Source organism: Arachis hypogaea, chromosome 4 (genome assembly GCF_003086295.3).
Source record: "Arachis hypogaea cultivar Tifrunner chromosome 4, arahy.Tifrunner.gnm2.J5K5, whole genome shotgun sequence".
Lineage (NCBI taxonomy): Eukaryota > Viridiplantae > Streptophyta > Magnoliopsida > Fabales > Fabaceae > Arachis > Arachis hypogaea.
The window spans coordinates 15,159,714-15,231,802 of NC_092039.1; the positions used below are offsets into that span (position 1 = coordinate 15,159,714).

The 72,089-nt window shown below is 37.7% G+C and overlaps 3 protein-coding genes and 1 non-coding gene across 4 annotated transcripts; 2 read left to right on the plus strand and 2 right to left on the minus strand.

Annotated features, from left to right (window-relative positions):
- Positions 1-19,364: 19,364 nt before the first annotated feature.
- LOC112796378 (pathogenesis-related protein 10) lies at positions 19,365-20,179 on the minus strand. The gene is made up of 2 exons (XM_025838805.2): positions 19,821-20,179; positions 19,365-19,757 (listed from the first exon to the last, which is right to left on the minus strand). The coding sequence occupies exons 1-2, from the start codon at positions 19,999-20,001 to the stop codon at positions 19,465-19,467; spliced, it is 474 nt and encodes a 157-aa protein (XP_025694590.1). The 5' UTR covers positions 20,002-20,179; the 3' UTR covers positions 19,365-19,464.
- A 1,523-nt stretch (positions 20,180-21,702) lies between these two features.
- Positions 21,703-25,426, minus strand: LOC112796380 (protein DEHYDRATION-INDUCED 19 homolog 7). The gene is made up of 5 exons (XM_025838806.3): positions 24,894-25,426; positions 24,609-24,781; positions 23,648-23,725; positions 22,564-22,823; positions 21,703-22,068 (listed from the first exon to the last, which is right to left on the minus strand). The coding sequence occupies exons 1-5, from the start codon at positions 24,958-24,960 to the stop codon at positions 21,960-21,962; spliced, it is 687 nt and encodes a 228-aa protein (XP_025694591.1). The 5' UTR covers positions 24,961-25,426; the 3' UTR covers positions 21,703-21,959.
- TRNAT-AGU (transfer RNA threonine (anticodon AGU)) lies at positions 25,326-25,399 on the plus strand. Its single transcript has one exon. It is a non-coding gene; the product is annotated as a tRNA-Thr (tRNA).
- Positions 25,427-37,438: 12,012 nt separating the features above from the next.
- LOC112794685 (phosphoglycerate mutase-like protein 1) lies at positions 37,439-39,965 on the plus strand. The gene is made up of 7 exons (XM_072234335.1): positions 37,439-37,586; positions 37,793-37,876; positions 38,632-38,781; positions 38,924-39,008; positions 39,376-39,495; positions 39,753-39,797; positions 39,866-39,965. Exons 1-7 carry the CDS (start codon positions 37,439-37,441, stop codon positions 39,963-39,965), a joined length of 732 nt encoding a protein of 243 aa, XP_072090436.1.
- The last annotated feature ends 32,124 nt before the right edge of the window (positions 39,966-72,089 follow it).

Sequence of the window (72,089 nt, forward strand, 5' to 3'; positions counted from 1 at the left end):
ATGCAAGGCCGGATGGGGTTTGTGCTACAATTATGGAAAAGCGGGGCATAAAGCCGCCAATTGTCTGGAGAGGCAGAAACAAGGTGTTGGGAAGGCACAACAGACTGGTCGGGTGTTCACCACTTCAGCTGTAGGAGCTGGGGGATCTGAGACACTCATTCGAGGTAACTGTGAAATAGCTGGTCAAACTTTAAATGCTTTATTTGATTCGGGAGCATCACATTCATTCATTGCATTTGAGAAAGCCCATGAGTTAGGATTGAAGATTGTAACCTTAGGTTATGACCTGAAGGTATATAATGCTACCCATGAAGCCATGGTAACTAGGCTAGGATGTCCGGAAGTTTCTTTTAGGTTCAAGCAGCGCGATTTTGTTCATAATTTAATCTGCTTGCCGATGATTAGTCTTGATCTTATCTTGGGGTTGGACTGGTTATCTAAGAACCATGTTCTGCTTGATTGTTCTACAAAGTCGGTGTACTTTATGCCGGAAGATACAGAAGGGCCGGTAGTGGTAAATAATTATTACTTGAATTCGATGATGGTGAACTGTTCCGGAACCGAATGTCAGGGTATCATGTTGTTAACAGCGGGTGTTTCAGGTGATGATCAAAGGTTGGAGCAGATTCCAGTTGTGTGTGAGTTTCCGGAAGTGTTTCCTGATGATATTGATGAGTTTCCACCTAACCGAGAGGTTGAGTTTGCTATTGAATTGGTGCCTGGGGCGGGACCAATCTCAAGTGCTCCTTATAGGATGTCACCGTTAGAGATGAACGAGTTAAAGTCTCAGTTAGAGGATTTGTTGGGAAAGAATTTTATACGACCAAGTGTCTCTCCGTGGGGTGCTCCAGTGTTACTGGTGAAGAAGAAGGATGGGAGTATGCGGCTCTGTGTGGATTACAGGCAGCTGAACAAGGTTACAATAAAGAATAAGTACCCATTGCCGAGGATTGATGATCTTATGGATCAGTTACAAGGAGCTGGAGTTTTCTCCAAGATCGATTTGCGATCCGGTTATCACCAGATAAGGGTGAGGGGTGAGGATATCCCTAAGACCGCTTTTAGGACTCGTTATGGTCATTACGAGTACACTGTAATGTCTTTCGGGTTGACGAACGCTCCTGCAGTGTTTATGGATTACATGAATAGAGTTTTCCGTCCGTTTCTGGATAAATTCGTTGTTGTCTTCATTGATGACATATTGATTTATTCCAAGACTGAAGAAGAGCATGCGGAACACTTGAGGACCGTGTTGCAGATTCTAAAGGAGAAGAAACTCTATGCAAAACTGTCTAAGTGTGAGTTTTGGAAGAATGAGGTGAAGTTTTTGGGCCATGTGGTGAGTAAGAAGGGAATAGCCATAGATCCAACTAAGGTGGAGGCTGTGATGGATTGGAAGCAACCAACCACCGTAACAGAGGTAAGGAGTTTTCTGGGTTTAGCTGGCTATTACCGAAGGTTTATCAAAGGCTTTTCACAGATAGCTTTGCCAATGACAAAGTTAACTCGCAAAAACACTCCGTTTGTTTGGACTACTGAGTGCGAGGAGAGCTTTCAGACACTGAAGAAAAAGTTGACCACTGCACCTGTGTTAGTGTTACCCGAGCCGAATGAGCCATTTGAGGTGTATTGTGATGCCTCACTGAAGGGTCTAGGATGCGTGCTAATGCAGCATCGTAATGTGGTGGCGTATGCCTCACGACAGTTAAGACCTCATGAAGTTAGTTACCCTACGCACGATTTGGAACTCGCTGCGGTTGTGTTTGCCTTGAAGGTGTGGAGGCATTATCTCTATGGGGTTAAGTTCCAAGTTTTCTCCGATCATAAGAGCTTGAAGTATCTCTTTGATCAGAAGGAGCTTAATATGAGGCAGAGGAGGTGGATGGAATTGTTGAAAGACTACGACTTTGAGTTACATTACCATCCGGGAAAGGCGAATGTAGTGGCAGACGCGTTAAGTCGGAAGTCGTTATATGCGGCTTGGATGATGCTTCAAGAGGAGAAGTTGCTCAAGGGATTTGAGAGTCTGAAAATTGGCGCTCGAGAAGTATCCGGAACCTTGTGTTTGAGCCGATTAGAGATCTCAAGTGATTTTAAGTCCGAACTCCTAAAGACTCATCAAAATGATGAAGCGTTATGGAAGGTGTTACCGGCTATTGAGCAAGGAAAACGGTGGAGAGTGTCGGAAGAAAAAGATGGGTTATGGAGATTCAAGGGTAGGATCATTGTGCCGGATGTTGGCACTTTGAGGCAAGATATTTTAAAGGAGGCACACAAAAGCGGATTCTCCATTCACCCGGGAAGTACTAAGATGTACCATGATTTAAAGGCGATGTTTTGGTGGCCGGGTATGAAGAATGATGTGGCGGAATATGTATCAAAGTGCTTAACTTGTCAGAAGGTAAAGATTGAACATCAAAGACCTTCCGGGATGTTGCAACCTTTAGAGATTCCACAATGGAAGTGGAAAAGTATTGCAATGGACTTTGTGTCGGGATTGCCAAGGACTAGGGCTGGTTTTGATGCTATGTGGGTGATTGTGGACCGACTGACGAAGTCAGCTCACTTTTTACCCATTCGGATGACTTACACCCTTGAGGAGTTAGCACGGTTGTACATAAAGGAGATTGTGAGACTTCATGGTGTACCTGCTACTATAATCTCTGATAGAGATCCTCGTTTCACTTCAAGGTTTTGGGGTGCATTTCAGAAAGCTTTTGGAACCCGATTAAGCTTGAGCACGGCTTACCATCCTCAAACAGATGGTCAATCTGAGAGGACGATCCAAACACTAGAAGATATGTTGAGAGCTTGTGTTTTGGACCAACCGGTGAGTTGGGATCGATATATGCCATTAGTGGAGTTTGCATACAATAATAGTTATCATGCGAGCATCGGAATGGATCCGTATGAGGCCTTGTATGGGAGGAAATGTCAATCTCCACTATGTTGGTATGAAGCTGGAGAGAAAAGCTTGTTAGGGCCGGAAATGATAGCTGAGACTACTGAACAAGTCAAGAGAATCCGTGATAGGATGCTTACGGCGCAGAGTCGTCAAAAGAGTTACGCCGATCAGAGGCGAAAGCCCCTAGAATTTGAGGAAGGAGATCATGTTTTCCTTAAGGTTACTCCGACCACGGGAGTAGGTAGGGCGATTAAAGCAAAGAAGTTGAATCCTCGATACATTGGTCCATTTCAGATCCTGGAGAGGATTGGACCAGTGGCGTATCGGATGGCTCTACCACCTCATCTTTCGAACCTGCACGACGTGTTTCACGTGTCGCAGCTTCGGAAGTACACCCCTGATGCTAGCCATGTGTTAGAACCTGAGTCGGTTCAGTTAAGGGAGGATTTGACTCTTCCAGTGGCTCCGGTCAGAATTGATGACACTAGTATCAAACGGTTGCGTGGGAAAGATGTTTCACTAGTCAAAGTGGCTTGGAGTCGAGGCGGTGTTGAGGAACACACTTGGGAACTTGAGTCAGAGATGCGAACGGATTATCCGCATTTATTCTCAGGTAATTGCATTTGAATTTTGTGGGCAAAATTCCCAATTAGGTGGGTAGAATGTAAAACCCGGTTAATTAACGGCTAATTAACCCATAAATGAGAATTTATTCTAGAAAGCCTAAAATGTGATTTTTATGGCTAAATGTGATAGAGGAGATTGAGACGAGAATTTTGGTACCAATTTTATAGAATTCGGACCAAGATTGGACCGAACGGGCCAAACCGGGCCAATAGGACCTAAAGTGGGCCCTTGGCCCAACATAACTTAACCAAAACCCTAGTTTTCAGCACTCTCTCTCCTCATTTGTTACACACACAAGCTGAAATGGTGGAGAGGAAGGGAAGAACATTCTCTCAACTTCTCTCTCTCACTTGATCTTCAAACCACCATAACTTTTGATCTAGAGCTCCGATTGCCGCCCCGTTTGCGGCCACGCGTTCACCGCGGAGAGCTCTACAAAACCCATACCATCAATCTTGAGGTAAGCCACACCTTGCTGTTCGAATCTCAGCCCTTGTTTTCGAGTTTCAATGGGTGAAATGTTGAGATTTTGGGTTCTTTGATGTTATAGGACCCAACCCTCTTGAAGGAGAAGGTTAATCTTGTCTCCTTGGACCTTGGGTGTGGTAAGATTCTCAACCCTAGTGTATTTTTGTTGTTTTATGATGTTTGGGTTTGAGATGTTGTGTATGGGTATGATGGTTGTGGCTTAGGTTGTGTATGTGTGGATATTGGAGCTTGATTGGTGATTTTGAAAAGCTTGGAAAGGGTTTGGTGGTGCAAAATCTGTTCTTGGAAGTGTTGAGGCCTTGAGAGCTTGTGGATAAGTGGTTTGGAAGTGCTCCGGTGGAGCTTGGGAAAATCGGCTAAGGTATGGTTTCGGTTTCCCGTATCTAATATGTAATGTGGTAGGAAATACTTAGGCTAGAGGCCCTAAGATAGGCATTGAATGGTTGATGTTGTTGAATGATTGAGATATATGATGTGGTCATATATGTGATGATGATTATTGATGCCTTAAAGGTATGATGTATGAGAAGTATGCATGTTGTGATATATTCTTGATGATTGGTTATGGTTGAATTGTGGGTTGAACCATGTTGATGGTGAATATGATATTGATTATGTATAATGATGGTAAATTGGAATTGGTGTTGTTGGGAATTGGCATGAGGAATAGTATATGATATGTCAATATGTTTGAATTTGAGCCACTTGGGAGAAGTGGGGTAAAATGATGAGGTAGTGATTTTGTATATTGTGGTAATGTGTCCATGTGTGAGTTGAGGAGGCTTGATGTTGAATTTGATACATTTTGATTGATTTCAAAAAAAAAAAAGGGGATGAAATTGGCATGCTTTGATTGGTTTTGAAAAGAGTTAAAAATGGTTTGTTTTGAAAATGGCATATTGTGGTTTTGTATAAAAATATGGTTTTTGGGCATACTTTGACGGGACATAACTTGGACTACGGACCTCCGTTTTGTACCAAATCTGTTTAAAAATGAAATTGGATCCGGGATGTCCATGCCGTTCGAAGAACGGGTGAAAAACGATTTGAAATGATGAAGTTATGTCCGTTGGAAGATTGGGGTGTAAATCTGTGAATTCTGCAGTTTTTAACTTAGAAAATTTTTAGCAGAATGACCCCTTGCGCGTGGGCGCACCTGGCGCGTGCGCGCCGATCTTCCGAAAATTGCCATCCACGCGTGAGCGTGAGGTGCGCGGGCGCGCCGATGGTGCTGCACCCAATGCCCAGCCATTTTCCAGAGAGTTATGCCAGAACTGTGCCGGTGTTGTGCCTGGGGCACGAGAACACCCGCGCGTACGCGTGGTTGACGCGTGCGCGTCGATGGGCAAGTTTGGAATCCACGCGCTAGCGTTCCTGACGCTTACGCGTCGATGAGTTTTTGAGGCCATCCACGCGTAAGCGTGGAGTGCGCGTACGCGTGGCCCTGTTTTCATCCCAAAGTTGATTTTTGAGTTTTAAAAGCCAAATCTCATACTTCTAAGCCTCCAATCTCACCATTTGTCTTAAATCATTATGGCATGCCTAGCTATTAAAAAGGGGCTAGTGAATGTGATAACTTGCGAGTGAAGCAAGGGGAAATACGAATGATCAATGAGGATCAAGATGATTATGTGAGATGTGGAGGATGGTGGTGGAAGTGCTTGTTATGCCATGGGCCGAAAGGCTATAATTGTTAATGATATGGCTGGTTATGGATTTAACCGTGAGCCGGAATAGCTGTGTATGCTATGAATATTGGCTGGTTCTGGATTGAACCGTGAGCCGGAATGGCTGATATGGATGTTGATCCATGGATGAGAATTCATGCATGTTGATGCTGAATTATTGATAATTGTGAAATTGCACTTCCACTATCTGAGTACGAGTTTCCTTGGGTAGTAGCAGTGGCTAGCCACCACGTGCTCCAGGTTGAGACTCGAAGCTCTGTTAACCCTATGTTGTAAGTGTGGCCGGGCACTGTGAAAGGCCCGGATGAGCTCGAACCCCCGTAAATATTCACCAGTGAGGGTGATTGATATGGATCATGTTTATGATCAAGTTTAAAACGAGTATAACTCGAGTTTGGGGATGCACGACAGAGGGACAGTCCAATGGTTAGTGACCAGGACTTGTCGGGTTGGCTATATAACCGACAAGATGATATCATCGGCCACTAGGGACAGGCATTCATCATATGCATACTATGTGAATTGTTTGAGATTGCCTATTTGACTGCATATTACTTGCTAATTGTCTAAATGTCTTAACTGCTCCTACTTGTATATTCTTTGTCTGATATAACTGTGTTTGCTATAATATACTCCTGCTGGTGGTTGGGAGGTTTGAAGGAATTGGAAAGGGAAGTATTAGTTAGACTGAAGAATCTTTAGTCAGATGCCCTTATATGGTTTAGCTTGTTTATAAGCTTTGATATTTCTTGGAGGGAGTTCTAGGATTGCCTTCGGCTTTCCTCCATTATTATGTATTATATATGTGGAAGCTGTTACCTGCTGGGAACCTCTGGTTCTCACCCATGCGGATTTTGTGGTTTTCAGATGCAGGACGTGAGGTTTCCCGCTGAGGCATGCTGGAGACTTCTTGATTGCGAAGATTCCTTGTTCTTGGGGACCATGGTTTTGGTTTATATGTTTTGTTTAGATACTTATATCTCCATTAAATAATACAAACTGTGATGACTCCTCTTATGGGAGATTTTGGAGAATAGGTTTTCTGTATTTGTGTCCCTTTGGGTTTCCTTTGGGGTTTTCCTTATTTTATCATATGTATATATATTGTTATGCACGGACCGGTTATCTTCGCATCCGGATCTTGAGTCTTGATATTCCTGTTTTTGACACTCTTTTGTATATACATAATCACGCGTTGGTTATCCTTGTTCGTTACGTTATCGATCGGAGTGTTGCGCTTTCGAGTTGCGGTTTTTGTTTACCCCTTTTTCTACAAAGGCTCCTAGTTATAATCAATCATTCATACTACTATACGTACTAAATTTTTATTTTAGAGGTCGTAATACCTTGCCATCTCTGAATTATGACTTAAGCATAAGACTCTGTATGGTAGGGTGTTACACAAACCATTCAAATAAGAGTGAGTACTAAGGGAGGATAGTATTGAAACAGTGCTTACTTGTACATTACATCAAACATTTCGCAGGTGAGACTCTTTAGATCATCATCGAAGCTTACTATGCCTTTATTTTTTGCCCTCAATTTTAAATCTGAATATTTTACAATTTTCAATGGCGTCTCCAATTCAATATTACAAGCTATAAAAAAAAAAGAAACACATACGCGTACAATCACATAAAAAATGAGGTTTGAATCCAAAGTGGACATCTTTGAAAAAATGGTGGCAAAGAGATGAGATTCGTTGGAGATGAGTAGAGAAACTTACGAGAAGCGACTTCATCTTTTGCTGCTGAGAAACCAATCTTGGACACCGTGCACGGAGGCAAGGACCAGTTCGTAGATAAGTAAACCCAGTCAAGTGAGGTGAGACGGTTGCGTGAGAAATGTGGAATGGCGGGAAGCACAGAGGTAAAACCACCATGAATATGAAGGTGACTTGAGCGAAAAAATCGTGCTGAAGTCATAGTCGGACAAGGTTTGGTTGCACGATTGCAAAGTTTTCTTTTGTGCCAATGTAAAGGTGATGAAGCCAAATATTTTCAGCAGGTGAAAAACTGACCTGTAAGAAGGTGGTTGGCGGTGTCTTTGACTTGCTGAAACCCAAGGTTCTGAAAATCGAACTAGTTATTGAACCATTTTAGTCATTGATTCACCAGTTTATTGGTATAATCGATTCAACCGTAATCTAGTTGAAAAAATTGTTTTATAATAAAATAATAAATAAATTATAAATAAACACCATACAACATAACTGTTGGTGGGTCCCCAAACTAAGTGGGGCCCACAAGTTTTAAAAGAAAAAAAATAAATAAAGAAAGATGAGTGGCTAACAAGCCACGGTAAGGAGAGAGAGAATGAGGTTTTTGAAGCCCTCCTTTTTTTGAAACAAAATGAAACAGTGAAAGGAGGTGTGGTTTTCGGCGTCGAAGAGAAGAAGGAAAAATTTGGGGAAAAGAGCATGGTTATCTTGATCACATTGACTTGGTAAACTTGCTCCATTTCTTATGAAATTTTAGTATGTTATTCCTGGTGTAGAGATGAACATTAGGATATAACTTATTTGTTGTATTGCCTTCTCTTTTGCCTGATTTGAGATACCTATTTTGTGGAGGGTTTATGTTGATTCCACCAGTTTTGGTGATGTATTTTGTTGATTGTTGAGATGCCCTAGTGTTACTAGGAAGACTGTTTGTGTACCCATTATTCTAATAGTGGAAGATTTTTCTGGACTAGGTTCCGTGGGTTTTTTGTCCCTCTTTTGGGGGTTTTCCCACGTTAAAATTCTGGTGTCTGATTATTTAATTTCTGCCATTATATTTGCTACTTGGAGTATCTTTGGTGTTACCCATTTAATTGCACAGGTTGTGGAAAAATTATTTTTGGTGCTTCCGCTGTTAGACAGGTTCTTGGTTTAAACCTGTGTTGAGTTTTCCCAACAAAGTGGTATCCAGAGCTTTGGTTGTTTATTTCTGTGCTGATTAAATGGAGGAAAATACTCATGGACCGAATATGGTCAAACTGAATTCCCAAAATTATTCAATTTGGAAGACCCTCATGGAAGATATGCTGTATAGCAAGGACTTGTATGATCCTGTGGAAGGGGATAAATCCAAAGGTACTAAATCCGATGCTGAATGGAAGAAGTTGAATCGGAAGGCAGTTGCTTTGATGAGGCAATGGCTTGATCTTAGTGTGTATCCACATGTTGACACCGAAACGAATGCTGAGAAGATGTGGAACAAATTGAAGGAGTTATATGAGAGAAAGAATGTGCAAAACAAATCATTCTTGATTAGGAAACTTGTCAATATGAAGTATGTTGAAGGTAAATCAATGCCGGAGCACTTGAGCATTTTTCAAGAGACAGTGAAGCAACTGACAAATAATGAAATCACTTTGAATGATGAGTTGCAAGCCTTGTTGTTGTTGAGCTCTTTGCCTGATAGTTGGGAAGTTCTGGTTGTGACACTGACTAACTCAGCTCCAAAAGGAAAGTTGACGTTAGCAATGGTTAAAGAGAGCATGTTGAATGAAGAAGCCAGAAGAAGAGAGAGGGGTTTGACTAATGCCTCCTCCCAGTCAGAAGCACTTGTTTCAGAGTCACGGGGGAGAAGTCAAAGTAGAAAACCTCACAGTTCTGACAGGTCAGAGAGTCGAAGCAAGTCAAGAGGAAAGTACAAGCCAAGAAAGGAGTTCATTTGTCACCATTGTGGCAAGCCGGGGCATATCAAGAGGTATTGTAGGTTCTTGAAAAGAGAACAATCAAGGGGAAGAAATGAAGACAAAGGTAAAGATAGTGATAAAGAAACTGCTGCTATTGTTTATGAAGATGTTCTTATCACATATGATGAAAATTATGTGAATCTTGTCTGTGATGATTCCACTTGGATTATGGACTCTGGTGCCTCATGTCATGTCACTCCGAGGCGTGAATTTTTCACTTCCTATACTGCTGGAAATTTTGGCAAGATCAAATTGGGAGATAAAGGAGTGTGTGATATCATTGGTATGGGTGATATGTGGCTTGAAACTAATATGGGATGCAAGTTGCAGTTGAAGAATGTTAGGCATGCGCCAGATATGCGGTTCAATCTCATTTCAGTGAAGGCATTGGATCAAGAGGGGTATTGCACTTCCTTTGGTAGTGGAAAATGCAAGATTACCAAAGGGGCTCTCATTGTTGCTAGAGAAGACAATAGTCTTACTACTCTCTACCGGTTGCAAGCAAAGTTGTGCAAAGAAGATGTGAATGTAGCTGATGATTCCTCTTCTGATTTGTGGCATATACGTCTTGGTCACTTGAGCGAGAAAGGACTAAGCGTCTTAGCCAAGAAGCACTCACTTCCTGTGAAAGGTACAACTTTAAATACTTGCACTCATTGTTTTGTTGGAAAGCATGCTAGAGTATCATTTCATAATTCTGGACCTCATAGGAGATCACATGTTCTAGATTTAGTTCACACTGATGTTTGCACTATGGATGCTAAGACACTAGGTGGTGCATTATATTTTGTTACTTTTATTGATAATTATTCTCGAAAAGTGTGGGCTTTTGTTTTGAAATCTAAAGACCAGGTGCTCGGTATCTTCAAACACTTTCATGCAAGTGTTGAAAGAGAAACAGGAAGGAAATTAAAATGTGTTCGAGCAGATAATGGTGGTGAATACAGGGGTCCATTTGAAGAATATTGTAAAGGACATGGGATCAAGCTTGAGAAGACGGTTCCTAAGACTCCTCAACATAATGGAGTTGCAGAGAGAATGAATCGCACTATCAATGATAGAGTCAGGTGTATGCTCTCTCATGCAAAGTTGCCTAAATCCTTTTGGGGTGAAGCAATGAGGACTGCAGTAGATTTGATCAATCTTTCTCCTTCAGTTCCACTTAATGGTGATGTTCCAGAGAAATTTTGGAGAGGGAAAGATGTCTCCTATAGTCACTTGAGAGTGTTTGGCTGCAGGGCTTTTGTTCACATTCCAAGAGATGAAAGGTCTAAACTTGATGGGAAGTCAAAGCAGTGTCTCTTCATGGGTTATGGTCACGAAGACTTTGGTTACAGATTATGGGATCCAGTGAGCAAGAAGATAATTAGAAGCCGAGATGTGATTTTTCTTGAAGACCAAACTATTGAAGATCTTGAGAAGACAGATAAACCAATAGTAACTGTTAGATGTTCTGTTGATGATGAACCTGGTCCTTCCACTAGACCTCCTGTTGATGGGGGAGATGTACAAGTTGATAATGATGGTGATGATTTGCATGATGAACCTACACCTCAACCTGAGATGCCAGATGTTGAAGTTCCACCTGAACCACCAGTTGAGCCTGAATTGAGAAGATCTACTAGAGAGCGTCATCCTTCTCAGAAATACTCTCCTCATGAGTATGTGATGAACACTGAGACTGGGGAGCCAGAGAGCTACCAAGAAGCTATGTCTGATGAGCATAAGGAAGATTGGTTGAAGGCCATGCAAGAAGAAATGAAATCCTTGCATGAGAATCATACTTTTGAATTGGTGAAGTTGCCGAAGGGTAAGAGAGCATTCAAGAATAAATGGGTGTTCAAATTGAAAGCGGATGAGAGTGTCTCACGGCCAAGGTACAAAGCTCGATTGGTTGTGAAAGGCTTTGAGCAAAAGAAAGGTATTGATTTTGAGGAGATTTTCTCTCCAGTTGTGAAGATGTCCTCTATTCGAGTTGTGCTTGGATTGGCGGCTAGCTTGAATTTAGAGGTTTAGCAGCTTGATGTGAAGACTGCATTCCTTCACGGTGACATAGATAAAGAAATCTATATGGAGCAACCAGAGGGTTTCGAGGTTAAAGGAAAGGAGCACCTTGTATGCAAGTTGAAGAAGAGCTTATATGGGTTAAAGCAAGCGCCAAGGCAGTGGTACACAAAGTTTGATTCCTTCATGGAAGGTCATGGGTACAGTAAGACTTCTTCTGATCATTGTGTGTATGTTAAGAAATTCTCTGATGGTGATTTTATAATTCTCTTGCTTTATGTTGATGACATGTTGATTGTTGGTCATGACACTAAGAAGATTGAAAGTCTTAAGAAAGACTTGAACAGATCCTTTGCTATGAAGGATTTGGGTCCTGCAAAGAAAATCCTTGGCATGAGTATCACTCGTGACAGGAAGAATGGAAAACTGTGGTTGTCACAGCAGAAGTACATTGAGAAGGTTTTAGAGAGGTTTAGCATGAGTAATTCCAAACCTGTTAGTACTCCACTTGCTAGTCATTTCAAGCTGAGTTCGCAGCAATGTCCTACAAGTGAGAAAGAGAAAGCGGAAATGAAGAAGATTCCATATGCATCTGCAGTTGGCAGTTTGATGTATGCTATGGTTTGCACCAGGCCAGATATTGCTCATGCAGTTGGAGTTGTTAGTCGATTTCTCTCTAATCCTGGCAAGGAACACTGGCAAGCAGTGAAGTGGATTCTCAGATACCTTAATGGTACTTCCAGAGTTTGTTTGTGCTTTGGGAGTGGCCAACCTGTGTTGGATGGTTACACAGATGCAGATATGGCTGGGGATCTTGATTCAAGGAAGTCTACTTCTGGTTATATGATGACTTTTGCAGGGGGAGCTGTGTCATGGCAATCTCGACTTCAGAAATGTGTTGCTTTGTCTACTACAGAGGCAGAATACATTGCTGTTGTTGAAGCTTCTAAGGAACTCTTGTGGATGAAGAAATTCCTACAAGAGTTAGGCATCAATCAAGAGAAGTTTGTGTTATTTTGTGACAGTCAGAGTGCTATCCATCTCAGCAAGAATCCGACGTTTCATTCTAGATCGAAGCACATAGAGGTGAGGTATCATTGGATACGTCAAGCGCTTGAGATGAAGTCATATGCACTTGAGAAGATCCATACTGATGATAATGGTTCAGATATGATGACTAAGAGTTTACCTGCAGTGAAGTTTCATTCCTGCAAAGAGAAGGCGGGCTTGGTAGAGCAGCCTATCCCCACTTAGTTGGTGAGGGGGAGATTTGTTGGTGGGTCTCCAAACTAAGTGGGGCCCACAAGTTTTAAAAGAAAAAAAAATAAATAAAGAAAGATGAGTGGCTAACAAGCCACGGTAAGGAGAGAGAGAATGAGGTTTTTGAAGCCCTCCTTTTTTTTGAAACAAAATGAAACAGTGAAAGGAGGTGTGGTTTTCGGCGTCGAAGAGAAGAAGGAAAAATTTGGGGAAAAGAGCATGGTTATCTTGATCACATTGACTTGGTAAACTTGCTCCATTTCTTATGAAATTTTAGTATGTTATTCCTGGTGTAGAGATGAACATTAGGATATAACTTATTTGTTGTATTGCCTTCTCTTTTGCCTGATTTGAGATACCTATTTTGTGGAGGGTTTATGTTGATTCCACCAGTTTTGGTGATGTATTTTGTTGATTGTTGAGATGCCCTAGTGTTACTAGGAAGACTGTTTGTGTACCCATTATTCTAATAGTGGAAGATTTTTCTGGACTAGGTCCCGTGGGTTTTTTGTCCCTCTTTTGGGGGTTTTCCCACGTTAAAATTCTGGTGTCTGCTTATTTAATTTCTGCCATTATATTTGCTACTTGGAGTATCTTTGGTGTTACCCATTTAATTGCACAGGTTGTGGAAAAATTATTTTTGGTGCTTCCGCTGTTAGACAGGTTCTTGGTTTAAACCTGTGTTGAGTTTTCCCAACAATAACATACTTGTTATACTCATTTGTTTGTTGATTATCTTACTAATGGTTTGAAGTATTTATTCACTCTTTCACCTTCTTTAAATTTCTTATTATTGTAGTTTAGCGACCTTAATCAATGAAGATTGATGCACTTGATGTAAATGGATATAGATTTTCATTTTTCTTGGATGGATTTTCTGCTCAAGTATTTCATCAGGAGTTTGATCATCTGCAGATTAGTTCAACTTTATTAGTTAAATGGTTTCACATGAATGATTTTTTCTTTATTTATTATTTTCAACTAACCTATGATATATTCTATCCCGAGTATTAGAGTATCAGGATACTCAGAATATAATCTATAATATCAGAGTATCAAATATGATCTCTCTGGATTAGTATTGATATTTATCATTTTTTTATTAGTATTAAGATTTTACTATTATTATAAATAAATGCTAGTATTCTTTCCATATAAGACACAACATCACATAAGAGAGTATTATTTTTCTTTCATGTGTTGAATTACTCTTTTCTCTCTTATTTTTCTAGTTGATTATGATTCAATTTAAAAAAAGAAAAAAAATAAATCTGGGGTATCAGAAGGTATTATATAGTGGATCTAACTCCTCTGGATAAGTTAGTTAGATGGAGTAGAAGGTTGCCCAAAACAGACTTCCAGAACTTATCTCTATACTCTAGAAAATTTGGCACTATTAATGCACTTCCTCACATGCACGAGTAGACAAGGACTTAGAATGTGTAATTTGATTGATGTGACATACATGCATGGCCAAATAACAACAATAAACTAGGCTCTAATGCATCATCTACCAACTTATATTATATATTGGTATAGACTATTGTTTTTCTTCAATTTTTTTCTATCTTTTTATATCAAGTAGGGAATAATGTATCATTTTCTAACATCATTATTGTGTATTTGTGACATTCTCCAAAAGTTCTAACTCCCAAACGAAATACAGCTTTTGAACTATCAAAGTTGTTTAAAAACAATGAAGAATAACTGTTTTTCTAGACAATGAAATTAAGAACTACTCAATGCAACCATCTCAACACAAGTCACTCATACTACTTTAAAATTATGATTCTACCTAAATCACCATTTTTGGTATCTGAAAAAGTATAATTTTCATATCATCTATGCTAGGTGCAAATCAAAATCAATCATTATGCATTTGTGTATAAAATACATGTGTTGTTTTACTCATTTTTAATGTGTATTTATATTCTAATATGTATTTTATAGTATATTTTTTGTTTCTAAAGTTTGTCAGAAAATTTAAAAATACTCCTAGATTTTATTTTATTTCAATTTTATCCTAGTTGTTGATTTGTGTCAAATAAACTCCTAATCACTAAATTCAGAATCAATCCACCAATAATTTATGAAAACTGTGTTTGGTTTACTTATATTAAAGGTTATTCTTGTAAAATTATTGTTGAGTTGGTTTTGAAATTTTTGAAAAATTAGTAACCGGGAGTATATTTGATGCAAATAAAAAATATTCGAAACAAAATTAAAACAAAATAAATTTAGGGGTATTTTAAAATTTTTTAACAAACTTTAAGGTTAAAAAATATACTTTACCTTATACTAGTAGTTAATTTTTGTGGTTGACTTTGATGTGCAAATAACATTTTTTGTTCCCTTAAAATATCTCCCAAATAAAAGAAAATTAAATTTTTGTAATAATAATGAAACAAACCATTCAAACAAAGAGTGAGTACTAAGGGAGGATACTATTGGAACAGTGCTTACTTGTACATTACATCAAACATTTCACTGGTGAGACTCTTTAGATCAACATCAAAGCTAACTATGCATTTATTTTTTGCCCTCAATTTTAAATTTGAGTATTTTACAATTTTCAGTGGCGTCTCCAATTCAATATTACCAGCTAAAAAAAAAAAAGAAACACACACGCGTACAATCACATAAAGAATGAGGTTTGAATTCAAAGTGGAAGTATTAGAAAAAATGGTGGCATAGAGATGGGATTTGGTGGAGGTGAGTAGAGAAACTTACGAGAAGCGACTTCATCTTTTGGTTCAGAGAAACCAATCTTGGACACCTTGCATAGAGGAGGCAAGGACCAGTTCGTAGAGAAGTAAACCCGGTCAAGTGAGGTGAGACGGTTCCGTGAGAAAGGTGGAATGGCAGGAAGCATAGAGGTAAAACCACCATGAATATGAAAGTGACTTGAGCTGAGAAATCGCGCTGAAATCATAGTCGGACAAGGTTTGGTTGCACGATTGCAAAGTTTCCTTTTGGGCCAACGCAAATGTGATGAAGCCAAATATTTTCAGCAGGTGAAAAACTGACTTGGAAGAAGGTGATTGGTGGTGTCTTTGACTTGCTACAACCCAAGGTTCTGAAAACTAAACTAGTCATTGAACCGTTTTAGTCATTGATTCACCAGTTTATTGGTACAATCGGTTCAACCGTAATCTAGTTGAGAAAATCGTTTTATAATAAAATAATAAATAAATTATAAATAAATACCATACAACATAACATACTTGTCATACTCATTTGTTTGTTGATTATCCTACTGATGGTCTGAAGTATTTATTCACACTTTCACCTGCTTAAAATTTCTTATTATTGTGGTTTAGCGACCTCAATCAATGAAGATTGATGCATGTGATGTAAATGGATATAGATTTTTATTTTCCTTGGATGGATTTTCTGCTCAAGTATTCCATCTGGAGTTTGATCAACTGCAGGTTAGTTCAACTTTATTAGTTAAATGGTTTCACATGAATGATTTTTTCTTTATTTATTATTTTCAACTAACCTATGATATATTCTATACCGCGTATTAGAATATCAGGATACTCAGAACATAATCTATCATATCAGAGTATTAAATATGATCTCTTAGGATTAGTATTGATATTTATCATTTTTTTATTAGTATTAAGATTTTACTATTATTATAAATAAATGCTAGTATTCATTCTATGTAAGACACAACATCACATAAGAGAGTATTATTTTTCTTTAATTTGCTGAATTACTCTTTTCTCTCTTATTTTTCTAGTTGATTATGATTCATTTTAAAGAAAAGAAAAAAAAATCTGGAGCATCAGAAGGTATTATATAGTGGGTCTAACTCCTCTGGATAAGTTAGTTAGATGGAGTAGAGGATTGTCCAAAACAGACTTCCAGAACTTATCTCTAATACTCTAGAAAATTTGGCACAAATTACTGCACTCCCTCACACGCACGAGTAGACAAAGACGTGAAAAAGTGTAATTTGATTGATGTGGCATACATGCATGGCCAAATAACAACAATAAGCTAGGCTCTAATGCATCATCTACCAACTTATATTATATAGAGGTAAAACCACCATGAATATGAAAGTGACTTGAGCTGAGAAATCGCGCTGAAATCATAGTCGGACAAGGTTCGGATGCACGATTGCAAAGTTTGCTTTTGGGCCAATGCAAAGGTGATGAAGCCAATATTTGCAGCAGGTGAAAAACTGACCTGGAAGAAGGTGATTGGCGGTGTCTTTGACTTGCTACCTAGTTTTAAAAACCGAATCGAACATCTACAAAATTTGGTTCAACCTATAAAATCGCCATCACAAAACTGTTTAGAAATCATTGAACAGGCCAGAAACTGGTCGGTTAGATCGAACCGAGACCCGATTGGTTTTTCTTAAATAGTGTGCATTATAATGCTTGTATTGATTTGTTGTCCATCGATCTGCCCACCAACATCAATTCTTGCATTCTTACAATGAAGCCTTCCATGTATAGGGTGTAAAATATGCTTAAAACTGTTTTTACATACAAAATAAATGTGGTTTGATAATTTCTAATTGATATAGCTTACTATGAGATGGACTAGAGATTACTTTGAAGTTGAAGATTATTCCGATCCTAAAAAATAAAACAACTGAAAGTTGATAGTGCTCATTCAGTGCTTTTTTTTCCTGATAATCGTTGTGCTGAGTTTGTTAAATTTAGGTTGAAAACTTTGTTAAGTTTTGTTAAAGTAATCTTATTAAAATTATGTTTAAAAATCTTGTTAATCATAGTTAAATTTAATTAATTTTTATTAATCTTAGTGTATTTATTTATATTTTATTTATTATTTTATTATAAAATAATTATTTTGGTTGAATTAATTAAACTAATAAACTAATAAATCAATCATTATAGCAGTTGGATAATTAATATGGTTTTTAGAACCTTGTATGCTATAACCACATTTTTCAGTCACCGTCTGTTTCTGTAGGGCCTACTTTTGTTAAAGTATTAGTGGCGAGAAAATTTTCTTTTTCTACACCATAGAATTCACCTAAATTGATATAATTTTTTTTGTGTTTTTATGTGCATTTATAATTATACTGTACTAACTAAGTTCATACACATAACATTCATAAATTCATATACATAACATCTATAATTACATACAACTAATATCTAAAAATTAAATTCATGTTTATTAGATATTACATCCATACACATATCATTTTTTAGTTATTGTATAAGTAACTATCAAGTTACTACAAATATTTAAATTTTATCATAATTGAATTTAAAAATGTCAAATTCTTAAATTAATTTATTTAATTGATAAATTTATTCATAACATCCATAAATTTATACACATAACATCCATAATTTCATATTAATAACATCCATAATTTTGTGCACATAATATTCTTAATTTCATACTTATGATGCCTATAATTAATATTACCAAATTTTAAACTATGCGTCTTATTGTATTCTTCAAATTATCTCATGTGTACTAATAAATCATAATTTTAATTATTAATTTTTTTATTTAATATTCATATGTATGCTTATTTATTGATTTTAATATAACAAGTTAATAATTATTTCTAAAAATTTATTTTTTAATTTTTGTTTATATTTTATATTTTATTTTCTAATAGACTATATGTAAAATATGAGTTGTATAGTAAAAGTTGTTAAAATGTTTTAATTTAACCTCTATAATTTCTGCAGAAAAATTGCATTTTAATGAGTAATAATGTGATTAAGGGATGATAGAGATTTGATTTAAGAGAAACTAAAACTAATTTTAGAAAGAACATTAATGACTCTGACCATGCAGAATAAATATGAATGATAAGGAGAATGGATAATAAGGAGGTGTATATCACTTACTTATCAAAAAAATAAGAATTTTTTTATATCATTTCTATATTGTAATTATTCTTTGCCTACCTACCACTACCCATTAATTAATCAATTCTGTGTGACTTACTGATTCAGTGCATTGATGCTTATACTGGATATCTAAGTAAGTGCATATTTACTAAAATTTTGTGTCAACCATAGTTTTGAAAATCAAACCAAATCTATTGTGAATTGGAAACCAAATGTCAAATCGGACTGGTTCTTAAACAAAAACTTGTTATTCCAAAATTGGTAGAAAACCAGAAAATCAATCTGGTGAACCGAACCAAATCGAAAAAAATGGGAAAAAACTCCAATAATATTTGTCAATTTCATAGTTTTTCATCTTCGACCGCTTCTCTCGTCAACTTCACTGTTATTTTGGTCATCGCAATCCTCGTCATCTCCTCCTATAGCCGTTGTCTTCTCTTACACCCTACGTTTCAGCCATTGTCTTCTTCATTGCCTCAATTTTGGTCCCATTGTCTTTCTGTTATGTTGCTTTAAATGTTTAATCGTTAATTCTTATTATTGTTACCTGTCTGGTTGAATTTAGCCTATTCTTGTTATTTTATTATAATTGAACTACGATTAAATTAATTAAATCAAATGAACTTGTAAATGGGTGAAGAAATAGCTAAAAGTGTTTTTGATTACCCCATGGAATTTTTATAACCTTGGTGTGAACACTTAGATAGGAAATCAACAAGGGGCAACACATTAAATAAAAAGTATAGTGTTATAATTTATGCGGTTACGACAGAGAGACAAAAAAAAAAAAAATCAGTTCGAGTTTGTCTTATTTATTATTTATTATAATAATTAATAAATACTAAATAAGATAAATTTTAATTATATTTGACTAATTTATTTTGTTTAACAAACAATTTCGTTATTTAGGAGTCCTTTGAGAAGACATGCAGAAAATAAAAGGAAGCTAATAATCAGGATTAGCCAAAAGGAAAGTCTCAACAAGCTTAACAAGGCCTTCCACTTTGGCTTGAGAAGCCTTAAGGTCTTGTTCACTCATCTTAGCATCACCCTTTGTGAAGAACTGAACATGAACCTTCCTAAGGGACCCTCCATTTGGTGTTTCCACCAATTGGCTCTCAAATTGGATCTTCTCCAACGTCTCAGCCAACCCTGTTCCCCCAATTATGCTGAAGTTGTACACAAACTTTTCAGCATCAATTTCATCCACTCTGTGAAGAACATACTTGCTTTCCCCACCTGTAACAATATTTATTTATTAATACTAAGCTATATATGTATGATGATGACGATTGAAGGTACCTTCAAGGATGGTGAGCTTCTTGATGGTTCCAGCACCTCCATCTCCCTGAGTGAACTCAATACTTTGAATGGGTTCGACAATCTTAGGGAAGAGATTGTGAATATCTAAAGACATGGCTTTGAATAGCCTAGCAGGTGGCACAGCAGCAGGGGTAGCATATTCTTGAGTAACAACACCCATTATTAATTGTTCTTCAAGATAGACTTGTGTGTAGAGATTTTATAAAGGCACTAGCTATGGTGGTTAGGTGGAGAAGTTGAGTGCAGTGAGGTTGGTGAAAATGAAATAACATGAACATGAGTTTCTGTTTCAAGGGAGAAGCAATAACCATTACTCAATCACGCACTTGTACTTGTCAACGTATTGATGCCGGATTTCAAATGCTGTTATTATTTTATTAATTTCTTTGAGAACTATGATGCTACTGAAAGGGCCATTTTGGCGTCTCCTATTATGTTAAGAGTAATGTCAATATCTAACTTTCACATGATATCACCTATACTTCCTCTATTAAGAATGATTTTAGCATATTTTGGACCTTGTAATTACTGGTGATTTGGAATGGTGAGTGAACAAAATATTTTTTAACAAAAATAAAATATTTCTATTAAGTTTTAAATACGTTTAAATACATCTTTTTTAAAAAAAAATATTTTTATTGAAACATAAATTATTTACTTTTTTTTAAAAGTCAACAATATTTTACTTTAAAAAAATAAAAATAAAAGTTGTTTTTAATATTTGAAAATTATATCCAAATTTAAAATAGTTTTTGTTTATTAAATTTTTTTAAATAAAAAAATATTTTTTTTTTCAAAAGTTAACCCAAATGGATCCTTAATCCCACTAGAGTAGGTTGCTAGGTTACTAGTTTAACCAAAAGATTTTTTGTCTAACTAACTACTAGAGTGTTCAAGTATTGGGTTACTAGTTCAACCAATTAATTTGTTCATAATTAATTAAATAAATATAAAAAATGATAAAAAAATTTAAAAAGCATAAAAGGATTAATACTTGTTTTTTAAATATATAAAATATATTTTATTTTAATTTATGTAATAAATGTAAAAAATAAAAAATATATATAAATATTAGAATTTAATTTATTTTACCATATATAATATAAAATAAATTAGGCTAGGCCGGCTATTTTATTAAATTGGAGGATCTTGGTTAAAACGGCATCCATGTAGTGGTGTTTTTTTCTAGTTTTTTTTTTTTTTTTTTGGTAGGAAAGATTTTATATTTAAAGGGAAAAAAAAAGATGCAGCCAACCCTTCAGAAATTTAGGGTTTTGGCAAACAGAAATCCAGATATATAGATAAGGGGTGAAAAATACTCGCTGATCTACACGGTAAGAAGCTCAACATAAAGATGTTGGTTCGGAATGCTTTTCGAAATAGCCCATTTGCTTAAGAATAATTATCCAAAGTAAGTCAGTAACAAATGTGGTTCAATAACTGATATGATGAGTTGTAGCTCTAATAACAGTTATATCCCCTTCCCTCTATTAGAGGTAATGAGGTATAGAAGTCTGGGATTTGAACCTCTCATGATATAATTTAACCAACCAAAAAAACACTCAAATATTTTACAATATTCATGCATCCAAATTGAACCTATGCCTAATTAATGTTCCGTTGATTCAATATCTCAATTATTAGATATTCCCTTTACTTCAGAACTCAGATTAACAAGTATATAAGGGTAAAGCCGTCTCTATCACTCACGAATTCATTTATATACATTAATAATGTATTTCGCACAGGAGCACCCGATTTTGGTTTATGGGGAAAGTATTGGATAGCCTCTTTAAAAAATAAACTAACATGGGTGATGATGGGTCTGAATTCTACTGCATCTACATTCTATGGTGCCATGTACGCCACATAAATTTTATTTCATTTGCATTGAACTAGCATATTACACAAGCAGCATAACAAAGGTTCCTTCCCATTGTTGCATTTTATGAACATAACTCTAGATACATTACATATTTTCTTTGATCTAGCTACTCCCACTTCTATCATCTTCCTCAACAAACTCGAACTCCCACTTCTCCTCTGGTGCTTAATACATATAGCTCCTGCTCCTAGTACAATAGTAATAATAGTAGCATAACGAGCCATAAATTTCAGTTATAAGTTATCGTCAAGAATTGTCGACATGAGCAGCCCTTGAACAAACTCAAACCTCCGCGCTTTCTCTACTTTATCCTCGGCTGACAGCTGTACCTGTTGAGGTTTTCTGTTACCATAAACAACTAATTGTCAGACAAGAGTGGGAGAAAATCTGAACTAGTTTTGATTGGTGAATGACATAATATTGAAGAATTAGAACACGACGACGACGCAGTATGAGAGAATGCCAGCATGATTATATTGTCAATCTGTAATCACAGCTCAAGACTTCAGACACATGAAACCAAGGCATCGCTCAAGGTGTTTTTGGTTGGGGACTTGGGGGCTAAAAACGGGTGAAAAATTTTATAGATGAACACCTGTGTAAAAATCCCCATGGAGTTTATCCATGAAAATTTCCACCTGAGTTTTACCCGGCAACCAAACATACCAGTACAAATGCCATCCATTACGTTTCGCATATACTTTCAAGTCTCCAAAAACAAGAAGAAAAGGCAAAATTGATCATAGAACATGGTTAGCATCCAACATGAAACATTTTTAACACACAATTTCTGAAACAAAGAAAAGGTTAAGCATAAAACAATATAAGCACCCCTACCTTTCCAAGGAACTCTTATTTGAGCTTTCTTTTACTAGGGCAGCTTCAATGGAAGGACAAGGTTGTGCACTTTCAGACTCATCGGATAAAACTGGGTTAAAAATGAATGACGACAACAGAGGATCTGGCTCAGAATTGGAGGAAGATATGAAGGAAGAACCTCCAAGAAGGGACTGCAAGGCTCCTTCTCTCAATTCTTTTCTCAATATAGAAAATGTTGAACTAGAGCTTCCTTTCCTGAGCCTCCTTTTTCGCTGCACGTAATTATTAGTTAAGGAAAATCTTTGTAGCCTCCAGTCTGGCATGGTTATCTAAACTAAACCAAGCAATTTAAAAGATTTGCACAAAATGATACTTGGAGGTAGGAACCAGGTAGTTAGGCAATAGTAGACAAATAGAATATGTGTTCCAGAACACAGTTGTTTTATACACCTACTCATAATTCACATTGATTGAACAGAGGCCTACAAAATCACATGGGAAGAACAGGGTCTTCAGAGACAGTACAAGATATTAGCCTCTAACAACGGTAAAGTAATATAAACTACATATGATGACTAGTCACATCTAAACAAGTTTCATGAGAAAACATACATGAGGCAAGTAACTCCCCTGCATCTAAACTAACAACTAAATCGGCAACATGGATCAAATGACGGCAGATCATAGTACCTTACCATAGATCACGTGTTTAATACTATCTAGCTAGTGTGCCTACTTATACATCTAAGAATCCTCATCTACAAAAAGCTGAACTATGTCTTTATTGGCTTTTAACTGCCCAAAATTCATCCCACACAACATTCTCAGTGTAAACAAAACTCCATTATAGTTAAGCAGCCGGTCATTTATGTTGAGGGGCGGGCATAAATAAATTTTTGGCATAAACTTTCATTCTTTTGGACTCCCTCTTTTGACATAACTGAAAGAACGAAAACTCGTCCAAAACCAGATTTTTTTTGCACAGAGATCATCCATATAAGACATTTGGTAAAAAAACATGCACAGTTCTAGTATATCTAGGGAGAAAATGAAAACAAGAAGAAGAAGAACCATAAAGGAAACCAACTAGTAAAAAGGATATTCTTAAAAAATTCCCATGTTGTGTAGTAATATGTCCGACAAGATCCATCCCCACCTTTTTCGCACAGACTGGACACACCTGAGAATATAAGAAACCCGAGGAAACCACAAGTCAGAACATAGAAAAACAAAAGCGAAAAAAGCCATAACACCTCAGCCAATGCAATGCTTTGGCCTTTTTAACAAAAAAAAAAAAAAAACATAGAAAAGAAAGAACGCCCTCGTAATTTGGTATTATATATAACTCATAATTCACAAAAAACCAAGCACCACAAATTTGGGTGTGAGTGCACCATCAAACAAAAATTACAAAATAATTGCAGAAACGTTATTTCAGCACACAAAAACAACTTGCGTAAGAACCAAATACACTACACTCCCCCCCTCTCAACCCCTCCCTTCTCTCTCTCTCTCTCTCTCTTTTCTTTCACTCATCTAGCAGTCACCCTCACTAACCCAAACAGGACCACTCCTCTAGCATCCATATTCCATTATCTACAAGTTGTAACAAGACAGCCAGAATAAATTTAAGAAAATGGATAAAAGTGACTGTTATCAAGACCATACAATACAGGCATATGAGTAAGGTACAAACAAAATGCCTAAGGTCCACCCCCTTTAGTCCTAGGAATTGCTCGGTAAATTTCAAAGATAGTATGGTAGAGATCACGTTACACTTCTACTGTGACCAAACAACTTTAGGCGAATTCCTTTTTCCACTCATTACTGCTAGGCTTAAATACGACATTAGTAGAATAATTTTCGTTATGTCATAAACGAGACACTATCACCTTCATTTTTACACCTTTTTTATTCCAAGTTCAAAAATCAAATTATAAATAAAAGGTGGCGCCATCGTATTCAGACATTAAAGTAGGGACGAAGAAAAGATAAAAAGCTCAAAATTTCGAACATGGAAATGTGACAGAGATTTAAGAGAGAACAAAAAAAAGGGAAGGTACCCCGTTTTTGGCTTCTCGAGGATGGTCCTCGTCAATGTGGCAGCAGAGTCCAACGACGTCGTACTCGTCGGCACAAAAGGGGCAAAGAAACTCCGCCCTGAAATCATCGCCTCCTCCTCCGCCACCGCCACCTCCGCCATCGGAATCCTCGTGAACACCGCCAACATACAGATCTACAAGCGAAACCACAAACAAACACACACGAATTATCAAAATTAATGACACATAATTATTAAATTAAGAAATAAGAAATGGATGAAAAGAGGAAGGAAATGGGAAGTTCACCAGATCGAGAATAGTAACGGCGTGAGGCGGTGGAGAGACGCGCGGAAATCCAGGAATCGGAGTCCATTGAAGCGGAGAGGGGCAAAAGAGTAAAAAGGGCGCGTCAACGACGAAACCCTAAGATGGGGATGCAGCAACCCAAACAACCAAACGAAGAAAGAAAGAGAGACAGAGAGAGAGAGTCTCTACCGACCTTCCGGCACACGAGAGAGAGAGAGAGTGTGTGTTGTTGCGTTGGCTTTTCTTTTCTCTGTTTCCTTCTGTCTTTCCTTTTTCTGTTTTTTTTTTTTTTTAAAATGTGGGGAGGTGAACCGCCACGTGTCCTGCTGCGTCAAACTTAACTACTTTCTTTGCCATTCTGGAACGCGCCAAGTCGAGAGGACTTCCTTTCTTGCATTACTTATTGCTATTTTTAAACGAAATTTTCAAGAAGCTCTCGTAGCTCAGTTGGTTAGAGCACCCGTTTAGTAAGCGGGAGGTCTTGAGTTCGACTCTCAACGAGAGCAAATTTTAATAATTATTTTATCGATCTCTTATTAAATGGGCCGGGCCAGGACGAGAACAAAAAACACCAACAAGGGTTGCGTGTTACGTACTTGAGGACCCAAAATTCAAATTAATGTACTTATGTACCCATCATCGTTTTGAATTTAGACAAAATTTCAAGGCTCATAATTCCCGGTACAGTGTCCTTTAATCGCTTCCCTCACTTTTCTTTCCTGGCTTTAATTGTTGTAGCAATAATGTGTCTAAGATGCTCTATGATGATGAGTCCTACGTAGTAGATATGTAGGACAATGAGTAGATACAATACAGGCAATTACATTACAAGTTGAGGGGCGCTTTGTATTGTATGGGAGGGCTGAGTTTTGGATCACTATAGTCCAAATGATGATATGGTGGATTAAAAGGGTGTGCTTGTGTGGTGCATCATATATATTTATTTTCTACTTTGCACATAATAATAATAATAATAATAATAATAATAATAATAATAATAATAATAATAATCGTTTGTATGCACCTATGCAAGGTAGAGAAAATCAGTATTTTACGTGAAATTAAAAAAATAAATTAAATACATAAAACATAAAATCTTAACAAAATTTAAATTGTAAAATCGTAAGACTTAGTAAAAATTTTGTAAAATTGATTGATTCATTTAAAATCATATATCAAAAAATTTTAAAAATTAAATCGAAATTTTAACTATTATACTTATACCTATTATATATAATGAGAATATAAAATACGTTTAGTAGTAAGATTAAACCCTAATAATAATAATAATAATAATAATAATAATAATAATAATAGTCAAACCTTCATTAATTGTGTGTTGTATTTCGTACTTGCTTTATTTTAATAACTCAATTATGACTAGGGGTGTCAAAATTTTCCGAAACGCGGGGATCCCTGCAGAGACTATCCCAAATAGAGATTTGAAGGTGAAGAATTTTTTTCATGGGGATGGGATGGGGATGGGACTAACATCCCACCCCCCCCCCCCCAAAAAAAAGCGCGGACACCCAAGTAGCGATCCCCGCCCCTTCCCCGATAATTCTTCGAAATTATTGAATTTACTTAAATACCCTTAATTTATTTCTAATATAGAGGCTTTTTAGTAATTTCACCAATTGAAAACCCTAATCCTACTTTATTGAATGTCTTCCCTTCTCTCCTACTACTATACTTTGTTATTGCGACGTCCCCAAACCCCCAACTCTCCAGTCCCAAAAGTTTAAAACTCCATAGCTGTGTCTACAGTCACAGCCATAGCACCATACTCCCTCGCCAGTCGCCACCAACCACTCCTCCTGCTCAATGCTTACGTTACCACGCCGTCACCCTCACAGCTTCACCACGTCGTTCTCTCTCGTCAGGCGCGGCGACCTTCCCCTCTCCACTCCTACGTCTGCGTGATTGCATCCATTCTCGTCACTGTCAACGTGTCCATTCTCCCCCTCTCCGCTGTCGCATCCCACTGCTCTGCCATCTCTTCGCTACTCATTGTCTACTGAAGAGAGCATCGCTGTTGACACTGTAGCAGCCACCGGTTGCCCCTCTTCCAGTCCTCTTCCTTCTCCCCATTCACTTGACTTCAGGTTTGATTCTCTCTCCTTCTATGTATCTGAAGCAGTTAGACATATAGGGTTTATAATTATGAAATAGTCAGGGTTGTGTTGGGAATAATACACCATTCCCAATTGAAAAAATACCTTTCACAGAGAAATAAAATAGACACAATCACAACACAAGAATTTAATGTGGAAACTCCAATTACTGGAGAAAAAACCACGGCCGTTGCCAAATGACAACCAGAGAATATCACTATGTGAAAATTGTTACAACACATAGACTTCTTTCTCTCTAACACCGGCACCCCAGTACACCTACACTCTTAAAGCAAATATTTAACTACACCCTCACAACACTCTCTAATCAAAAGGTATAGAGGAAAAGAAAAGTCAGATACAAGCTTTAAGTGTTTCCGACTGGTGCAAAAAATATGGAGAACTTAGCCTCATATTTATAGCCTAGGCCACCCACTCCATTTGCTATCCTAAGCAATGTGGGACTAATTCAACCAAATGCTAACAATCTACATCTTGATTGAAATAGTCACACATCTTCAGCTTCCATAGTCAACACCGACAATTATTTGCTGCCATTGTCTATACCGACAATCATAGTTCAGAGAACTATCATACTCCACCATGAAAGTATACTCACTTGGAATTAGACCACTCCAAGCATTTCGCCTTGGTACAGATCGAAACCTTGCTGAAAATTCATGGTGCAACTTCCAAATTGGCTTTTCCTGGAAGTTCTTCAGCCATCGACATAACTCCGCCACACACCTTACATCTCAACGCCAACCAATGCCCGTGTGCAATTGTGGACCCGATTACCACAACTTATCCTTATCCATGGCAGTGCGGTAATACCATGAGGATACTTCTTGTCTTCTAGAGAACATCATATTTTCTCATAGAGAGAGCAATATTGCAAGTATCAGATTGAGAACCTTTTTCTAAAACCGCATTACCTGGATAATTTCTCTTTACATGCCCAGGCTTTCCACATTTCCAGCATGTTACACTCCTTCCACGATTTCTTTTTCCATAATTGTCACCTCTAGCTACAAGCACTAAATCTGATGAGGTGCTACCCTCATTTTTCATTCTTCTTTCTTCAACAATGAGCTTACTGACAACTTCTTCAAAATTCAGAGTTTTTTTCCCATACATTAAAACAGGTTTGATATACTCATAGGAAGAAGGGAGAGACAATATGAGCCTCAGTGCCTTATCTTCATCATCAATTTACACTCCAATTGCCTCTAATTCAGAGACAATACCATTGATAGCACTAAGATGGTCGAAGATTTTTACATTGTGATCCATGCGTAGATTATAGAACTGCTCCTTCAATAACAACCGATTTGAGATGCCCTTTGCCTGATACAACCCTTTGAGTTTATCCCAAAGTTCCTTGGCTGTTTTCATTCCTTGCACATTTGCAAGAACATTCTTAGCCAAACACAGGCGAATAGCACTTGCAGCTCTCAAATCTAGTTCCTCCCATTCTTCATCCTTCATACCAGAGATCTTCTCCTTCAACGCCTTGTGCAAACCTGATTGTATCAACACATCCTTGACTTGTATTTGCCACAAGCCAAAATTTATTCTTTCATCAAATTTCTCTATTTCAAGCTTCACAACACTTGAATATCCTGACATTGTTGCAACCGTATACTGGAATAGTATAACTCAACTGTAGACCGTGCACTAGGAAGGGTCCCCAGGAAAGAGAGGTGGGTCACAATGGACACACTTAAATACCAAGTCTTTCCTTAGCCAGAACCTTTCCAAACTGCACTCTCACAGTGTCACACTGCCTTCCAGCAACAACAACAGCAACCAAAGATCAACCTCAAGCTACAGGACAAAATTCTTTTCTGTTGTGGAAGGTCAGACTAGGCTGCAACCACAGAGCACACTAAGAATAAAATACCTTTCACAGAGAAATAAAATAGACACAATCACAACACAAGAATTTAACGTGGAAACTCCAATTACTGGAGAAAAAACCACGGCCGTTGCCAAATGACAACCAGAGAATATCACTATGTGAAAATTGTTACAACACATAGACTTCTTTCTCTCTAACACCGGCACCCCAGTACACCCACACTCTCAAAGCAAATATTTAACTACACCTCACAACACTTTCTAATCAAAAGGTATAGAGGAAAAGAAAAGTCAGATACAAGCTTTAAGTTTTTCCGACTGGTGCAAAAAAAATGAAGAACTTAGCCTCATATTTATAGCCTAGGCCACCCACTCCATTTGCTATCCTAAGCAATGTGGGACTAATTCAACCAAATTCTAACAGGTTGGATACTCTTCGTTTGTATAATCTTTGTTATGTGTTTTCTGAAGCAATTAGACATATAGGGTTTATAATTATGAAATAGTTAAGGTTTAATACTCTTCATTTGTATAATCTTTGTTATGTGTTTTCTGAAGCAATTAGACATATAGGGTTTATAATGCTTGTTTATGCATTGTCATATAGAAAAGTTTTTGAGCGTTTAAGACACCATGAATCTCTGTATAAATAAGTACCATCTGATGATAAGTGGGAAATGGCAGATGAACTTGTTAATAAATTAGAAGTCTTTTATAGTGACTGAATTGTTCTCTGGCACTTTATACAACCACAAATTTATACTTTTCCAAGGTGTGTGAAATGAGATTGACATTGAATGAATGGATGCTTAGTTCTAATAACATGATTTATAAAATGGAAAAAAATATAATTAGTAAGTTTGAAAAGTATTGGGATCAAATTAATGAAGTCATAGCTGTGGGAGCTATCTTAGACTTTAGATATAAGATGAAGTTGTTGAAGTTTTTTTTTCTTTCTAAAATATATGGATCTCAAAGTGAGTTTCAATTGAGTAAGGTCAAGAAAATGATGGAAGAATTAGTTTGTGAATATTACCTTTAAGACTAGGGCTAAAAGAAGAGCTCCAAATGATGATAGTTTAGCTTCTACTTTGAATGTTGGAGATGAAGAAGGATCTTCAAAGAGAAAATTTAGTTCTATCTACTTGCAATTTGTGAAAGATACATCTGAAGACTGTGTTGCAAAAACTGAGTTGGATTTTTATTTAGAAGAGAGTGTTATGGTAGATAAAATAAATTTGAAAAAATTTGATATTTTGGGTTATTGAAAAAATATTGGAGTGAAATATCCCACCTTACAAAAGATTGCAAGAGATTTTTTAGCCATTCCCATTTCTACTGTTGTCTCATAGTTCACTTTTAGTACCGGTGGTCGAGTTTTACATCCACATCGCAATAAATTGCATTATGAACTTGTTGAGGCGTTAATTTGCACTCAACATTAGATACACTCTTCAGGTAAAAGTACTAATAACTCAAGTTTTTATCTGGTATTAAAGTTCAATGTCATGTTAAATTTAACTCGCGTAACTTGTTGATTGATATAATATAGGTAAATCAGAGTCGAAAATTCTAATTCCTTGGGACTATGAGATGGATACGGGGGATTTAGGAGTTTAGGTAATTATTTTTCTATTATGTCAATTTTTTATTTAATATATGGTATTCTTGTTTATGATGTATGTTAAAATATTCATGTTTGTGTTGTTTTAACAGAGAATATGGAATTGTTTGTTGGAAGTTTTATGCTGATAAAGGAAGAATAATTGATGTTAAAGACTTTTTTATGGCTTTTTTTAGAGTAGAAGTTGTATTTTAAGATTTTGTTTTATGGACTATGATTTGCTATATTATATTTCTGAACTTATAATCTTAGATATAATATGTTTGTGTGTTTATAACAATATTTTGTAGTTTATTTAATTTTTTTAAATTTTTCATTATAATTTTTATATAAAAGTTCAACATAGGGAGATGGAAATGGAGCTCCACAGGGAACACAGAAAATGTGGAAAACATGTATGGAGACAATTATCCCCCATGGTAGGGATCGGGGCAGGAACAGAGTTCAATTCTGGGGGCAGAGACGGGGAGCAAGGAGGCATCCCCGCCCCTACCCCATTGACATCCCTAACTACAACAATGCTATTTATTTTAAGCAAACTACGAATTCTATTTAGACCTGCCACCATGCCCTTCTTTAACAAAAGTTATAGAATTTGTGTAAAACCCGGTTAATTAACGGCTAATTAGCCTATAAATGAGAATTTATTCTAGAAAGCCCAAAATGTGATTTTTGTGGCTAAATATGATAGAGGAGATTGAGACGAGAATTTCAGTACCAATTTTATAGAATTCGGGCCAAGATTGGACCGAACGGGCCAAATTGGGCCAACCGGACCCAAAGTGGGCCCTTGGCCCAACATAACTAGACCAAAACCCTAGTGTTCAGCATTCTCTCTCCTCACTAAACACACTCACATGCTGAAAATGGAGGCCATGGAGGGAAGAACACTCTCTCAAGTTCTTTCTCTCACTTGATCTTCAAACCACCATAACTTTTGATCTAGAGCTCCGATTGCCGCACCGTTTGCGGCCATGCGTTCACCGCGGAGAGCTCTACAAAACCCATACAATTAATCTTGAGGTAAGCCACGTTTTGATCTTCGAAATTCCAGCCTTGTTTTCGAGTTTTATGAGCAAAAATGTTGAGATTTTGGGCTCTTTGATGTTATAGGACCCAACTCTCTTGAAGGAGAAGGTTAATCTTGTCTCCTTGGACCTTGGATGTGGTACGATTCTCAACCCTAGTGTAATTTGTTGATTCTATGATGTTTGGATATTGAGATGTTGTGTATGAGTATGATGATTGTGGCTTAGGTTGTGTATGTGTGAATATTGGAGCTTGATTGGTGATATTGAAAAGCTTAAAAAGGGATTTGGTGGTGAAAAATCTGTTCTTGGAGGTGTTGAGGCCTTGAGAGCTTGTGGATAAGTGATTTGGAAGTGCTCCGGTTGAGCTTGGGAAATCGGCTAAGGTATGGTTTCGGTTTCCCGTATCTAATATGTAATGTGGTAGGAAATACTTAGGCTAGAGGTCCTAAGATAGGCATTGAATTGTTGATGTTGTTGAATTATTGATATATATGATGTAGTCATATATGTGATGATGATTAATGATGCCTTGATGGTATGATGTATGAGAAATATGCATGTTGTGATATATGCTTGATGATTGGTTATGGTTGAATTGTGGGTTGAACCATGTTGATGGTGAGTATGATATTGATTGTGTACAATGATGATTTAGTGGAATTGATGTTGTTGAGAATTGACATGAGGAAGAGTATATGATATGTCAATATATTTGAGTTTGAGCCACTTGGGTAAAGTGGGTTAAAATGATGAGATAGTGATTTTGATAAATTGTGGTAAAGTGTCAATGTGTGAGTTGAGGAGGCTTGATGTTGAAATTGATATATTTTGATTGACTTCAAAGAAAAGGGATGAAAATGGCATGTTTTGATTGAGTTTGAAAAATTTGAAAAGAGTTGAATATGGCTTGTTTTGAAAATAGCATGTTGTGGTTTTGTATGAAAAACATGGTTTTTGGGCATACTTTGACGGGACATAACTTGGACTACGGATCTCTGTTTTGTGCCAAATCTGTTTAGAAATGAAATTTGATCCGGGATGTCCATGCCGTTCGAAGAACGGATGAAAAATGATTTAAAATGAGGAAGTTATGTCCATTGGAAGATAGGGGTTTGAATCTGTAAATTCTGCAGCTTTTAACTTAGAAAATTTTTAGCAGAATGACCCCCCACGCGTAGGCGCACTTGGCGCGTACGCGCCGTTCTTCTCGAAAGCGCCATCTACGCGTGCGCGTGATGTGCGCGGGCGCGCCGATGTGCTGCACCCAATGCCCAGCCATTTTCCAGAGAGTTATGCCAGAACTGTGCCAGTTTTGTGCCTGGGGCACGAGAGTACCCACGCGTGCGCGTCGTTTGGCTAGTTTTCAATCCACGCGTTAGCATGCATGACGCTTACGCGTCGATGAGTTTTCGAGGCCATCCACGCGTGCGTGTGGAGTGCGTGTACGCGTGGACCTGTTTTCATCCCAAAGTTGATTTTTGAGTTTTAAAAGCCAAATTTCATACTTCTAAGCCTCCGATCTCACCACTTATATCTTAAATCATTATGATATGTCTAGCTATGAGAAGAAAGGCTAGTGAATGTGGTAACTTGCAAGTGAAGCAAGAGGAAAATGAATGATCATTGAGGATCAAGCATGATTATGTGAAATGCGGAGGATGGTGGTGGAAGTGCTTGTTATGCCGTGGGCCGAAAGGCTGTATTTGTTAATGAGATGGCTGGTTATGGATTTAACCGTGATGCCAATGGGCTGGTTATGGATTTAACCGTGAGCCAGATGGCTAAATTATTGCCGTGTTACGGCGGAGCCATGATTATGGCCATGTATAAATGCATAATGCTGTTGAATGAATTGTGAATGTTGCACTTCCACTGTTGGAGATAAGAGTTTCCCTGGGAGGAAGCAGTGACTAGCCACCACGTGCTCCAGGTTGAGACTCGAAGCTCTTTTGACCCTATGTCATAAGTGTGGTCGGGCACTGTGAAAGACCCGGATGAGCTCGCCCCCGTAAATATTCACCAGTGAAGGTGATGGATATAGATCATGATTTATGATCAAGTTTATGACGAGTATAACTCGAGTTAGGGATGCGTGACAGAGGGACAGTCCAATGGTTAGCTACCAGGACTTGTCGGGTTGGCTCTATAACCGACAGATGATATCATCAGCCACTAGGGACAGGCATTCATCATATGCATACTATATGAATTGTTTGAGATTGCCTATTTGACTGCATATTACTTGCTAATTGTCTAACTGCCTGAATTGTCCCTATTTTGTATATTTCTTGCTTGATATAACTGTGTTTGCTACATTATACTCCTGCTGGTGGTTGGGAGGTCTGAAGGAATTGGAAAGGGAAGTATTAGTTAGACTGAAGAATCTTTAGTCAGATGCCCTTTATGGTTTAGCTTGTTTATAAGTTTTGATATTATCTGGAAGAAGTTCTAGGATTGCCTTCGGCTTTCCTCTATTATTATGTATTATATATGTGGAAGCTGTTACCATGCTGGGGACCTCTGGTTCTCACCCATGCGGATTTTGTGGTTTTCAGATGCAGGACGTGAGGTTTCCCGCTGAGGCATGCTGGAGACTTCTAGATTTGCGAAGATCCTTTGTTCTCGGAGCTATGTTTTGGTTTATATGTTTTGCTTAGATACTTTTATCTCCATTAAATAATAAAAACTGTGATGACTCCTCTTATGGGAGATTTTGGAGAATAGGTTTTATGTATTTGTGTCCCTTTGGGATTTTCCTTATTTTTATCATATGTATATATTGCTATGCTCGGACTGGTTATCTTCGCAGCCGGATTTTGAGTCTTGATATTCCTGTTTTTGACACTCCTTTGTATATATATAATCACGCGTTGGTTATCCTTGTTCGTTACGTTATCGATCGGAGTGTTGCGCTTTCGAGTTGCGATTTTTGTTTACCCCTTTTTTCTACAAAGGCTCCTAGTTATAATCAATCAGTCATACTACTATACGTACTAAATTTTTATTTTAGAGGTCGTAATACCTTGCCATCTCTGAATTATGACTTAAGCATAAGACTCTGTATGGTAAGGTGTTACAATTATGGTATCAGAGTAGTTCGTTCCTGTAGAGCCTGAGGGATGGACTGACTATGCTTCTGTGCATTCTCTGTGTGTGTGTTATGTGCTATTAGTATATCTGCTTGATATAATTGGCATAAACGTTCATGAGCATGCATTTGGGACTTTGAAGTACTAGACTTCCGATATTGAGACTGATCAACTTAATATCGATTGTTTGGTGTGTATAGGAACCAGATGGCGCCTCGTGGACGCGGTAGAGGTAGTGTGAGAGGTCGTACGAATGCTCATGCGTCGGAGAATAACCCTAATGACCCGGTGAACTTTATGACTGCGTTGGAGCACATGGCTGCTGCTATGCAAGCCACTGCTGAGGCTCTTGGTTAACAGATGAACAACCATGGTAATGATGAAGGTGGAGTTCAGGGCCCGATGACACTAGCAAACTTTTTGAAGGTTAATTCGCCTAATGCAGAGGAAGCCGCCAATGCAGAAGAGTAGAGGCCACTAGTGAATAACAACTCCAACTCGAAGTGGCGATTCTTGTGGGATTCAGAGGCGGTCTCGCGCCAAACCCTATCAGGATCTACCACTGAGGTCTCAGAGCTGTCTTCGTCATTCCCACTAGGCGACTATGATTGTTGGGTTGCGGCCTCCAACCTCTGCATGTAATCATCTTGTGACACACGTGATTAGGATAGCAATTAATTGACTTTAAACCAAATAAATTTGAAACTTAGAATTAATTGAAACTCACATAATGGGTCATAGACTACTCGTCAGCAAATCTCTCCTTGTTTGCTTTCAAGGTATGTGTATACTTGAAGGTTTCCGCTAGTGTCGCCTTACGATCCAACGACTTAGATTACACATATTTAAATTAACCAATAAAAGTAATCAACAAACAACTAATTAAAGTAACTACTAAGAAACTAAACATTACCAAACTACTTACCAATCTACTCTTCATCTTCATGAAGGTCGCCGACCCACTTGTATACTTCGACGACCACGGCGAAGCCCTGTTAGCGACGTTCATTAGACGGCGATGTTGGAACCCCTCATCATTCCTAGAATAGGCCTCCAGTTCCTTCTTGATAGATGGACATATCCAAGTCGTTAGGTGGTTGCGCCCCTGACGAACATTGCTCATCATCTGCTGAAGTCTTTAGCCTGCCTGGTGGTCGTATATCTTCCTGATCATGAGATTATGTTCCGTATCCCATATGAATTTTAACTGCACAAAGTGATAGAACAACATTAGTTAGTTAGAATAAAATACAGTTTAAATACAGTTAATTAATTCAACATTATTGAATTCTTACCGCCCACTTCTGAAGCCATCGCACTCTGGTTTCAGCAGGGATCTTCGTGTAACTCGGCCACAGGTAGTCGTACATTGACTTATCCTATGTGCAAGCATTGTTATTTAGTACAAACCTATCAAAGAAAGAACTTAACGTTAATAATCACATAGAAACACATAAACTTAAGATTAACAAACTTAAGATTACAAAATTGTATGTACTTACGCATGCATGTCATCGGGTAAAATCCTAAGCCGGATGACGGACAGTGGTGGAGGGGCATTCTGTTGGGGGCACTGGAGGACTCACCAACCGCGGGCTCTGTCGATGGATCTGTAGGGGATCGTAGTAGAAGAAGGCACGTAGTTTGAGTTCGAGACCATAATAAACTGCTAATCCGCTGGACCCACCTGTAACGTCACAGGGGTCAACGGGGTAGTGGGGATAGAGGGCAATGAATGAATGGTCCCTAGAAATTCGGTGGAAACTCTCATTGTAACACGACCACAAGACCCACTCGATCTACCTCTACTATCTGTCGACATGTCTGTAAAGAGAATATATTATTAATACTAATCAGCATATATTAACTACACGAATCATTCAACAAAACTCCTCGAAAATTTTAGACATAACCTCCCCAAAAATTGGACATATATCCACTTTTGTAATTTTCACAAATCCAACCAATCTCAATCCACAGCATCAGTCAACACTCAATTAATTTCATAAGAATTAAACTCAACTAAATAAGTAGCCTTCATGATTCAAATCCAAAGCAATAAGATGTGACATGCATAAATTCAATACAAGAGCAATATGCAAAACTTTAAATATGAAATAGATTGAATTATTTATTCTTAATTAGAGTCAAGTTAACATAATTAAGTACAGTAAAATGTGACATATAAAAATCCAAAATCGCATGCTTATAGTATATAAGGGGATGAAGTTTTCAAAAAAAAAAAAAGAGTATACAAGGAGATGTAACAACTAATAATCATTATTTGATACCAAAAATATAGTTAGTTAAATGATACCAAAAAAAACTAATAACAATTACTTATTCACCAAAAAAAAATTACATATTCTTAAAAATAAATGAAAAATTAGATTACCTATTTTTCAAAGAATTTCATATTCTATTATTTAAAATCCAATAAAAAAAGAAATCAATACCTATTATTTTACTAGATTAAATCAAACTTAAGTTTAGCTACATTATGAGATAAATTAACAAAGAAAAAGTATTTGAAACTAGTATACGTAGTGTACAATAGGAATATATTGAAATTAAAAACAAATTAGGGTCAATTAATTAATTTTTAATTGTTTCATATTTAGAATTTGAAGGAGATTAGGATTCTTCTCAGTGACGTAAACAAAAAGACGGCAGCCCTAATTCTAATTCTCTCTCAGCACCATTCTTCTTCTTCTTTCCTTTCAGCACCGGCGTCCCCTCTTCCTCCCTCGTGTTGCCATTATCCACCGCACCAAGCCCCGCTCGCATCGCCTTCCTCAATCGCGCCTCAACGGGCGCGTTCTCCCTCATGACGCCCTCCACTATGCTACCGCGATCCCGACCATCGTTAGCGCGGCCGTTGAAGCTTGCCACCCCATGCTGCCCGACGGCCTCCCCCTTGCTCGGCACCAGACTTGTTGCGATCCTGCTCCCTGCGACTGACGCCCACCAACACGGTAATCTCCCTCTGCAGTGCTATTTCAATTTTTATGTTACTTGTGTCATTAATTTTTTAGGTTTGAATAAAAGTATGTTGGATATTTTGTGAATTTTTTTCTATGTTTTGGAGTTTCTTTCTCAGAAGGTTGGATGTTTAATTTACTCATACTGAATTTTTTTCTATGGACAAAACTTACAGAAACTATTACTTTGTAACTTTCAGAAGACCAAAGCTTCTGGGATGATATTGAAGAAGAGCCAAGGTCTTTGGATCCTCTTGGTCTCCAACAGGTATCGAATCAGGATTGTTTGCTTATTTTGTAAATGAATATTCATTGATGAAGTGATTAACTAATTATTAAAATACCTATTGCAAACTAGACATGAATTGATATTTTATATAAAAATATGGTAGGTTGAGATTTTTATGACAATTCTTGTATAGTTGTATCACTTAATGATAAAGTCCTTGCCTTCTGTTCTAAACCAGTGCTATCATTAGAAAAATATTTTTGACTACCATATTCTTTCATTGAACTAAACTACACTAGCCAATAGGAACTACGGAATATATCAAAATTAACCAAATTCAATGGTTGAAAATTAGCTGCAATAGAACGAGAACAATTCATTATTGCTGGATGCTCATTTTACTAGGTATGCGGATGCTTATTTTTATTTTTAACTGGATGTTTAGTTGATTGGATTGAATTTTAAGTAGATACAATTTATTCAATCTTGAATTCTTGATGAATGACAATATTTTTTGTGACAAATTATTGAAGTTCAATCTCCAACTCAGCATGTGAGATATTTTTCTTTTTAGTCTTGGGAATAAAATCTTTTAACCCTCAAGGTAGTGCCTGCAAATTCACCGTGGATTTGGGGTCTTAACTATGGACTCTCTAATCAACAAGTAATCCAGGAATTCATGTTATATGCTAAGAATAGAATAGTGCATGTACCAATACATTTAGGCTACATCAATTACCAGTTCTTTTTTTTTCTCTTTATGTGTTTATCTTTTATGAGTAAATACAGTTTAACATATTTTTATGGAAGGTTCCTTGTATGTGATATTAAAATTGATATATAGGAGCCTTACAAATCTCTCCGCATGTTTTCTCATGCAGGGAGTTCATCCTTGTGATAAAAGAAGAAGTGTTAGCGAGTATCAGTTTCTTTTTTCTACTGTTGATTTTTTGCTGACAAGTACATATACTTCAAATACCTACCATGGTTATTTTCACTGAAGATGGTTGACACCTTTATCTAAGTCATAAAAGGGTTGGCCAAGATTTAATATATTCCCCTCTGGTTTGTGATAATCTATTTGACTTTTCTTTTCAGATAGACAGCGATGAAGATATTTGGTGGAAGGCCAATGTTAGAGAGACAAAGGAAGAACTTGCAGCTAAGGGGATAAAGTTCATGAACTGGTATGTGTTTATTATCATCAAAAACCTTAAATGTTATGCCACACTAAAATCATATTTTAATGTATCAATTAGGTAATGCAGTTCTATTCTGTCTCTTAGCAATTGGAAGATATAATCACTCGTATCTTTCATAAATTACTGTATTTCAATAAAATTTTTTAGATATAGCTGAATGTGTTAAGCTTCTCAAAGCCTGGATCTCAATTGTGACCTTGAAATTTGGAAAATAAAAGAATTTGTATGATTCTGTTCTGATGTACTAGCAAACCATCCAACTAGTTATATGTAAGGAATATGAGAATTTCCATTGAATGTGAAAGATAAGTTAAATTGAGAGGAATTATTTTTACTCTTAACTTCATCACAGGTTATGGACACGAAATGAGAAGGAAATAGCAATTGTGACACATTGTGGAATCTTGTTTCATACTTTGAATAGATTTGAAAATTATTGCAACCCCTTGGTGAAGAAGGAAATATCCAAGAAATAAGCCTCGATAATACAATTTACAATTGCTTCTTGAATCTATGCTTTTATTAGAAAGAAAAGAATTATTATTTGCTTTGTTATCAGTAATAGACGCGTAGAGAGTGACTGTTGTATTTTATGTTTGATATGTAAGGTACTAAGGTTATATGTTGTAATATTCTGTTGGATGGGGCATTTTGATTTGGGAGCAGTTTCCTACAACTTTTATATTGAAGTTAAAGTAAATGATGGACTTATTTTACATATCTTTGCACCTTTGCCAATTGTGAGCTTCGCTCGATGGTCATTGTCGATAGAAGGTGAGTTTGCAAATACAAGCTGACAGTAACAATAGGTTCCTTTTTATTGATTTTTATTTTCCTTCCAGTATGACAGGATCAATAGTATTAACAACCAACTATCCAGGGAAGATACCTCCAGGTCTTGACCTCCCTAGTGATCTCTCAGATGAGAACCTTCCGAAATAGGATGTTTGGCTCTCTTTCTTATATTGAATATGTTTACTATGCTGAATGTATTCTTCTCCTTTCTGATATAAAGATAAATGAGCAATAAAACAAAATTGAGGAAAATTCAATGCAAAAGTATGTTGGGAAATTCAAGTCCTTTTTCAAATTTGATACTAGAGAGTGAAATATATCGAAATTAACCAAATTCAATGGTTGGAAGTTAGCTGCAATAGAATGAGAACAATTCATTGTTGCTAGATGTTCATTTTACTAGGTATGCAAATGTTTATTTTCATTTTTAAGTGGATGTTTAGTTGATTGGATTGAATTTTAGATAGATACAATTTATTCCTGGTGTCATATATTTATATGTATTTTAAACGAAAGGCATACTAAGAGTGATGCAGTTATATAATTGTTATAAATTCTGGGTAGATAACTACATTGTTAATTAACTGCTCTTAAATCAAAATCTTATTAGCTTTCATTAAGGTGAATGTAAGTGCAGATACCAGGGGATCAACCTTGGATTTAAGTCAACAACTGGAAGGGACGTTGCATTGGTGAACAAGAGCTATGACTTTGTGAAAGACAAATACTCAATGCCGCCGGTGTGGTGGCAGGACATGAACAAGGGCCTGGTCAGGGGTTCGGATGGTCTCTGGAGGCAGCCGAAGCACCCAAGGCACGTCGATCACCTGGAAGATATTGATCAATATCTCAACCAACTAGGCCTCGTTCCATCCCAATCTTGAGTCAAGCTCTTCGCTCCTTCCTTTTATGTCGGTTGAGATAATGATAAATAACAGGGTTATGTGACATTTAGATTTGTAAAACAAATACTAAATTGTATTTTTTTTAGCCATTTAAACTAAGTCGGATGTTCATTTTACTATAAATGCGGATGGTTCTTTCCATTCTAAAGTAGATGGTTATTTTGGATATCTTATTTGCCTTTTACTTGATTTTCTGCATTTTGTTTGCACATGCCCCAGAAGTTTTTTTATTATGTGGGTTGAATTAGATTTAGTTTAGTTTTATTGAATTCAAACTGGATTTTAGTTACGCCATTTAAACATGATGCACGAGTGGTATTTTTGGTCAATTGCTTAGTTGTTTCTTATCAACTAATGTGGATGTTCATTTTACTGTGTATGCGAATTGTTCCTTTCTTTTTAAAGTGGATGTTTTGGGTATACTGTTTGTCCGTTACTTAATTTTTTGGTTTTTGCATCTGCATGCTCCACGTGGTTCTTTTGTTTTACGGTTTGGGGATTATAGATTAAAATACGATTCTTGTAAACATTGATATTAACTTGAAAAACAAATAAAGTCTTAATTTGAAATTAAAAGAAATTTGTTTTATTACATAACATTTACACGAAATATATAATTTATAGTTTAGAGAAATACTAAAAAGCCAGCAGTTAGTCATCAATATTTAAAAGTGTGTTAAAATAAGAAGAATCTTCAAAAAATGCTGCATCATGATGACAGTATTAAGCTCTCCAAGGCTAAGTTAAGGAAGCTTGTCAGGAGCTCTCTACTTGTAATCTTTCTCTAACATTTTGGCTGCTAGAGATTGTACCTGTGATTCTTTTTTCTCTTTCTTGCTCTTCAATTTTGTAACCCGTACGATAGCCGATGTGCACTGAAAAATAGGAACACAGCTCAATTTTCAGGCATATCAATTACTAGTGTATAACAAGAACTCATTAACCCCAAGCTTTAGAAGATAATCAACAATCTATGAAAAAAATCTTAACTTAAAAAAAGCATAACTAAATGATTAACTAAATAATTGCTTTCACTACAACCAATAAAACAGAGTGAAACTCAATTCCAACACAAAATAAAATGAACATATATGCATACATAGTAAAATGAACATCCGTTTCAGTTGATAATAAACATCTAACAAATTAACCGAAATTTTGATCCGTGCACCATGTTTAAATAGCCTAACTCAAACCCAACTTCAATTCAAGAAAACATAAACTAAGTCTAATCCAATTTTTCTTCATTACTCCAAAACTACTTAACAAAAGAAACTAGTAGAGCATGTACATGCAGAATTCAGCAACTCAAGCAAAAGATCAATACTATAAGTAAAATAAACATCCACATTTTGAATAAATGAATCATCTGCATACATAGTAAAATGAACATCCGCTTTAATTGATAATAAACATCTAACAAATAAAGAACTTTTATTCAATTATTACATTCTTAATTAAAATCTAATGCCACCACCAATAGCACAATCATACAGCATATATGCTACTACATAAGGTATTTTTTTGTTATTATATGCATGATATATGTTGCTTGTAATTAGAAAGAAGCTAAGTTAAAGTTGGATGCATGCTAAAAGAAATGCAGAATACCACTTCTATGTTATGTCACTTATTTTTTGGTAAAAGTCTTTTTCCTCATTGTTTTATTAATTAAAAAAATGCTTAAATTTTCAATATATGTAACTAATGCTGTATTTGTTCTAATTAGGAATCGAACCATACCCTCTCTATAAATAAGATCATCAAACAAAAGCTCATATACATATAAATGTGAAAACAAATTAAGGCTATAGCAATGTGTGACTTTTAAACTTTGAAAAACTGAAGCAAAAGCTTGAAATAAAAATCAAAGCAACTATCTACAACAACAACTTATTCTACAAGTTCCAATACAGTGACATTGCAACAACAGAGTTCTTCACTATGAACAATCAAACACCTCAGCCAAATTTAGTGCATGTACAGCTAATAGTAAGAGAAACAGATATCATCACATCAATAAATCAACCGACTAACCTCCAGTAACTCGTCCACCATGGAATGGATTTGGCCGCCGTAACAGCAACAAGGTCTACCCGTTCGATTTTTACGGCTTCAAGGGGCTGACAGGACGAATGATGTAGGAAGCATGGGGCGCCCACAGCGGTCTTGATACTGGCGTTGAGGCAAGCCGTTACCCAGGCTCCTTCAAGGTTCAACTACGGCGACGATGAAGCTCTCTGGTGAAGCTCACGCGAGACCCGCGACGAAAAGTGGGGGGCTAGCGAACTAGCTGCGACTGGCAACGTAAGAGGCGTGCGCTGGAGGGTGAGCAGCAGGGGTTTGGTCGGTGCTGATGGAGGTGCGGGGTCGCTCGGCGCCACTGCAGTGGGATGGTCAAGAGAGGTCTCAAGGGTTGGGTAGGGAGGGTTGCCATCGGTGCTCAAAAAGAAAGGGATTAAGGAAAATTTGAATTAGGGATTAGATGGTTATAATTAAAATAAAATTGAATTGCGAATTTTGAAATTAGGATTAGAGGTGAATTGGTTTTCATTTTTAACTCATATTGGGTCAAATGAGCAGGTTATTGTACACATTGTACAGATACCCCAATGGCTCTCTAGTGGGATTCATTAACAAAATATATGTGATTGAAGTCTCATAATAAATTCAAATCTCATAATAAATTGATAACCATGCAATTAGCAATTGTACACAAAATCAGTCGTCAACAGCATAACTAAATTAATAATTAGCAAGCTTTTCATTCAACAAATTTAAGTCTCCCATCTAACAAGTTGACAAATTCAAGTCTCATAATAATCTGATAACCATGCAATTAGCAATCGAACACAAAATCAGCCGTTGGCAGCATAACTAAATCAATAATTAGCAAGCTTTTCATTCAACAAATTCAAGTCTCCCATTTAACATATTGAAAAATTCAAGTTTCATAATAAATTGATAATCATGCAATTAGCAATCGCACACAAAATCAGCAGTCAGCAACATAACTAAATCAATAATTAGCAAGCTTTCCATTCAACAAATTCAAGTCTCCCATTTAACAAATTGAAAAGTTCAAGTCTCATCATAAATTGATAACCATGCAATTAGTTAATTGCATTACACATATAGCATCATAAGAGATTAGAGCTCACAAACACACACAAAATTGACTAATTATTTTTAGCTAAATCATTCTAAACACATTACAACCTAAGTTAATCAAATCACATTTTTTATGAAATACAGGTTAAAAACAGAACAAAAATTAAGCAAGAAAAAATTAACTAACCTAGACCTGGCGAACAACGACGAAACTGGACTTGGTGGCAGATGACGAAGCGTACTGGACTAGGGGAAGAAGCTAGCAATGCGAAGAACGGCGAGACATCGGCGGTGAAAAGAATGACAGCTTCAATGGAGGCTAGGGTTTGCAACAGCGATTGCGATGGAGACGTCACCCAGGTCAATGCAATGAGAGGAGGGAGGCGGCGACAAGAGGGGTAGGCGGCGGTGTGGCTGATAGCACGGCGGAGAGAGGAGGCGGCTAGAGAGAGAAAGGGAGAAGAAAGATTTGAGAGAGAGTAGATTTCGAATTGAAGAGGGAGAGGGTTCGCGCTTTGAATTTTATGGCTCATTATCGTCGGATTTACCGGCAAATAAATCCGACAGTAACTCGTTGCGGGTTACCAAAATGTAGCATTTCACTAAAATGGGTTTACCGGTGGATTGTTTCGACGGTAAATCCCACGCTCAATTTGGCGGCTATTTTCCTTGTTTTCCCTCCAAATATTACCAGCGAATTTACCGTCAGAAATAAAAATCTATCGGTATCAATTTGACCAAACAAATTTTACGTCAAAACCATCGATAAAATCAACACTAATATACGACACTAAATTCGACGATACTTAACTTTTTTTTCTTGTAGGAACCATCAAGTCCAAATCATATTAGAGTTTTTTTAATAAGATGAAGATGATAATAAAGGAACGTATAAACATATAAGATGTTTTTGTGTCCTACTAGCGAGATGATGAGATAATAAGGGGTCAAATTAAAGGACCACCACTACACGTTGTTGTTGGCTTGTAAATCTGTGTTAGTTGAGACCACCGATCGTGTTCGATTTCTTTGTGCAAATGGAGAAAGTTGGTATCATATACTGCTAGCATAATAACAGATAGAGTTCAATCATCATGACCTTCCTTATGATATGAATTATTGTCAAATGAAGCGTCTTTTCGCTCTTCAATCTATGGCTGCTTCAAAATATTGTCATCATATTGATTATTGGAAAACATATATTAAATGTAAGCCAAAATATATGGAATGCAAGAGAAACAATATTTCAAACAATAATATATATATATATATATTACCTAATAACATTTTTATTTATAAAAGAGTGTAAATTGCATTTTAATCTCAATTGATACAAAAAATAAATCATAATTATTTCTTTTCATTTAATTATATCAAAAACTAATTTCAAATTCAGTGTAAAATCAAATTCCAAAAAAAAAAATCTTCTTGTATACTCCTAATTATTAAATTCATAACTATGTAATTTTCTTCCAAATAAAAAGTTCCAAATCTTCATTAGATTAATCCTAAAAAAATCCCCAAATTAAATCATCACATGAATAATATCTCAAACTAAATTTTACCTATCTCAATTGATTGAAAATTAGAAAAATCTAAAATTTGTTAATTTAGGAATGAAAAATTAAAAATAATAAACAATATTCAAAATGTTAGTTAATAATATGTATATATTTAAGAATTGGGTAATACTAAATGCAATAAATATATAATTATAAATATTATATATATATATATATTTAATAACTATGATGACCAAAAAACACACATGGTAATATTGGCTTCTAAAACTCATGCATTTTCTAAACTATTCATCCAAAAACGTGTTTTGAGATCCATCTTTTAAACATCATATTCTTCACTATAGATAACAGTATTATCAACATTGAGAATCTCTGATATATATATGTTCTCTGATCAAATAATAATGGTATATAAATAAAATTTTTATTGTTTATAATTCTCCGTTGACTTGCAAACACTACAAGAAAAATGTTGAGTATTGTTGGATTTAGCGCGCAGAGTAGCGATGAATTTACCGATAGATTTACCAACGATAACAATGTCAAATTCTTAAGGTTAAGTAATTACCGGCAAATTTATGTTTCCGATGGTGAATTCGCCGGTAATAATTGGAGGGAAACAAAAATAAATTCGCACATCTATTAAGACTGGATTTACCATCGGAAAAATTCAACAGTAAACCCACTTAGTGAAATGCAGCATTTCAGTGACCAGCAATTGTTTACCGTCGGAGTTTTCTGAGGGTAACTGTGCTATAAATTTGAAGCGCGAATCCTCTTTTGCCTTATTTGAATTTCTCTCTCTCTCTCTCTCTCTCTCTAACCCTCTCGCCTCCACTCTCTCTCTAACCCTTTACCCCTTATCTCTTTCTCTTCCCATATCTCTCTTCCTTCCCTGTCATCGCCGGCCATCCTAAGCCACAGTGGCTACCTTCTCTTTCATCCCTTCTTTTTCTAACCCACATTAGCTCGGCCCCTGTCTCTTATTCTCATTCGGAAAACAGAGCAACAACACAGCCCCTGTTCCTCGTTCCAGCTAGCTTCCAACTCCGGTAACCATTCGTTTGCCGCTTCTCGTACCGACAACATCATAGTGCTACTGCAACTCCTTTCCTCTTCTTCGTTCCATTCTGTTTTGGCAACCCAGGTTACTACTCTATTTTTAATTTCTATTTCAGTTAGTTTTAGTTTCATTAATCTAATTTCTAGTTAGTTAGTTAGTAGAATTAACACTACAAAAAAATGTTGAGTACCATCGAAATTTGCGTCGGACATTAGCAGCGAGTTCACCAGCAGATTTACCGACACAATAGATACGTTATCCTAAAAAATTACCATCGGATGATTTTCTGACGATAAATTTGCAGGTAATATTTGGAGGAAAAACAAAAAATTTGGCACGCTCCTTACCGTCGGATTTACCGGCGACTAAATCTGACAGTAACATTGATTAGTGAAATGTTACATTTTGGTGACAAGCAAAACTTTACCGGCAGATAAATCCGGCGATAATGGTGCCTGATATACGATGTGAACCATCTTCTTCTTTGTTTCGAAATTCACTCTCTCTCTCTCTAACTCGCCTCCCTCTCTCTCATCATCACTGCCTCCTCCTCCCTTCTCTGTCTCCTCCTCCACTGCCGCCGGCCGCGCTCTTCATTATCATCATTCCTGTCACTATCATGATCGAACCTCATCTTCACCTCCACCGCGAACCACCTCTTTTTCGCGACCTCCTCCTATGCTCTCCCAAACGAGACGTACTTCGGCGACCTCACCTCGCTGCCACTAGCTGCGGTGTCACTGGTGCAACCTCCATCTCTCCCCTAATATCTTGCTATGTGCTTCGTTTTTGGTTTTGTCAAATTTTCTATTAATCTTCTTGTTTTAAATTCATTAGGGTTTAATTAGATTTTATTTCTTCATTAGTAATTTAATTTAGTTAAACTACTTTTTGCTGTTAAGTTAATTTAGAGTAAAATTAAAAATTTTTTATTAGGATTTCTCTTGGTTCACAGGTAATTAAGCATGCTATTATAATTCTTGGGTTTGTAATTTGAATTTATTTGAATTCATTGACTGATATTCTACTGAACACTGCAATATAATGCTGAATTTTGTGTAATTGATGATGAATTTAGTGACTTGATGTTGAAAGAATGCTTGGTAGTTAAACTACTTTTTACTGTTAGGTTGATTTAGAGTAAAATTATAATTTTCTTATTAGGATTTCTCTTGGTTAATAGGTAATTAAGCATGCTATTTTGATTCTTGGGTTTGTAATTTAAATTTGTTTGAATTCATTGACTAATATTCTGGTGAACACTGCAATATAATGCTGAATTTTATGTAATTGATGATGAATTTTGTGACTTGGTATTGAAAGAATGCTTGTTAGTTAAACTACTTTTTACTGTTAGGTTGGTTTAGAGTAAAATTAGAATTTTCTTATTAGGATTTTCTTGTTTATATGTAACTAAGCATGCTATTGTGATTCTTGGGTTTGTAATTCAAATTTGTTTGAATTCATTGACTGATATTTCGGTAAACACTGCAATATAATGCTAAATTTTATGTAATTGATTATGAATTTTGTGACTTGATGTTGAAAGAATGCTTGTTAGTTAAACTAATTTTTGCTGTTAGATTAATTTAGACTAAAATTAGAATTTTTTTATTAGGATTTCTCTTAATTGATACGTAATTTAGCATGCTATTGTGGTTCTTGGGTTTGTAATTTGAATTTATTTGAATTCATTGACTGAGATTCTGCTAAACACTGTAATATAATGCTGAATTTATTATTGATTTATTTTTCTGAGTTTTTGTTAATTGGTATCCTATTTGCAAACATGACAAATGGTCGTGGTCGTAGTCATGGTCGGGGTAGAGGAAGGGTTTCTTTCGGTACCCTCGAAAATTTTGGATCCACTTCCTCTACTCAAACTACCCCGATCACGTCACAGGTTACGGGTTTAGTGGACCAACTGTTCAGCATGGTCCCTAACCCAAGCTACATGCCTCTGTCTATGGTGACGACGCCACCTCCTACCGCTCAGCAGCCTTTTACCACGGCGACGCCGCCTGTAGTGATGGAAGTCGCGGCCCCGAGTCCTCTCATGGAAGTGAGGCAGCTGATGCCCCTCTACCACCTCCCATCGTACGATTGACCATTTGGCCTGATGGTGGCACGTCATAAGTATCCCTTTGAGTCTTATATATTTCTTGATTATTGTTATTGCTAAAAGTGCCTGAAAATTGATTCTGGATTAGTAGATTTAGGTTTGATTGCCTGAAACTATTTAATGCCTGTTTATTTATCTTGTTTAGTGAATTTAGGTTTGATTGCCTAAAAGTGTTTCTGTTGGGAATAATACACCATTCCCCTTTGAGAAAATACCTTTCACAGAGAAATAAAATAGACACAATCACAACACAAGAATTTAACGTGGAAACTCCAATTACTGGAGAAAAAACCACGGCCGTTGCCAAATGACAACCAGAGAATATCACTATGTGAAAATTGTTACAACACATAGACTTCTTTCTCTCTAACACCAACACCCCAGTACACCCACACTCTCAAAGCAAATATTTAACTACACCTCACAACACTCTCTAATCAAAAGGTATAGAGGAAAAGAAAAGTCAGATACAAGCTTTAAGTGTTTCCGACTGGTGCAAAAAATATGGAGAACTTAGCCTCATATTTATAGCCTAGGCCACCCACTCCATTTGCTATCCTAAGCAATGTGAGACTAATTCAACCAAATCCTAACAATCTCCACCTTGATTGAAATAGTCACACATCTTCAGCTTCCATTGTCAACACCGACAATTCTTTGCTGCCATTGTCTATACCGACAATCATAGTTCAGAGAACTATCATACTCCACCATGAAAGTATACTCACTTGGAATTAGACCACTCCAAGCATTTCGTCTTGGTACAGATTGAAACCTTGCTGAAAATTCATGGTGCAACTTCCAAATTGGCTTTTCCTGGAAGTTCTTCAGCCATCGACATAACTCCGCCACACACCTTGCATCTCAACACCAACTAATGCCCGTGTGCAATTGTGGACCCGATTGCCACAACTTATCCTTATCCATGGCAGTGTGGCAATACCATGAGGATACTTCTTGTCTTCTAGAGAACATCTTCATATCAGATATCTTCTCCTTCAACACCTTGTGCAAACCTGATTGTATCAACACATCCTTGACTTGTATTTGTTACAAGCCAAAATTGATTCTTCCATTAAATTTCTCTATTTCAAGCTTCACAGCACTTGAATATCCTGACATTGTTGCAACCGTATACTGGAATAGTATAACTCAACTGTAGACCGTGCACTAGGAAGGGTCCCCAGGAAAGAGAGGTGAGTCACAATGGACACACTTAAATACCAAGTCTTTCCTTAGCCAAAACCTTTCCAAACTGCACTCTCACAGTGTCACACTACCTTCCAGCAACAACAACAGCAATCAAAGATCAACCTCAAGCTACAGGACAAAATTCTTTTCTGTTGTGGAAGGTCAGACTAGGTTGTAACCACAGAGCATACAAAGAATAAATCCCACCGAACCGAAGCTCTGATACCACTTGTTGGGAATAATACACCATTCCCCCTTGAGAAAATACCTTTCACAAAGAAATAAAATAGACACAATCACAACACAAGAATTTAATGTGAAAACTCCAATTACTGGAGAAAAAACCACGGCCGTTGCCAAATGACAACCAGAGAATATCACTATGTGAAAATTGTTACAACACATAGACTTCTTTCTCTCTAACACCGGCACCCCAATACACCCACACTCTCAAAGCAAATATTTAACTACACCTCACAACACTCTCTAATCAAAAGGTATAGAGGTAAAGAAAAGTCAGATACAAGCTTTAAGTGTTTCCGACTGGTGCAAAAAATATTGAGAACTTAGCCTCAGATTTATAGCCTAGGCCACCCACTCCATTTGCTATCCTAAGCAATGTGGGACTAATTCAACCAAATCCTAACAGTTTCCTATTTCCTAATTATGAAATCGCTGAAAGTGTCTGGTTATTGATTCTTGTTTAGTAGACTTAGGTTTGATTTCCTGAAAGTGTTTCCTGTTTTTTTATTATGGAATTGTTGAAAGTGTCTGGTTATTGATTCTTGTTTAGTGGATTTAGGTTTGATTTCCTGAAAGTGTTTCCTATTTCCTGATTATGGAATTGTTGAAAGTGTTTGGTTATTTATTTTTGTTTAGTGCATTTAGGTTTGATTGCCTGAAATTGTTTTCTATTTTCTAAAAGTTGTGATTGCAGAAAGTGCCTGGTTATTGATTCTTGTTTATGGAATTTCCATATTGATGTCTTTGTGGATTGTTGATAGGTTTGCACCGAACAACAACGCATGTACTCAGGAGATGACTAATGTCATCAAGCTGATGTACAACAATTCCTGGCCCAACTACAAGAAGATCCCCACTGAGATCAAAAGGTGATGGTTTCAAAAATAGGTGGTAATTACTTTTGTTTTTAGTTTCAAACTTTTTTAGCTAGTTTGATTATTCTATTTTGATTAACTAATTTTAAAGTTTATTTGTGTAGCTGCACTTTAGATGGGACGTTGAGCACAATCTTACCATCAGGAAGATATTCGACCATAGAATGGGTCGGTGGATGCAGCAGATATTGGAGGATGTTCGTGAGTGGCGGGACCACCTAACGACCTGGCTCCGACCGGAGATAAAGAAGGCTCTGTTAGTTCATATGGATACCGATGAGAGTTTCAGGCATGGGCATCTTACCAATAAAGCTAATAGGGCATCAGCCAGGTCGTCCAAGTATACCAGCAACTCAGCGACCTTCATGAAGACCAAGGCCAGTCTGGTATGTAGTGTCTTTAATTTTGTTAATGACTAAGTCATATTCTCTTACATATCTTCTACTAGGCATCATTCTAGTCATATTGTTTCAATGCAACACGTGTAGTCGAAGTCGTGGATTGTGAGGCGACATTGGCGGAGATGTTTAGGTACACCTACACGCTAAAGGAGAACAAAGAGAGATTTGTTTATCAGAAGTCTCAGGATCATTATGTGAGTAAACATACATCTAATTTCTTCTGGTATAAAATTATTAGAGATTAATTGTATGCTATCATACTGTGTCACACAGGAGTCCTACATGCAAAAACTAGAGGCTGTGACTCTGCAATCTCAGCAGAGTGGGAAAGGCACCGTCGATGACTCTGCTGCTTGATGATGGATAATTTATACGCTTTTTAGCATTATTTTTAGATAGTTTTTAGTATATTTTAGTTACTTTTTAGTATATTTTTATTAGTTTTTATGCAAAAACCACATTTCTAGACTTTACTATGAGTTTGTGTATTTTTCTGTGATTTTAGGTATTTTCTGGCTGAAATTGAGGGACCTGAGCAAAAATCTGATTCAGAGGCTGAGAAAGGACTGCAGATGCTGTTGGATTTTGACCCTCCTGCACTCGAAGTGGATTTTCTGGAGTTACAAAAACCCAATTGGCGCACTCTTAATTGCGTTGGAAAGTAGACATCTTGGGCTTTCCAGCAATGTATAATAGTCCATACTTTGCCCGAGATTTGATGGCCCAAACTAGCGTCCAAATGCACACCAGAGACCCTTTTCTGGCGTTTAACGCCGGAACTGGCACCAGAACTAGAGTTAAACGCCCAAACTGGCATCCAAGCTGGCGTTTAACTCCAAGGATGGCCTATGCACGTGAAAGCTTCAAAGCTCATCTCAAACACACACTAAGTGGGCCCCGGAAGTGGATTTCTGCACTACCTACTCATTTTCTGTAAACCTAGGTTACTAGTTTAGTATAAATAGCACTTTTGACTATTGTATTTCATCTTTGGATCATCTTTTGATCACTTTTGGGGTGGCTGGCCATTTGGCCATGCCTAGACCTTCTTCTCTTATGTATTTTCTACGGTGGAGTTTCTACACCTCATAAATTAAGGTGAGGAGCTCTGCTGTTCTTCATGAACTAATGCAAGTATTATTGTTTCTCTTTCAATTCGTGCCTACTTCTTTTCCAAGATATACTCTCGTACTTAATTTAGTTAGGTTATAATGAAGGGGGTGACCCGTGACAATCACCCACTATCTTCATTACTCGCTTAGCCAATATCCACGTGCCTGACAACCACAAGCGGTCTACATGATGTTCAACGTAGTCATTGGTCGACAGCTGGAATATACTCTCTTGGGTATCTGATCCACGGACCGAGTCCGCGTGGTTAGAACCTTCGTGGTATAGGCTAGAAACAATTAGCAGCATTCCTGAGATCCGAAAAGTCTAAACCTTGTTTGTGGTATTCCGAGTAGGATCTGGGACGGGATGACTGTGACGAGCTTCAAACTCACGACTGTTGGGCACAGTGACAGTGTGCAAAAGGATAGAGAGATCCTATTCCGACACAAGTGGGAACCGATAGATGATTAACCATGTGGTAGCTGTACCTGGTATTTTTCATCCGAGACGAGAAATCCGACAATTGATTAGCCGTATAGAAACCGTAGCTGGAACATTTTCACTGAGAGGATCATACAACTTGCCATGGAAGATAGGACGCATGATTGGATGAAGACAATAGGAAAGCAGAGGTTCAGAAGCAACAAAACATCTCCAAAGGCTTATCTGAAATTTCCATCAATGAATTACATAAGTATCTCTATGTTATTTTCCGTTTTATTTACCTTTTGATTATCAATACCTCATAACCATTTGAATCCGCCTAACTGAGATTTACAAGATGACCATAGCTTGCTTCAAGCCGTCAATCTCCGTGGGATCGATCCTTATTCACGTAAGGTATTACTTGGACGACCCAGTGCACTTGATGGTTAGTTGTGCGGAGTTGTGAAAAGTGTGATCACAATTTCGTGCACCAAGTTTTTGGCGCCGTTGCCGAGGATTGTTTGAGTTTGGACAATTGACGGTTCATCTTATTGCTTAGATTAGGTAACTTTATTTTATGTTTGAGCTTTTTATTTTTATTTTTATTTTCAAAAAATACAAAAAATTAATAAAATCATAAAAACAAAAAAAATTGTGTTTCTTGTTTGAGTCTAGTGTCAAATTTTAAGTTTGGTGTCTTTCATGTCTTTCTCTTCTTAAAAATTTTCAAAAATATGTTCTTGATGTTCATCATGATCTTCAAAGTGTTCTTGTTGTTCGTCTTGGCATTCAAAGTGTTCCTGCATGCATTATTAGTTTTGATCTTAAGTTTTTCTGTTGTGATTCATTTTGTTGTTTTTCTCTCTCCTTATAAAAAGATTTCAAAAAAATCAAAAATATATATCTTTTCAAGTAAATAATACAGAGAAATGAAGGATCAAAACATAAAGCAGAGGATCACAAGAAAAAGAGCTCACTGGCGTTAAAACGCTAGTAAAGGGGTACTTTGGGCGTTAAACGCCAGAATGGCTATCATTCTGGGCATTTAACGCCAGTAAAGGTATCATTCTGGGCATTGAACGCCATAAAGGGCAGCGTTCTGGGTGTTTAACGCCAGAAATGGCAGCATTTTGGGCGTTCATAAAAATGCCCAGTAAAGAAGGATTCCTGGCATTTAACGCCAGCCAGGGTATCTGGCTAAGCGTTAAACGCCCAGAGAGGCACCCAAATGGGCGTTAAATGCCAGAATGGATAGCATTCTAGGCGTTTAACGCCAGAATGACACTAGGGAGGTAATTTCTTTTCCAATTCAAATTCTTTCAAATTTTCATGTTTTAATTCATAATTTTAAAATCTTATCTTTTTCATATCACATTTTCAAAAATCCTTGTTAATAATTAATGCTTTGATTCAAAAAATTGCAAGTTTGTTACTTTCTTGTTAAGAAATGATCATTCTTTTCTAGAATCATATCTTTTAGTTTCTTGTTAGTCAAGTCATCAATAAAAATAAAAAAATCAAATCTTTTTTATTTCTTTTTCAATCATATCTTTTTAGATCATATCTTTTTCAATCAAATCTTTTTCAATCATATCTTTTTAAAATTTTGATTTCAAAATCTTTTTCTAACTTCTTATCTTTTCAAAATTATTTTCAAATTTTTTTCAACTAATTACTATTTCTTATCTTTTTCAAAACCGCCTAACCACCAATTTTCAAAAATCACTAACCACTTTTTCAAAAATCTTTTTAATTAACTAATTATTTTAGTTTTAATTTTCGAATACTCTCTCTCTCATCTCTTTCTATTTATTTGCTAACACTTTTCTGCTACTTAAAATTTGAACCCTCTCTCTCCCTCTGTGTTCGAATTGTTCTTATTTTCTCTCTACCTCATTTCTCTATTCTTCTTTTCTTCTGACACTTTAAGAAATCTCTATACTGTGACATTGAGGATTCCACTACTCCCTTTGTTTTCTTCTTTTTCATATGAGCAGAAATAGGGATAAAAACATTCTTGTTGAAGCTGATCCTGAACCTGAAAGGACTCTGAAGAAGAAGCTAAGAGAAGTTAAAGCACAACACTCCGGAGAGGACCTTACAGAAAATTTCAAAAAAGAAGTAGACATGGCAGCCGAACCTAACAACAATGCTAGAGATGCAAAGAAGATGCTTGGTGACTACGCTGCACCAACTTCCAACTTCTATGGAAGAAGCATCTCAATTCCTGCCATTGGAGCAAACAACTTTGAGTTTAAACCTCAATTAGTTTCTTTAATGCAGCAGAATTGCAAGTTTCATGGACTTTCATCGGAAGATCCTCATCAGTTCTTAGCTGAATTCTTGCAGATCTGTGATACTGTTAAGACCAATGGGGTTGATCCCGAGGTCTACAAACTTATGCTTTTTCCCTTTGTTGTAAGAGACAGAGCTAGGACATGGTTGGACTCACAACCTAGAGAAAGCCTGAACTCTTGGGACAAGTTGGTCAACGCTTTCTTGACCAAATTCTTTCCACCTTAAAAGCTGAGCAAGCTTAGAGTGGACGTCCAAACCTTCAGACAGAAGGAAGGTGAATCTCTCTATGAAGCTTGGGAAAGATACAAGCAATTAACTAAAAGGTGTCTTTCTGACATGCTTCATGAATGGAGCGTCATATGCATATTCTATGATGGTCTGTCTGAATTGTCCAAGATGTCATTGGACCATTCTTCTGGTGGATCCATTCATCTGAAAACCCCTGCAGAAGCCCAGGAACTCATTGAGATGGTTGCAAATAACCAGTTCATGTACACTTCTGAAAGAAATCCTGTGAATAATGGGATGACTCAGAAGAAAGGAGTTCTTGAGATTGATACTCTGAATGCCATATTGGCTCAGAACAAAATATTAACTCAGCAAGTCAATATGATTTTCCAGAATCTGACTAGATTGTAAGCTACATCCGGCAGTACTAAAGAAGCCTCCTCTGAAGGAGAAGCTTATGACCCTAAGAATCCTGCAATGGAAGAGGTGAATTACATGGGAGAATCCTATGGAAACACCTATAATCCTTCATGGAGAAATCATCCAAATTTCTCATGGAAGGATCAACAGAAGCCTCAACAAGGCTTTAACAACAATAATGGTAGGAGAAATAAGTTTGTCAATAGCAAACCTTTTTCATCATCTTCTCAGCAACAGATAGAGAATTCTGAGCAGAGCCTCTCTGGCTTAGCAAACATAGTCTCTGATATATCTAAAACCACTCTTAGTTTCATGAATGAAACAAGGTCCTCCATCAAAAATTTGGAGGCACAAGTGGGTTAGTGGTGCACGAAATTGTGATCATCAATGGCGCCATCAACATGGTACGCACAACTGCAATCTCAATTCTTTATCACAACTTCGCACAACTAACCAGCAAGTGCACTGGGTCGTCCAAGTAATAAACCTTACGTGAGTAAGGGTCGATCCCACGTAGATTGTTGGTATGAAGCAAGCTATGGTCATCTTGTAAATCTCAGTCAGGCAGAATCAAATGGGTATGAATGATTTATGAATAAAGCATAAAATAAAGATAGAGATACTTATGTAATTCATTGGTGAGAATTTCAGATAAGCGTATGGAGATGCTTTGTCCCTTCCGTCTCTCTGCTTTCCTACTGTCTTCATCCAACCCTTCTTACTCCTTTCCATAGCAAGCTGTATGTAGGGTTTCACCGTTGTCAGTGGCTACCTCCCATCTTCTCAGTGAAAATGTTCAACGCGCTCTGTCACAGCACGGCTATTCAGCTGTCGGTTCTCGATCATGTCAGAATAGAATCCAGTGATTCTTTTGCGTCTGTCACTAACGCCCCACAATCGCGAGTTTGAAGCTCGTCACAGTCATTCAATCCTTGAATCCTACTCAGAATACCATGGACAAGGTTTAGACCTTCCGGATTCTCTTGAATGCCTCCATCAATTCTAGCTTATACCACGAAGATTCCGATTAAGGGATCCAAGAGATATCCACTCAATCTAAGGTAGAACGGAGGTGGTTGTCAGGCACACGTTCATAAGTGAGAATGATGATGAGTGTCACGGATCATCACATTCATCAAGTTGAGGAACAAGTGATATCTTAGAACAAGAATAAGCCAAATTGAATAGAAGAACAATAGTAATTGCATTAATACTCGAGGTACAGCAGAGCTCCACACCTTAATCTATGGTTTGTAGAAACTCCACCATTGAAAATACATAAGAACAAGGTCTAGGCATGGCCGAGAGGCCAGCCCACAAAACGTGATCAAAAGATTCAAAGATCTCAAGATGAAAATACAATAGCAAAAGGTCCTACTTATAGAGAACTAGTAGCTAGGGTTTACAAAGATGAGTAAATGACATAAAAATCCACTTCCGGGCCCACTTAGTGTGTGCTTGGGCTGAGCATTGAAGCAGTTTCATGTAGAGACTCTTCTTGGAATTAAACGCCAGCTTTTGTGCCAGTTTGGGCGTTTAACTCCCATTCTTGTGCCAGTTCCGGTGTTTAACGCCAGGCAGTTTTGAGCTGATTTAGAATGCCGGTTTGGGCCATCAAATCTCGGGCAAAGTATGGACTATTATACATTGCTGGAAAGTCCAGAATGTCTACTTTCCAACGCAGTTGAGAGCACGCCAATTGGGCTTCTGTAGCTCCAGAAAATTCACTTCGAGTGCAGGGAGGTCAAAATCCAACAGCATCTGCAGTCCTTTTCAGCCTCTGAATCAGATTTTTGCTCAGATCCCTCAATTTCAGCCAGAAAATACCTGAAATCACAGAAAAACACACAAACTCATAGTAAAGTACAGAAAAGTGAATTTTAACTAAAAACTAATAGAAATATAATAAAAACTAACTAAAACATACTAAAAACATACTAAAAATAATGCCAAAAAGCGTATAAATTATCCGCTCATCACAACACCAAACTTAAATTGTTGCTTGTCCTCAAGCAACTGTAGATCAAATAAGATAAAAAGAAGAGAATATGCAATGAATTCCAAAAACATCTATGAAGATCAGTATTAATTAGATGAGCGGGGCTTTTAGCTTTTTGCCACTGAACAGTTTTGGCATCTCATTTTATCCTTTGAAATTCAGAATGATTGGCTTCTCTAGGAACTCAGAATCCAGATAGTTTTATTGATTTTCCTAGTTAAGTATGATGATTCTTGAACATAGCTACTTTATGAGTCTTGGTTGTGGCCCAAAGTACTCTGTCTTCCAGTATTCCACCGGATACATACATGCCACAGACACATAACTGGGTGAACCTTTTCAGATTGTGACTCAGCTTTGCTAGAGTCCCCAATTAGAGGTGTCCAGGGTTCTTAAGCACACTCTTTTTGCCTTGGATCATAACTTTATTATTTTTTTCTTTTCCCTTTTTTTTCGTTTTTTTTAATTCAATGCTTTTTCTTGCTTCAAGAATCATTTTTATGATTTTCAAATTCTCAGTAACATGTCTCCTTTTTCATCATTCTTTCAAGAGCCAACATTCATGAATAACAAATTCAAAAGACATATGCACTGTTCAAGCATACATTCAGAAGTCAAAGTATTGCCACCACATCAAAATAATTAATCTGTTATAAAATTCAAAATTCATGCAATCCTTCTCCTTTTCAATTAAGAACACACTTTTTTTCATTTAAGAAAGGTGATGGATTCATAGGACATTCATAACTTTAAGGCATAAACACTAAGACACTAATGATCATAAGACACAAACATAGATAAACATAAGCATAATTTTCGAAAAACATGAAAATAAGGAACAAGGAAGTTAAAGAACGGGTCCACCTTAGTGATGGCGGCTTGTTCTTCCTCTTGAAGATCTTATGGAGTGCTTGAGCTCCTCAATGTCTCTTCCTTGCCTTTGTTGCTCCTCTCTCATGATTCTTTGATCTTCTCTAATTTCATAGAGGAGAATGGAATGTTCTTGGTGCTCCACCCTTAGTTGTCCCATGTTGGAACTCAATTCTCCTAGGGAGGTGTTGATTTGCTCCCAATAGTTTTGTGGAGGAAAGTGCATCCCTTGAGGCATCTCAGGGATTTCATGATGAGTGGGATTTCTTGTTTGCTCCATCCTTTTGTTAGTGATGGGCTTGTCCTCATCAATGAGGGTGTCTCCCTCTATGTCAATTCCAACTGAATAACAGAGGTGACAAATGAGATGAGGGAAAGCTAACCTTGCCAAGGTAGAGGACTTGTCCGCCACCTTATAAAGTTCTTGGGATATAACCTCATGAACTTCTACTTCCTCTCCAATCATGATGCTATGAATCATGATAGCCCGGTCTATAGTAACTTCGGACCGGTTGCTAGTGGGAATGATTGAGCGTTGGATAAACTCCAACCATCCCCTAGCCATGGGCTTGAGGTCATGCCTTCTCAATTGAACCGGCTTCCCTCTTGAATCTCTCTTCCATTGAGCGCCCTCTTCACAAATGTCTATGAGGACTTGGTCCAACCTTTGATCAAAGTTGACCCTTCTAGTGTAAGGGTGCTCATCTCCTTGCATCATGGGCAAGTTGAATGGCAACCTTACATTTTCCGGACTAAAATCTAAGCATTTCCCCCGAACCATTGTAAGTCAATTCTTTGGGTCCGGGTTCACACTTTGATCATGGTTTTTGGTGATCCATGCATTGGCATAGAACTCTTGAACCATTAAGATTCCGACTTGTTGAATGGGGTTGGTAAGAACTTCCCAACCTCTTCTTCAGATCTCATGTCAGATCTCCGGATATTCACTCTTTTTGAGTTTGAAAGGGACCTCGGGGATCACCTTCTTCATGGCCACAACTTCATAGAAGTGGTCTTGATGCACCCTTGAGATGAATCTCTCCATCTCCCATAACTCGGAGGTGGAAGCTTTTGCCTTCCCTTTCCTCTTTCTAGAGGTTTCTCCGGCCTTAGATGCCATAAATGGTTATGGAAAAACAAAAAGCAATGCCTTTACCACACCAAACTTAGAAGGTTTGCTCGTCCTCGAGCAAAAGAAGAAAGAAGAGAGTAGAAGAAGAAGAAATAGAGGAGATGGAGGAGGCTTTGTGGTTCGGCCAAGGGGGAGAAGTAGTGTTTAGGTTGTGTGAAAATGAAGGAGTGAAGATGGGTTTATATAGGAGTGGAGAGGGAGTGTATGGTTCGGCCATAATGGGTGGGTTTGGGAGGGAAAGTGGTTTAAATTTGAATGGTGAGGTAGGTGGGGTTTTATGAAGGATGGATGTGAGTGGTGAAGAGAAGAGTGGGATTTGATAGGTGAGGGGTTTTTTGGGGAAGAGGTATTGAGGTGATTGGTGAATGGGTGAAGAAGAGAGAGAATGGTGAGGTAGGTGGGGATCCTGTGGGGTCCACAGATTCTGAGGTGTAAAGGAAAATTCATCCCTGCACCAAGTGGCGAGCAAAAATGCTCTTTATGCCAATTCTGGAGTTAAACGCCGGGCTGGTGCCCATTTCTGGTGTTTAACGCCAACTTCTTGCCCTTTCCTGGTGTTTAACGCTAGTTTGGTGCCCCTTTCTGGCGTTAAACGCCCAGAATGGTGCCAGACTGGGTGTTAAACGCCCATTTGCTGCCCTTATTGGCGTTTAAACGCCAGCAGATTTTCCTCCAGGGTGTGCTATTTTTCTTTCTGTTTTTACTTTTTCAATTGATTTTGTGACTTCCCATGATCATCAACCTACAGAAAACATAAAATAACAAAAGGAGGATAGATAAATATAACATTGGGTTGCCTCCCAACAAGCGCTTCTTTAATGTCAGTAGCTTGACAGTGGGCTCTCATGGAGCCTCACAGATACTCAGAGCAATGTTGGAACCTCCCAACACCAAACTTAGAGTTTGAATGTGGGGGTTCAACACCAAACTTAGAGTTTGGTTGTGGCCTCCCAACACCAAACTTAGAGTTTGACTGTGGGGGCTTTGTTTGACTCTGTTTTGAGAGAAGCTCTTCATGCATTCCTCTCCATGGTTACAGAGGGATATCCTTGAGCCTTAAACACAAGGGATTCTTCATTCACTTGAATAATCAATTCTCCTCTGTCAACATCAATCACAGCCTTTGCTGTGGCTAGGAAGGGTCTGCCAAGGATGATGGATTCATCCATGCACTTCCCAGTCTCTAGGACTATGAAATCAGCAGGGATGTAATGGTCTTCAACTTTTACCAGAACATCCTCTACAAGTCTATAAGCTTGTTTTCTTGAATTGTCTGCCATCTCTAGTGAGATTCTTGCAGCTTGTACCTCAAAGATCCCTAGCTTCTCCATTACAGAGAGAGGCATGAGGTTTATGCTTGACCCTAGGTCACACAGAGCCTTCTTGAAGGTCATGGTGCCTATTGTACAAGGTATTGAGAATTTTCCAGGGTCTTGTCTCTTTTGAGGTAACCTCTGCCTAGTCAAGTCATCCAGTTCTTTGGTGAGCAAAAGGGGTTCATCCTCCCAAGTCTCATTACCAAATAACGTGTCATTTAACTTCATGATTGCTCCAAGGTATTTAGCAACTTGCTCTTCAGTGACATCTTCATCCTCTTCAGAGGAAGAATACTCATCAGAGCTCATGAATGGCAGAAGTAAATCCAATGGAATCTCTATGGTCTCAGTGTGATCCTCAGATTTCCAAGGTTCCTCATTAGGGAACTCATTGGAGGCCAGTGGACGTCCATTGAGGTCTTCCTCAGTGGCGTTCACTGCCTCTTCCTCCTCTCCAAATTCGGCCATGTTTATGGCGTTACACTCTCCTTTTGGATTCTCTTCTGTATTGCTTGGAAGAGTACTAGGAGGGAGTTTAGTAACTTTCTTACTCAGCTGACCCACTTGTGCCTCCAAGTTTCTAATGGAAGACCTTGTTTCAGTCATAAAACTTTGAGTGGTTTTGATTAGATCAGAGACTATGGTTGCTAAGTCAGACTGGCTCTGCTTAGAATTCTCTGTCTGTTGCTGAGAAGATGATGGAAAAGGCTTGCCATTGCTAAACCTGTTTCTTCCACCATTATTGTTGTTGAAACCTTGTTGAGGTCTCTGTTGATCCTTCCATGAGAGATTTGGATGATTTCTCCATGAAGGATTATAGGTGTTTCCATAGGGTTCTCCCATGTAATTCACCTCTTCCATTGAAGGGTTCTCAGGATCATAAGCTTCTTCTTCAGATGAAGCATCCTTAGTACTGCCTGGTGCAGCTTGCATTCTAGACAGACTTTGAGAAATCATATTGACTTGCTGAGTCAATATTTTGTTCTGAGCCAATATGGCATTCAGAGTATCAATCTCAATAACTCATTTCTTCTGATTCGTCCCATTGTTCACAGGATTCCTTTCAGAAGTGTACATGAATTAGTTATTTGCAACCATTTCAATGAGTTCTTGAGCTTCTGCAGGCGTCTTCTTCAGATGAAGAGATCCTCCAGCAGAGCTATCCAATGACATCTTGGACAGTTCAGACAGACCATCATAGAAGATACCTATGATGCTCCATTCAGAAAGCATGTCAGACAGACACTTTCTGATCAATTTTTTGTATCTTTCCCAAGCTTCATAGAGGGATTCACCTTCCTTCTGTCTGAAGGTTTGGACTTCCACTCTAAGCTTACTCAATTTTTGAGGTGGAAAGAACTTTGCCAAGAAGGCATTGACTAGCTTTTCCCAAGAGTTCAGGCTTTCTTTAGGTTGTGAGTCCAACCATATCCTAGCTCTGTCTCTTACAACAAAAGGGAATAGCATAAGTCTGTAGACCTCAGGGTCAACCCCATTGGTCTTGACAGTGTCACAGATTTGCAAGAATTTAGCTAAAAACTGATGAGGATCTTCCAATGGAAGTCCATGGAACTTGCAATTCTGTTGCATTAGAAAAACTAATTGAGGCTTAAGCTCAAAGTTGTTTGCTCCAATGGCAGGGATAGAGATGCTTCTCCCATAGAAGTCGGGAGTAGGTGCAGTAAAGTCACCCAGCACCTTCCTTGCATTGTTGGCATTGTTGTTGTTTTCGGCTGCCATGTTTTCTTCTTTGAAAAATTCTGCTAGGTCCTCTACAGAGTGTTGTGCCTTAGCTTCTCTTAGCTTTCGCTTCAAGGTCCTTTCAGGTTCAGGGTCAGCCTCAACAAGAATGCTTTTGTCTTTGCTCCTGCTCATATGAAAGAGAAGAAAACAAGAAAATATGGAATCCTCTATGTCATAGTATAGAGATTCCTTAAGGTGTCAGAAGAAAAGAAAAATAGAAGGAGGAGGTAGAAGAATTAGGATGTGAGAAGAGGGGAAGAATTTTCGAAAATAAGTTAAAAGATTTTGAAAAAGAATTTTGAAAATTGATTGATGATTTTCGAAAACTAAGAGTGGGAAAGAAATAAAGTGATTTTTGAAAAAGATTTTGAAATTAGAAATAAAAAAGATATGATTGAAAACTTATTTTGAAAAAGATGTGATTAAAAAGATATGATTGAAAATATACAGTTTTAAAAAGATATGATTGAGAAACAATTTAAAAAGATTTGATTTTTAAAATCACTGACTTGGCTAACAAGAAAAGATATGATTCAAACATTAAACCTTTCTTAACAGAAAAGGCAACATACTTGAAATGTTGAATCAAATCATTAATTGTTAGCAAGTATTTTTGAAAATGGAAAGAAATTGATTTTAAAAAGATATGATTGAAAAGATTTGATTTGAAAAAGATTTGATTTTGAAAAATTATGAAAACTTGAAAAAAATTTGAATTGAAAACAAAATCTTCCCTCTTGTGCCATCCTGGCGTTAAACGCCCAGAATGGTATACATTCTGGCGTTTAACGCCCAAAATGCTACCCTTTTGGGCGTTAAACGCCCAGCCAGGTACCCTGGCTGGCGTTTAAACGCCAGTTTTCCTTCTTCTCTGGGTATTTTGAATGCCCAGCTTTTTCTGTGTAATTCCTCTGCTGAATGTTCTGAATCTTCAATTCTCTGTATTATTGACTTGAAAAAATACAAATTAAAAATTTTTTTGGATTTTTAATGATGAGGAAAAATCAAAATGCAACTAAAATCAAATAAACAATGCATGCAAGACACCAAACTTAGAAGTTTGTATACTACTGACACTAACAAATCGAGAATGCATATGAGAAATAACAAAACACACAAAACAAGAGAATTTAAAGATCAGAGCAAGTAAATCATCAAGAACAACATGAAGATCAATGAAGACACATGATAAATGCAAGAAGAACAGAAACATGCAATTGACACCAAACTTAAAATGAGACACTAGACTCAAACAGGAAATATTTTTGGTTTTTATTATTTTGTAATTTTTTTGGTTTTTTTTCGAAAATTATGTGGAAAAAGAAGATAAAGAGGATCAAAACTTTTAATAAGAATTCCAGGAATCATGCAATGTTAGCCTAAAGCTTCAGTCTAAAGGAATTAGACATGGCTAGCCAAGCTTCAGCAGGAAATTGCATTCAAGAGCTAAATTGATGAAGATCAATCAGCTTTGGTGAGGATAAGAACATCACCTTGAAACACTAGAATTCATTCTTAAAAATTCTGAAAAATACCTAATCTAAGCAACAAGATGAACCGTCAGTTGTCCAAACTCAAACAATCCCCAGCAACGGCGCCAAAAACTTGGTGCACGAAATTGTGATCATCAATGGCGCCATCAACATGGTACGCACAATTGCAATCTCAACTCTTTATCACAACTTCGCACAACTAACCAGCAAGTGCACTGGGTCGTCCAAGTAATAAACCTTACGCGAGTAAGGGTCGATCCCACGGAGATTGTTGGTATAAAGCAAGCTATGGTCATCTTGTAAATCTCAGTCAGGCAGAATCAAATGGGTATGAATGATTTATGAATAAAGCATAAAATAAAGATAGAGATACTTATGTAATTCATTGGTGAGAATTTCAGATAAGCGTATGGAGATGCTTTGTCCCTTCCGTCTTTCTGCTTTCCTACTGTCTTCATCCAACCCTTCTTACTCCTTTCCATGGCAAGCTGTATGTAGGGTTTCATCGTTGTCAGTGGCTACCTCCCATCCTCTCAGTGAAAATGTTCAACGCGCTCTGTCACAGCACGGCTATTCAGCTGTCGGTTCTCGATCATGTCAGAATAGAATCCAGTGATTCTTTTGCGTCTGTCACTAACGCCCCACAATCGCGAGTTTGAAGCTCGTCATAGTCATTCAATCCTTGAATCCTACTCAGAATACCACAGACAAGGTTTAGACCTTCCGGATTCTCTTGAATGCCGCCATCAATTCTAGCTTATACCACGAAGATTCTGCTTAAGGGATCCAAGAGATATCCACTCAATCTAAGGTAGAACGGAGGTGGTTGTCAGGCACATGTTCATAAGTGAGAGTGATGATGAGTGTCACGGATCATCACATTCATCAATTTGAGGAACAAGTGATATCTTAGAACAAGAATAAGCCGAATTGAATAGAAGAACAATAGTAATTGCATTAATACTTGAGGTACAGCAGAGCTCCACACCTTAATCTATGGTGTGTAGAAACTCCACCGTTGAAAATACATAAGAACAAGGTCTAGGCATGGCCGAGAGGCCAGCCCCCAAAACGTGATCAAAAGATTCAAAGATCTCAAGATGAAAATACAATAGCAAAAGGACCTACTTATAGAGAACTAGTAGCTAGGGTTTACAAAGATGAGTAAATGACATAAAAATTCACTTCCAGGCCCACTTGGTGTGTGCTTGGGCTGAGCATTGAAGCATTTTTGTGTAGAGACTCTTCTTGGAGTTAAACGCCAGCTTTTGTGCCAGTTTGGGCGTTTAACTCCCATTCTTGTGCCAGTTCCGGCGTTTAACGCCGGGCAGTTTTGAGCTGATTTGGAACGCCGGTTTGGGCCATCAAATCTCAAGAAAAGTATGGACTATTATACATTTTTGGAAAGCCAGGATGTCTACTTTCCAACGCAGTTGAGAGCGCGCCAATTGGGTTTCTGTAGCTCCAGAAAATCCACTTCCAGTGCAGGGAGGTCAGAATCCAACAGCATCTGCAGTCCTTTTCAGCATCTGAATCAGATTTTTGCTCAGATCCCTCAATTTCAGCCAGAAAATACCTGAAATCATAGAAAAACACACAAACTCATAGTAAAGCCCAGAAAAGTGAATTTTAACTAAAAACTAATAGAAATATAATAAAAACTAACTAAAACATACTAAAAACATACTAAAAACAATGCCAAAAAGTGTATAAATTATCCGCTCATCAGTTAGCTGAGTAAAAGAGTTACTAAAACTCCTCCTAATACTCTTCCAAGCAATACAGACCAATAATAAGTTTCCTATTGAGGAACCAAAGGAACATGAGGCTCATACAGAAACCATATAGATTCCACTAAACTTACTTTTGCCATTTATGAGCTCTGATGAGTATTCTTCCTCTGAAGAGGATGAAGACACTGTTGAAGAGCAAGTTGCTTAGTATCTAGGAGAAATCATGAAGTTGAATGCCAAGTTATTTGGTAATGAGACTTGGGAGAATGAACCTCCATTGCTCATCAATAAACTGAGTACCTGGATACAGCAGACATTACCTCAGAAGAAACTGGATCCCGAAAAGTTCTTAATGCCTTGCACCATAGGCACCATGACCTTTGAGAATGATCTGTGTGACCTGGGGTCAGGTATCAACCTCATGCCACTCTCTGTAATGGAGAAACTAGGGATCTTTGAGGTACAAGCTGCAAAAATCTCACTAGAGATGGTAGACAAATCAATGAAACTGGCTTATGGACTTGTAGAGGATGTCTTAGTGAAGGTTGAAGGCCTTTACATCCTTGCTGACTTCATAATCCTAGACACTGAGAAGGATGAGGATGAATCCATCATCCTTGGAAGACCCTTCCTAGCCACAACAAGGGCTGTGATTGATATGGACAGAGGAGAGTTAGTCCTTTAATTGAATGAGGACTACCTTGTGTTTAAGACTCAAGGATCTTCTTCTGTAAACATGGAGAAGAAGCATGAAAAGCTTTTCTCAATACAGAGTCAGACAGAGCCCCCACATTCAGACTCTAAATTTGGTGTTGGGAGGCCACATCATGCTCTGAGCAGCTGTGAAGCTCTATCAAAAATAGCACACCCTGGAGGACGGGCTTACTGGCGTTTAAACACCAGTAAGAATAGCAAAATGGGCGTTTAACGCCCAGTCTAGCAGCATTCTGGGCGTTAAACACCAGAAATGGCACACAAACTGGTGTTTAATGCCAGAAAAGGGTGTCTGGTGTCTGGCTGGCGTTAAACACCAGTAAGGGTAACAGGCAAAGTCTGGCAGCATTCTGGGCGTTAAACGCCAGAATTGGCAGCCAGACTGGCGTTTAACGCCAGAAATGGCACACAGTGGGCGTTTAAACGCCAGAAAGGTGCAGGGATGAGAAATCCTTGACACCTCAGGATTTGTGGACCCCACATGATCCCTACTTACCCCAACTCATTCTCTTTCTTCTTCACACGTTTCCATAACACGCTTCCCCAAACACCATTCACCTATCAAATCCTACCCTCTTCCCCATAATCTCTCTACCACTCACATCCATACACTATTTCCCAAAATAAACCCCACCTACCTCACCATTCAAATTCAAAACCATTTCCCTCCCAAACCCACCCCTTCTCACACGGATTTCCTATCTCCCTTACCCTATAAATAACCCTCTACACTCCTTCATTTTCACATATCATCAACACTTCCTACCCCCTTGGCCGAACCCTTCACACACCTCCATTTCCTCCATTTCTTCTTCTTCTCCTCCTTTCTTTCTTCTTTTGCTCGAGGACAAGCAAACCTTTTAAGTTTGGTGTGGGAAAAAGTGTTGCTTTTTGTTTTTTCATAACCATTAATGGCACCTATAACCGGAGAAACCTCTAGAAAAAAGAAAGGAAAGGCAATTACTTCCACCTTCGAGTCATGAGAGATGGAGAGATTCATCTCAAAGGTCCATCAAGACCACTTCTATGAAGTTGTGGCCAAGAAAAAGGTGATCTTTGAGGTCCCTGTCACGCTAAAAAAGAGCGAATATCCGGAGATCCAATGAGAGATTCGAAGAAGAGGTTGGAAAGTTCTCACCAACCCCATCCAACAAGTCAGAATCTTAATGGTTCAAGAGTTCTATGCTAATGCATGGATCACTAAGAACCATGATCAAAGTGTGAACCCGAACCCAAAGAATTGGCTCACAGTGGTTCAGAAAAAATACTTGGATTTTAGTCCGAAAACCGTGAGGTTGGCATTCAACTTGCCAATGATGCAAGGAGATCTTTATCCTTTCACAAGAAGGGTCAACTTTGATCAAAGGTTGGACTAAGTCCTCATGGATATCTGTGTGGAAGGAGCCCAATGGAAGAGAGTCTCCAAAGGCAAGCCGGTTCAACTGAGAAGGCTTGACCTCAAACCCATGGCTAGAGGATGGTTAGAGTTCATCCAACGCTCTATCATTCCCACTAGCAACCGGTCCGAAGTAACTGTGGATCGGGCTATCATGATCCATAGTATCACGGTTTGAGAGGAAGTGGAAGTTCATGAGATCATACCTCTAGAACTATACAAGGTAGCTGACAAACCCTCCACTTTGGCAAGGTTTGCCTTTCCTCATCACATCTGTCACCTATGCAATTCAACCGGAATTGTCATAGAGGAATACATCCTCATTGAAGAGGACAAGCCCATCACTAAAAAGAGGATGGAGCAAACAAGAGAGCCCACTCATGGACCTCAATAAGAGCATGAGGAAGTCCCTCATCAAGAAATCCCTGAGATGCCTTAAGGGATGCATTTTCCTCCACACAACTATTGAGAGCAACTCAACACCTCTTTAAGAGATTTGAGTTCCAATATAGAGCAACTAAGGATGGAGCACAAGAGCACTCCATTACCCTCCATAAAATTAGAGAGGACCAAAGAGCCATGTGGGAGGAACAACAAAGGCAAGGAAGAGATATTGAGGAGCTTAAGCTCTCCATAGGATCTTCAAGAGGAAGAACTAGCCGCTGTCACTAAGGTGGACCCGTTCTTTAATTTCCTTGTTCTTATTTTTTTCTATTTTTTGGTTTTTATGCTTCATGTTTTGTCTATGTTTGTGTCTTTATTACATGATCATTAGTGTCTAGTGTCTATGTCTTAAGGCTATGAATGTTCCATGAATCCTTCACCTTTCTTAAAAGAAAAATGTTTCTATTTGCAAAAGAACAAGAAGTACATGAATTTCAAATTCTATCTTGAAATTAGTTTAATTATTTTGATGTGGTGGCAATACTTTTTGTTTTCTGAATGAATGCTTGAACAGTGCATATTTTTTATAGTGAAGTTTATGAATGTTAAAATTGTTGGATCTTGAAAGAATGATGAAAAAAGAGAAATGTTATTGATAATTTGAAAAATCATAAAATTGATTCTTGAAGCAAGAAAAAGCAGTGAAAAACACAAAGCCTACGAAAAAAAGAGAAAAAATGGCAAAAAATAAAGAAAAAGAAAAAACAAGCAGAAAAAGCCAATAGCTCTTTAAACCAAAAGGCAAGAGCAAAAAGCTAGTAACCCTTTAAACTAAAAGACAAGGATAAAAAGGTTCCAAGACTTTGAGCATTAATAGATAGGAAAGCACAAAGGAATAAAATCCTGGCCTAAGCGGCTAAATAAAGCTGTCCCTAACCATGTGCTTGTGTCATGAAGGTCCAAGTGAAAAGCTCGAGACTGAGTGGTTAAAGTCATGATCCAAAGTAAACAGAGTGTGCTTAAAAACTCTGGACACCTCTAACTGGGGACTCTAGCAAAGCTGAGTCACTATCTGAAAAGGTTCACCCAGTTATGTGTCTGTGGCATTTATGTATCCGGTGGTAATACTAGAAAACAAGATGCTTAGGGTCACGGCCAAGATTCATAAGTAGCTGTGTTCAAGAATCAACATACTAAACTAGGAGAATCAATAACACTATCTGAATTCTGAGTTCCTATGGATGCCAATCATTCTAAACTTCAAAGGATAAAGTGAGATGTCAAAACTGTTCAGAAGCAAAAAGCTACTAGTCCCGCTCATCTAATTAAAACTAAGCTTCATTGATGGTTTGGAATTTATTGTATATTCTCTTCTTTTTATCCTATTTTGTTTTTGGTTGCTTGGGGACAAGCAACAATTTAAGTTTGGTGTTGTGATGAGCGGATAATTTATGCGCTTTTTGGCATTATTTTTAGGTAGTTTTTAGTATGTTTTAGTTACTTTTTAGTATATTTTTATTAGTTTTTATACAAAAATCACATTTCTAGACTTTACTATGAGTTTGTGTGTTTTTCTGTGATTTCAGATATTTTCTGGCTGAAATTGAGGGACCTGAGCAAAAATCTAATTCAGAGGTTGATAAAGGATTGCAGATGCTGTTGGATTCTGACCCTCCTGCACTCGAAGTGGATTTTCTGGAGCTACAGAAGTGAAATTGGCGCGCTCTCAATTGTGTTAGAAGGTATACATCTTGGGCTTTCCATCAATGTATAATAGTCCATACTTTGCCCGAGATTTGATGGCCCAAACTGGCGTCCAAACGCCCACCAGAGACCCTTTTCTGGCATTTAACGCCGGAACTGGCACCAGAACTAGAGTTAAACGCCCAAACTGGCATCCAAGCTGACGTTTAGCTCTAAGGATGACCTATGCACATGAAAGCTTCAAATCTCAGCCCAAACACACACTAAGTGGGCCCCAAAAGTGGATTTTTGCACTACCTACTCATTTTCTGTAAACCTAGGTTACTAGTTTAGTATAAATAGCACTTTTGACTATTGTATTTCATCTTTAGATCATCTTTTGATCTTTTGATCACTTTTGGGGAGGTTGGCCATTCGGCCAAGCCTAGACCTTCTTCTCTTATGTATTTTCTACGGTAGAGTTTCAACACCTCATGGATTAAGGTGAAGAGCTCTGCTGTTCTTTATGAACTAATGCAAGTATTATTGTTTCTCTTTCAATTCACGCCTACTTCTTCTTCAAGATATACTCTCGTACTTAATTCAGTTAAGTCAGAATGAAGGGGGTGACCCGTGACATTCACCCACTATCTTCATTACTCGCTTAGCCAAGATCCACGTGCCTGACAACCACAAGCGGTCTACATGATGTTCAACGTAGTCATTGGACAACAGCTGGAGTATAATCTCTTGGGTCTCTGATCCACGGATCGAGTCTGCATGGTTAGAACCTTCGTTGTATAGGCTAGAAACAATTGGTAGCATTCCTGAGATCCGGAAAGTCTAAACCTTGTCTGTGGTATTTTGAGTTGGATCTGGGACGGGATGACTGTGACGAGCTTCAAACTCACGATTGTTGGGCACAGTGACAGTGTGCAAAAGGATAGAGAGATCCTATTCCAACACAAGTGGGAACCGACAGATGATTAGCCATACGGTAGCTGTGCCTGGTATTTTTCATCCGAGATGAGAAATTTGACAGTTGATTAGCCGTATAGAAACCGTAGCTGGACCATTTTCACTGAGAGGATCATACAACTTGCCATGGAAGAGAGGACGCATGATTAGATGAAGACAATAGGAAAGCAGAGGTTTAGAAGCAACAAAGCATCTCCAAACGCTTATCTGAAATTTTCATCAATAAATTACATAAGTATCTCTATGTTATTTTCCGTTTTATTTACCTTTTGATTATCAATACCTCATAACCATTTGAATCCGCCTGACTTAGATTTACAAGATGACCATAGCTTGCTTCAAGCCATCAATCTCTGTGGGATCGACCCTTACTCACGTAATGTATTACTTGGACGACCCAGTACACTTGCTAGTTAGTTGTGCGGAGTTGTGAAAAGTGTGATCACAATTTTGTGCACCACGGCTTCAGTTGTCGATTCAAATGCGGTTTGACGCGAGACCGGTTCAGTGTCGTACAAGAACCGTGTATACGGGTTGGGGTCATTCTTCACTAGCAGCCTCCGCACCTCCACATTGAGGCCGTTAGGCTCTACCACCAGTCGAGATGTCGAGCTTGAAGAAGGCGTGGATTTGAGGCTACAGGTGTAGGAGCTCCAATGCAGCCTTCACCAGCAAGCTCAAGAGTTGAACGATTATCAGGAGAGGTATTAGGAGATATTCACCCGTGTAAACGAACACCGATGAGCTCAGGCTAGAGTGGAGGGAACAGCTGGAGTGGCTTCAGCGAATGGAGGCTCGGATGGTGGTGTACCAAGTTCAGATGCGCGTTACTGGCATCATCTCTACTAGTCGCAGCACCGCTGCTAATGGCAAGCACCGTTGCTGGTGGCACACAAACATCACCCATTCTA

Excerpts from the sequence above, each read along its gene's own strand:
- LOC112796378 (XM_025838805.2), bottom strand. The coding sequence starts at position 20,001 with ATGGGTGTTGTTACTCAAGAATATGCTACCCCTGCTGCTGTGCCACCT. Across the intron at positions 19,758-19,820 it reads GAAGCTCACCATCCTTGAAG|GTGGGGAAAGCAAGTATGTT; the intron begins GTACCTTCAATC and ends ATATTGTTACAG.
- LOC112796380 (XM_025838806.3), bottom strand. The coding sequence starts at position 24,960 with ATGGACTCCGATTCCTGGATTTCCGCGCGTCTCTCCACCGCCTCACGC. Across the intron at positions 22,824-23,647 it reads AACATGGGAATTTTTTAAGA|GTGCAGCGAAAAAGGAGGCT; the intron begins ATATCCTTTTTA and ends ACTAATAATTAC. Across the intron at positions 22,069-22,563 it reads AATAAGAGTTCCTTGGAAAG|AAAACCTCAACAGGTACAGC; the intron begins GTAGGGGTGCTT and ends TTATGGTAACAG.
- LOC112794685 (XM_072234335.1), top strand. The coding sequence starts at position 37,439 with ATGACGCCCTCCACTATGCTACCGCGATCCCGACCATCGTTAGCGCGG. Across the intron at positions 39,009-39,375 it reads GGGATAAAGTTCATGAACTG|GTTATGGACACGAAATGAGA; the intron begins GTATGTGTTTAT and ends ACTTCATCACAG. Across the intron at positions 39,496-39,752 it reads AAGAAGGAAATATCCAAGAA|CTTTGCCAATTGTGAGCTTC; the intron begins ATAAGCCTCGAT and ends ATATCTTTGCAC.